Genomic DNA, 72089 nt, shown 5'->3' with positions numbered 1-72089 from the left:
CTGTATGTATGTTATATTCAAATATATATTCTCCTCTTGTCGAGTCTTTGTAGTTCTAGAATTCTAAGAACATATGAAATGTAACCTAAGAATATAAGTACGGATAAAATCATCCACTATATATATGATATTTTAATATTTAGTGGACATATATGAAAGTAAAACCACTCTCTTTTTGCTAGTAGAAGATATATGCTTTTAGGACTCTTTTTCTTGAGATAGGAGTAGGAAAAATTCAACCATCAGTTGATGTTTCTTCATCATCTTCTCCTTTTATACTTGTTAAGAGAATGAAATCTGCATGCACAGCCTTCTTTTCCATAAAATAATTATCAAAATATTCAAAAATCTAGATAAAAGAATGAGGGAAAATTTAGAATCATTTTGGAGCCTTAATAGTCAAAATTGTGCATTAAATGCACTTGCAGTTTAACGGCTATATTTTTCAGCTTCAGCACAACATTACTCAAGTACAAAGACAGGCTTACTCGACTAAGTTTGATCCTTACTCGACTATTTTTTTTATCCTTACTCAACTATTTTTTATCCTTTCAACTATTTTTGTTCTGCAGAGACATGAATTAACTACTCGATTACCACTCAAATATAGTAGATTATACATCAAATTATACTCGATTACAAAGGAAAAATACTCGATTATATGAGAATAATACTCGACTATAAATTTGATTACTCAATTACTTTTGATCTTAGCCAAAACTTGCAAAAAATACTCGATTGCAAAAGAATAATTAGTCTAGTATGAACTCTTACATACTCAAATACAAAATACTTATAATCAATTATATGTTATACAAAATTAGCTTACTTGATTACAATAAAATCTTATAATCGATTAAATAGATGAAATCATAGACTCAAATACCTAGATTAATAGATTACTCAAGTAACCCAGAATTTTTACTCAATTAATGTTTTGATTTTCTCGATTGGATTTAAGCCTTACTCAATTAAGGTTTTGATATACTCGATTAATTCTATATCTTACTCGATTAAAACTCTGTGAAAAATCATCTTTAATATATTGTTTTGAATATCACCAAAACAATTTTCTTATCAACAACAACATCTAAATCATAAACATTAGGCTCAAATATAAAACACAAGTGTTGTTTGTGAAAGTTGGTTAATACTAACTTTCCAATCACATTCACTTGGTTATATAGAAAGCCTTAATGGACCAAGATAATGAAATATTCTCATATCATGAAATTTCACTAGATTCTCAAAGAATAATAAGTTGAGTACACTGAATATTACTCAACTAAAAATATTCCTTTCTAGATTAAGGAAAGATCTTTCTACTTAGCACACAACATAACATATTTCATAATGAAAGGTTACCTAAGAGAGGGTGAATTGGGTGTTTTGATCATTTTTGCAAATACTGAGAAAATGTTATGAAATCTTTGATGCAATAACGTTATTTAAATAAATCAACTTTCTTAAACTACAAAACCTATGTAGCGAGGAATGAAAAAAAATGACTGAATATGCAGCATGCGAGACATTTTATAAAGAATGATTCTTAAAACTTTTAGATAGATGATAAGTTTATAAAGTAATGAAAATATAAGAATGTATGCTCGAATTTAAGAAAAATGTATGTTATTGCATGAATACAGTTTGAAAACATGTGGAACAGAAGAATGCAATGCAAAAGGACTTATGTAGTTAAAAAATTTCAGATAACTACATTTATGCAATGATGTTCAAGTACAAAGACTTTTTCTAACTTTATGGGAAATTTGAAATAAAGTTTTTATTAGAAGAAAATATCTTATTCATAAATAATACAAGATAGGAAATATATTTAGTAAGAGATGAATGCAATTTTGAGAAGAGTTTATGAAAATGAAGAAAGTTCTTTATGCATGAATGAAGTTTATACTTGAAAAGATTTTGAGATGATTCCAACCAATAAAACATGACTATAAATGTTAAGAAAACAATGCAAATAATTATGTTTAAGGATGAAAGACATACGCATGGCAGGAAAGAAATAATGTTGTTAAAACATAAATAAAAGAAACAATGACAACAATTTTTGAGTGGTTCGCCCACTACCTGGTCCACTACCTTAGGTCCTTATTAAGGATTTTGAAATATCCACTAAGGATAATAGTTTTTATAGGTTCAACTATAACCTTCACTTTTAAGGGCTAAGTAGAAACCCTCACTTTTACAGACTCAGCAATAACCTCTACTTTTAATAGATTAAGTAGGAACCTCCGCTTTTCACAGGCTTAGTAGTAACCTATTACGTGAGGCGTTTTCATAAGAGGCTCAGCCATAACTAGAACACTACTTTTCAAAGTCGCAAGCATAACCTTTTTGGAGTTTATACAAATCTTGAATAAGGATTTCTCAAGAGAAAAACATAAAATGATACAATGATACATCATTTCTCTTAAACAAAAGAGAGCTTGAAAGAATGAATGAATAGAGCACTCAACTCTCTTATCAAATTTGGCATAAAAAGATATACAAGTAATCTCACCAGATAAAAGCTTGGAAGTGAAGAATGAATATGAAGAACACTCACTTCAAGCTTTGGCCTGAAAGAATATAGCTTACTGTGTATAGATTGGCTCAATGTTCCTTGAACATTAGCTTTGTCATACAACACTTGTAGCTTAGGTTAATCCCTGAATGGAAGCTTCATCTCTTGCTACTCATAGCCTTTTATAGAAGCTTGAGACTTTGAAGATTTGGCATGGAAACCTGCACAACTCACAGTTTCTTTGATTTGACCATAAACGGTCAAATTCGTTAGAAATATATGCATAATATATATTGGAAGCATTAAGAACTCTTTCATAAATATATTCCATCATTTAAATATAAGAGAACACAATTAGACGCATTGGGACAAATAGATAAAGCTCTAATGGGTCAAATTTGTCCTTTTTCACTTTCTAAGTAACGACTATAAAATTTAAAATCAGATGCTAGTTACTTGACTAAGTCCTAGACTTACTCAACTAATGAAACGCAAACTCAATTGGATAAATCAAGTAATCGATTAGGTAAAAGCCTTGCAATGGTCTTACTCGAGTATGACAAAGTCATTACTCGACTGACTCAAAAGATACAGAGGCTTGGCATTAAGCACTTGACTACCTGGTTAAGATTACTCGACTAATCAAAGGATAAACTCGAGTATAGATAGTTGATACTCGATTAAAAGTAAGCTCAAAGACTTAGCCATACTTCTTCTAATCTTTTACTCGATTAACACATATAAATAATCGATTGCAAAAATACATAGTCAAAAGAAATACATACTCGACTAAGGAGATTCTTGGACTTTTAATACTAGAAAAATACTCGATTGAAAAACATTCCTTACTCGATTGATTTTGAAAAAACCAGAGAGTTTGTAGAACTTACTTGAGTAGAAATTCTTAATAGTCGATTGAAAGAAGATTTTGCTAAAGAAAATAATCGTCTGCTTTGAAGATAGCACAAAGAAATACTCAACCAAAAAATATGCTAAGATTTTTGTTTCTAAGAAGATACTTGATTATTCAAATGGCATACTCGATTGAGCTTAAAGAGAACACAACTTTTGCAAAACATCCTCGAGTAGGTTTTTGAGATACTAGATTAAAAAATACACTAAGCAATACTTTAATTGACTCACAAGCTAATTTTTTATTAAAAGCAATGTAGAAGCTTTAAAAGAAAATTTGAATGCTTTGCTTTCAAAAGCTTCAAAAATACATATACTAATTAAGTTTAACAAAAGGCTTTCATACTTAGCCAAATTTTTAAAATGTTTTCTCAAACATCAAGTTCGTTTAATGCAAAACTATGTTTTTCATTTTTTAAGAATATAAACATTTTGACGAATATATTTTTGATGAATATAAAAGTATATGAGCTTGAAGTTTTCCATTTTGAAGAAGAGTATATAAATAGGTTTCATACTCCAAAATCAATACTTAGCTATTTTGAAAGATATAACTATATGAGTATGAGATTTTTCAATATATAAAAGGATTTATAAAATATTTTAGAAATCATCAATAAACCAATATTTATCAAAATTATATTTTGCCAAAATTATTTTCTCCATAAATCAAAATACCAATTTCTCAACACATAGAAATAAAATTACCCAAATAAGTATTCATTCACATATACTTTATCAAATACACACACATGAAGCACACATAAGTTAAATAACTCACTTGTTACTTAACTGAGACATAAAATATAGAAGATTGCAAATATATTTAGCACACTATATGTTACTCAACAACAAAACACAACATATAGCACCAAGATGCATTAGCTTGAGCATCATGATTTTTAATCATACTTACCAAAACAAGAACATATATAAGTTGAACAAAGCATATACGATTTCTATTCTATAAGCTCTAAGCCATCATACACATATATGAATATTACACATTTTAAATCCTAATTACTTCAAAACATTTTGACAACTTAAGAATTTACAGTAGTTTGATCAAATACTGGTGAATTCAATACTTGAATGATTTTGTTTATAAAGTATCAAACATTCAACATTATAAGTTCTAAAATTAAATTCCAGAACATTGAGAACCTTAGCAATTTGATATTAAATATCAAATAAACAATTTAGGCTCTATGAATTAGAACTTAGGATCACTACCTAAGTATATGCACACTTACTCAAGAGCTTTGATGATTGATACTTATTCATCAAATAAAATACATTGCTCCTAGATTTGAGTAATGCTTCCACATATTTTAAGCACTTAAGATATTGCCTACCTTAAGCTTACTCTAAGATCATTGGATCAAAACTCAAGAACCATCTCATGAGTATATGATCATTTACTACAAGAACTCTATGTGACCCATACTCTTTGAATCACAACATAAATATTGATCACTTAGGATAACCAACTTAATCCTAAGTATACCATAAGATCTATAAGATACTTATGCAATATGGATATTTAGAATATCCCTTGAAATCTTGAACAACCTATTTGATGATATTGATGTTTTGGTTTTGATGGTTGACTAAACTTATATATATATATATATGTTATGAAAATAAAATCAATTTCAAACTATTTTTCCATCAAGTTAACTTGTTCAACTTAAATCAAATTCAATCAAGAACAATCTTTGGGAGATTGATGATATTGATGTTCTGGTTTTGATGGTTAACTAAACTTATATATACATATATATATATATATATGTTATGAAAATAAAATCAATTTCAAACTATTTTTCCATCAAGTTAACATATTTAAATTAAATCAAATTCAATCAAGAGCAATCTTTCATATTTATATCATAGCGAAATCATCATATTTTGTCTTAAACACTTTGGTCTTATTATGTTCCAAAATGACGTTTTAAATTGTCGTGTAAAATGAATGTAAAAAATGATAGCTTTTGTTTTCAAATCATATGAAGCTATTGACTGGTGCTATAAACCTGTCGACTGGTTGCTTCAAGCTTACAAGTTGTCGACTGGTTAAGATAAGGTTGTCGGCCAATTGAACAACATGCTCTCAGTTGTTAGTTGTCAACCGCCTCTGCATCTCAACCTGTCGACTGGTTCTCTGAAGCTCTCGACCGTTTTAGCTCACTTGTCGACCGATGTTCAAATATTTGAATTACCCTGTCGACCGGTTAGAAGAAGCTGTCGATCGGCTTATTACAAACAGCTTTGAACGGCCAGTGACCACTACTCTCAAGTGTTCTCTCCACTTGTAATAGGATGATTTCAAATTTTATCTTTCAAACCTCTATAAATGCAAGTCAAGAAGGGGAATTTGAACCACCGAAACAATCTATCTACAAGCTCCCAAGTGCTCATCAATCGTTATGCTTCAATTGTGCCCTAAGTTTCTTGCTTTCAAGGCTTGTATTTTATTTGTTTCAAAGTATAATTTTTAGCCTTACATTTATTCTTGATTACATTGTAACTAAGTGGGCAAACTCTTAGAAACTAATCTCTTGTATCATTTCTTGTGTTCCTAGCTTGTATAGCTAGAGGACCTACTTGTCAAAGTAGGAGGTTTGTATTACCTAGGTTTGCTAGAGGGCTTGCTTATTTAAGCAAGAGGTTTGTATCTTCCTAGCTAAATGCTAAAGGGCCTATTCGATGTGATAGGAGAGTTATAGTGTTTTGCTTGAAAATCCTTAGTGAGAAGCTAAGGTAGTGGATTAGGCTTAGTTAAGCCAAACCAATATAAATCCTTGTGTTCTCTTATGCGTGTGATTTTTCCTTTTTATCTTTTCAAGCATTTCTTGATTTCTCTCTTTCTTCACATATTTAATCCCTTCATTGAAAAAGATTTTACATTTTTCATTATTGTGTTTTCTATTATAAAAACAAGATTGTCTTTACACGGTTGATACTTCATTGTGCTATTTTAAGGTCTTGAGGTTTAACGAAGCCGTGGTCTTCATAGACGACATCTTCTTTTATCAAAAGAATTTTTAATATACCAATTCACCCCCCCTTTCTTGGTGTGTGCCATAGCACTTCTATTCTAACACTATTAGCATATTACCATATTAAGCATACTCATAAAATATATTAAGGTTGGTAATACAACCTTAACATTACCCTAAAAATATGAGAAATGAACATATCCTAAAGGATAAAATAATTTCCACATATATCAAACCTTTCAAAACAAGCTTAACATAACATATAATGAAATTAAAGTTTTGACATAAAACATTCATCATCAAAACATTCTAAGGGCAAACTCAACACTTCTCATATCCCGGATTATGAATTCTTACTCTATTGTTGTTATATCCATTGAAATCATGTCTGACTAGATCTCTTGTAACTAGGGTTAACGATGAAACCTATTTTTTTGATTAATTTGAAGTTGCTCATTTTTCCTATGTTCTTATTTTCTGGGTTGATTGTTTATTATACTTTGATTCAGTTTTGATGCTTGATTGCCATCAGAGCGTGTTTGTGATTTATATTGCTTTCAAGATATTCAATATAAATTAGCACATGGTAATAAACAACATAGGATCCTATAATAGATAGAGATACTATTATGCCCTGTGAAATCGTTATGCGATGATCATTGAGAGTAAATGTGTACTTATATATATTCATAGGTTGATTAGAGAAAATTGATCTCATATATATGTATAGAATCAAATGACCATCGAGAGAGGCTTTTGATTAACATAGGATCATTGATTTTCAACTTAGGGCAAGAATTGGAAAACTCGAGTAAAGAACAATTAAACCATTTAAAGAACAATGGTGAATTCATGAATCCTAGTGCTTTAAGTAATTAAGTTTTAAAATAAAAAAAGTTCTCTTATGCGTCCGTAGTTAGTAAATTATAATTAGTGTAAAACCAACTTTCAACAGTTTTATAATTATGTGTATGTTTTGTTAAAGTTAAGTGTGATTAAAGTAAAAGTCAATAGTTAATCCTCGTGGGTTCGACAACCTACTCATCAATATATTACTTGTTACAATCCGTCCATTTGTGGGATAAAATCGGCAAAGAATAAGGCAGGGTGAACACCCTCAGGGTTTGTCTCCCCCTCGCACCCTTCTTCTTTCTCCTTTCCCGCTCATTCTCATCACCCATGACATCCTCCTCCTCCTCCTCCTCCTCCTTCTCCTCCTTGTCTTCTTCATCTATCTCACTCTTCTCCTTCTCTCTCTACACGCAAGATACTTGGGGAGCGACCCTCCTGGGTCCGACTAGCTCTAAAGGCCCAACACCTTGAGCTATAGGTTCCAGTAGGCTGGCACCCTTGTCTTTCTCTACCATCATCCACCCTGCTGTCATTAGGTGCTCATCGACAAGTAAGTCAGACAAGGCTACTGGTCCCTCTTGAGCTAGCTTATTTAGGTCCTCCTGGTGTTCCTTCACAATGAACCTTATGTTCAGCCACTTGCGCATTGTTTTCCTCATGGCTACAATGCACCAGAATCACGACACCTTCCAAGTTAGGGGTGGCTAAACCACTGGCCATCGAGTTTCCAAGCCGTCCAGCTTCTGTGACTCGCCTCTGAATAGTTTAAACTTTTTTGCAATGTTTTGCAATGCCATGAACTCTTTCCCCGCTTGCGTGGTTTGGACGTAGTAGAAGTAGGCTCTACCCTACTCTTCTTGTATAGGATGAAAAATCCTCCCAACATAGCCTAGCCATTTGGGTGTAGCTGGGTTCGCGATAGATCTCATCCTTTAGAAATTGGATCCCAAATGGGTGCAATGGAAGTCTAAGTCCTACCCTTAGACTGTCCACATGAATCGCCACTGCATAGCCTTTAATTATGGCTGTAAACTCCTTCTTATGTGGCTTCCTTGGCAGCCATGAGGTCAGGATGCTAAACACCTAAGCAAACCCCCTAATATCTCTACTCCTTAGCACCAAGCATTGAAACCTTAGAGAGATGACAACCCTAGTAGCACCTGATATGCCCTCTCCTAGCCTAGGAATCGATTGAGAAGAAGCCATGGGTTTACCTTGGAAAATGGAAAGTCTTCAGAAAGCAAGTCTTTAGGAAGAAAGTCCTCCAAAGAATCTCAAGTCTTTAGAAGGGAAGTCTTTGGAAGGGTTAAAAGAGTTATCGACTACTCCAGATGACTCAGAGTCTTTGAGTAAGTTCAAGCGGAAGGTATGACCCACATGGGGTCCAACCCTATTTATAGTTGAGTCTTCAAAAGATGAATCGTCACACACATGTGAACAAATTCATATGGAGACCTCTTTTGATGACTCAAGTTAGTGTGAATTTTCTCTAACCTAGCCAACTAGTCTTTGGGAAACTTTCCACCCGGAGACATTATACTCTTCCCTTTACCTCACAACTAAAGGCAAGAGTGGGAAGCCATTGTTGTGGGGTACTCTAGAAAAATCATACCAAAAATCCAAGTATCGAAGAAGGCCGAAGGCCCAGAACACCCCAAAGACTCTTCAGGTAACCATGTCTTTAGCCCCTTAAGCCTAAGACTCATCCCGAAAACCCTTCCGAACATAAGTCTCCTAATGACTCCAAAGAGTCTTTGGGGAATAGCCCCTTTGAATGCCTTAATCCCATCAATCCCAAAGAGTTTTTTGGGTCATCCTTTTATCTCGAAGACTCTTCAAGATCTTCAAGAGTTTTTTGGGTCATCCTTTTATCCCTGAAGGTATTTTCAGGTCCTCCAGCCTCATCCCTAGCCTTTCCACCTGAAAAGTCAGGCCAGGCTTGCCACATGGCCCAACCATCAAAGCCTATAAATACCCCCAAGTTCGTGCCATTCAGATCCTGATCTAACACCCGAAGACCCAAACCTAACATTTTAGATCTAAACCCATCTGAAGACACTCACCCGAAGCCTCACACAGTATATACTCATACTCCATTTTGCATCATGGCATCATCTTACTTTGGCATTGGAGGGCTCATGCAGGAGAGCTCCTTACATGCCTTCTGACTGTGTCTATGACACAGACTCATCCAAAGTCCTCAAAGCATAGCACCTCCCAGAGATTCTCCCAACTCTCCCGGAGCCTAGTCATTCATCAAAGACTAGCCTACTGAAGACCCAAGTCTTCAGGGAAGAAGTTTCCTGAAGACTTTTCTTCCTAACAACCATCTGAAGACTTGAGGCATCCTTTTTCTCTCATGGAGAATGGATTAAGCCCATCCCTGAGAATTTGCTCTCCCGAACAATGGATTAAACCATCTTCTAGCCAGGTGCCTACTGACGCCCTTTGCTAACACAAACCTTATCCCTTATTTCCTCTTTGGGCCTTACCGAGCTATTTCTTAAGACATATAAATTTAATTATTGTATTCTAGCAACAACCATAATGATTATATAAGAAAATGAAAAGGTCATTACCTTTACGCCTGCAGATTAAGGAGATGCCATAATGCACATGATAATCCCATGGTCATCTCAGCGGTGATTGCCAAACACCCATTTGGAAGAATACTGGTAGATAGCCATAGTAGTAAATTTAATACACTAGAATTTCTTTGAGAAGATGAATATTTCTCTATATCGTCTAAAACCTATCCACTCATCTTTGTTTAGTTTCACATGAGAATCATTTCCTGTAGTTGGAGTTATACAATAAGCAATTACATTAGGGATAAAATCTCAAAGTACTACTAGGCAGGCTAATTTTATGATAGTCAGAACACCCCTAGTAGCATACGATGTTATATTGGGACATCTACTCTTGAATGACATAAGAGTTGTAATATCTTTAGGATATCTTTTAATGAAACTTCCAATATCTAATGGAGTGGGACAAGTCCAAGGAGATTAGAGAAAAGCAAGATATCGTTACATCTCCTCTACAAAGAAAAAGGATAAAGAGAAAACCCTCACCATTATAGAATAGCCTGTGAATAAACCTCAGCTTGTGGAAAAGCTAGAAGCAATACAAGAAAAATGATACAAAAAAATTGGTATATGGGGGGGAGTCAATTACAAGATATTAAAAAGAAATCATGAAATGTCTATAAGAAAATGTTGATATATTAGCTTGGACACCAGTAGATATGCCTGGAATAAGCCCAAAACTAATCGCTTATCATTTAAATGTAAATCCCAACATCAAACCCATCAAACAAAAGAAAACAAATATTGTCCCAGAGAGACAAGAAGTTCTTGACAAAGAGATTAATAAATTACAAGATGCAAGATTTATCTAAGAAGTCTATTATCTTAACTGGTTGGCTAACGTAGTTATAGTAAATAAAGCAAATGGAAAATGGAAAATTTGTGTTGATTTCATAGATCTTAATAAAGTATGCCCAAAAGATTCATATCCACTTCTTATGATTGACAAGTTGGTTAATGAAAGTTATGGATATGAGTTATTAAGCTTTCTAGACATTTTTTCAAGATATCATTAAATCATGACGCATTCATCAGATGCAGAAAAAACTACCTTCATCACATAAAGAGAACCATACTGCTACAAAGGTAAGCACTTTGTATTAAAAAATGCAGGAGCTACATATCAAAAAATGGTTAACATGAGCTTTTGAGGTACTTCAAAAATATAACATGTGATTCAACTCAAATAAGTGTTCATTAGGAGTATAATTTGGAAAATTTCTAGAATACATGATAATACAACGGGGCGTTGAAGTCAATCTACAGAAAATACAAGCAATACTAGATATGAAACATCCAACCTTTATCAAAGAAGTTCAAGGGTTAGTAAGGAGAGTAGCTACTCTAAAGAGAAAAAAAAAAAAAAAAAACTTTGATGAGTTGAAAACATGACTAGGGTCGTTAAGTCACCTTTGGTTAGGAACATGGGACATTAAAAATGGTTACTTAAATTAATTGAAAAAAAATCTAATTTTTGAGAATTAATAGCTATCTTTAAGAGCAAGGCGTAACACCTGTGTTCGAACCCAACCATTTTTTCATCTCTATCTTCATCTTTCTTCTTACATTTCATTTTTTTAATCATTGTCTTTGTCGAATAGTGTATTTAATTCTTTAAATACATCTTTTTTGTGTTTACTAATAATTAAATTAAATCTATTTTGTTTGTTCGTTATAATAGTTGTTGAGATACAATTGAGTGTTCATCTTGAACTTTTGGTCTTTGAGAGACTTGTAAAAGATAAAATAGTCAGAGATGTATGGTGTGTTTTCCATGCGGACCCTTTGATATTTAAGTTAATCTCTGTAGAATAGTATATAAGAGTAAGAGAAGTATTGTAACGACCTGTTAGTGGGTCTAGAAGTTTATTAATATTTTAATTATAGAAATTTAGAAATTTGTCTATTAAATTAAATGTTGGGAAATATTCTTATATGTCAAAATGTATGTATTTAAATTCATGAATTGGGTTGCCCATTTGGGCCAAATGTTTAAGGTCGATGAATGTGATGGGTTTAGAGAAATCCTATGGGCCATTAGTAAAGTGGGCCTTGGCATTATATATATATGTGTGTGTGTGTGTGCGCGCGCGTGCGCGCATGATTTTGTGTGTGCAAAATTTGTGAATCTAGAAAAAGAGATAAGAAAATGGAAAATATGGCAAATAACAAAAGTGGGCTTAAGGATTTGTTGAGGCCCTTTGAGTTGGGCTAATGAAATGGGCTTGGGCCCACGTGTTTATATAATTGGAATGAAATAAATGGAAATGGAAGGAAAATGGAAAAAGTCTAAAAGGGGCTTGGATTTTTATATATGTGTATGAGGTAGAGGCAAAATTGGAAAGAGAAAAGTTGGGAGTGGTTCGAGTTGGCGTGAAGGCCACTCCTCTCCCATTCTTCTTTCATTCTTCTTCTTTCTCTCTTTCCTTGGTTCTCTCGGCAGATCTTCATCTTCATCCTCACCTTCTTCTTCTTCTTCTCTTTTTCTTCCATTAAGTATAGTGGAATCAACCTCAAGGTGGGGAGATTTTAAAGCTCTTTGAGTGCTTTTCTTCCCTTAATTTTTAATCAAAAAGTCAAGCATCCCTCTTCTCTCCTTCCATCTTTTAATGCAAGGCTATGTCTTCATGTGTAACCCGGTTGTTTTTTTGCATCTCAAAATGATGTTTAAAGAGTTTGAGTTAAATGAGTTATTTTTCATGCTTTCCTAAAGTTGTGGATCTCTTCTTGAGTCATTATGGTGTCCCGGTGATGGGTTCATTGGGGCTTGATTGTAATACCCGAGAAATTCTAAAGGACTCAAGGGTAATTTATCGTAGGGCAAAAATGGAATTTAAGGATAAATTGAGGGTATAAGGGTAATTTATTACAGTATGAATGACCTAATCAACTGCCGAGAGTGCCCTGGAGCTAAGATACCAAAGGAAAAAACGTGGCATTAACGAGCACCCCGAGATAGGATTTATGGTGCCGAAAGAAATCAAATCAGGAACAATTTTCGATACAGCAAAAAGGCAACTGCCAATTAGGCTGCAAAATCGAATCTTTATAGGAGACTTCTCGAAAGTCAACAGAAGCTCGGGGGGGCTTCAATTTTTCATTAGGAACAACCTTTCAGAGGTTTCAGGAAGAAACGAATGGGTTTAAAGCCAAAACGAAAATTCGGGCCTAAGTGTAGTTTTTGGAAATTGCTAGAGAGAGGCCGAAACGATGATTTTTCAGAATCTTCGGGGGTCAAAGGAATGTCTTAGGACTTGAGGGTCTTATTGGCAATATTGGAAAGTTCAAGAGCTTTGTGAAAATGGGCCAAGGCATAAGAGACAAAATTAGGTGGACAAAAGTGCAATATTTGAAACTTGAAGCTAGGAAGCTTCCTGCCATGGCCAAGAGACCAATTCTGGTCACTAACCAGCGCCTACCGACCATGGGGAATGGAGCCAAATGTGTCGGGGATGCCTTTAGGTCGGGATTGGGTTGACAATAGGGCACGAAGTGGTCGGAATTTGATGATTTCTGACCAAGCTTTCGGTCGGATTTTGGAAGCATCAAAAGCTTGTTTTGTGGTCAGATTTTGGTGAGATTAGGTCGATCCAGGGGCAGTAGAAGCCTCAGAGGTGTTGGTTTAGCAAGCCTTAAGCATTTGGAAGCTCAGTTAGCTTATAAATAGAAGTGGTCGAATGGATTGAAAAAATAAAGATGTTAGATCTGCAAATTTGTGAATAATTTGGGAGAATCGGATGAGGGGCTTTTGTTTTCCATATCATAAGCTTCATTTCTGTGCAATTTGAGCCATTTTGGTTGAGAGATAAGTGAGATCAGAAGCCTCATCGAAAAAATGAGCTTCGCCAGAAAATGAACTTGAGCAATCTGAAAATGGCTCGATTTGTGGTATTTTTTGGTATCATCTTGTAGAGCGCGAAAAGACGAAGCCATAGATTCAAGCGGGGAGTCAATCAGAGGTCGGATGAGGGAGATATGGCTATTAAACCTAAGGCAGTGCATCAGTCCGGCGAGCTGAGGAAAAAAACGACCGACGCGTGGGGCACATGCGGCAGATGGGCCCCATGAGTGGACGCGCGTGAGCCATCTTCTTTGGGCAAGTGCAGGAGCGTCCGGACTCCAAAAATTATGAAATTTTTTTCTAAATTCCTCTAAATTCAAGATCTAGAGGTGTATGTAAAAAGATTTGAAGTTAGAGTTCCCGGTGTCTCAGTTTTAGCATCAAAGAGCCTCATTTTGAGTGAAAATACAACATCCGGGTAAGTCCAGTATTTTTCCTTGGAATTTTATAGTCTATAATGAATTGTTGTGGAGATAGATTTGAGAAAATGGTCCTGAGGTATTTATTGGGATTTTTAGAAGGAAAAATGAATGAAAATGAAGGAAAAAAGGAAATAAATGGAATATTGAGATATTTAGTAATAAAATATCATTTTTATGGTTGAGGTGATCGAGACAATGTGATTGGTGCAAATTTTGAGAGTTGGCCCAAAAATCGAGGTTGGGCATGCATATCGAGGTAATGCACGCTTTTCCAGTGTCTTGATCTTTGGGCAAAGGTGAGTGGTTTTCTCACAAGAACTTATATTTATGATATGATTGCTTATATGCATGCTATTTATGAACGCAATGTTCAGTTTGTTATATTGCATTGAAAGTCGTGATATTTGCATGGCACGATATTATTGTCATATTGATATTTGTTCATGGGAATGGGATGTCGCCCCTAGAGTGTACCCATAATTCCCCTAGGGCATTGAGGGAATAATGTTAGGCTTATCTTGCAGAGGTTCAGGATTTGCCTAGGATTCCTAGCCGGGCTGGTGGGCCTGAAAAGTTACATTAAAAGAAAAAAATGTTGTTCAGTTATTGCATCATGCATTCATATATATGTTTTCGGACCCTCACTATAAGTTTCATCTTCTAATGGGTTATGCCCTTGGAACATTCAACGTTCCAGTTGAGACTTGCAATTAGGGCAAGAAGCAGGTTGAGATATGATGGCACGTGATGGCGTGGCTGATGGATTCAACAGATGGTTCTGAAAATTTATCTATTCGGATATGTTTTAGCTGATGCTTTATTGATGATTAGCCTTGTTAGAATATTATGGATTCTTCATGTATTAAGGCTATTAAAAATATGATGTAATATATTGTACGAATTCTTTATGATTTAATATAAGATGAATTCAAGTATGTACCATATCAAGTTTCGATTATTGATTCCGCCTTTTTAATGATTTGCTGGGGGGTTTCCCTTTGACATACGACATTTGATGTATGAGAAATGTATAAGGAAAGGGATTATGTATGGATACGATGGGCCCCAGCATAGTGACACGCCCTTTGAGAAAGCGGGGTGTTACAGTTGGTATCAGAGTGAATATTTATTCAGAGACATAGGAAATGTCTGAGCCTTAAGTGACTCCAGTATAGTCAATATTAGAGAGAACCTAAGGAAAAGGTCACGTGTGGCTAGATAAGCAAAGCCACCGTAAGATTTGGGTATTGACAGTTACTAGATAAGTGTGGTGTAGTGGAAGTGCATGTCTAGGAAAGTTCTGGTTAAGGAAAGACTTGGTACTTAAGTGTGTCCGTTTGTGACCCACCTCTCTTTCCTGGGAACTTACCTAGTGTACTATTCACGAGCAGACACTATTTCAGTAGACGACTACTATTCCAGGTGAATAGTAGAATGCCTGATAGAAGCTAGCGCAAGATTAGTTTGATGGCCTAGCTGTCAAGATAAGGACCAAAGGATAAGGATTTTTTAGGATCATTTAGTATCTCGAAAATATGATAAGGGATCCATCGGATTGGATCGAATGGGAGACCAAATGATGGCGAGTGAATGTGTCAATTGATGAGCTGAAAGTGGTGCAACCGATGTGACTCGCAAAGACGGGATAAAGAAACCCTAGCAGCGTAACTGGTTAATGTTCGTAGTGACAGATCTAGATCTAAGGACCAAGGCAGAAGGCTTGTAATAAGCTTATGATCAACGTAACGAGGAAGCTTGTAAACATTCTTGCGGTATGGGTTTGGGACCCAGGGTCTAAGTTGCTTAGTGAACTACCGAGGAAACGATCAGATGCTGAAGATCTGGGGTAACCCAGTAGGGTCTGTACCTTGTAGGGGAGATCTAAGTCCCAATGGTCTAAGATGTGAGGTGTGCCACTAGTTATGATTGATCGAGGTCAGAAGTCTCGAAAATCTAAATGGGATGGATTGAATATGGACTGTGTGTCTTATTTAAGGATTGCATTGGGGTTCGTAGTCATCTTGGGAGTAGGTGACACGACGAACGGTCCAAGACTCGAGGGATAGAATACCTCAGTGTCTATTATGGCAATGGGATCATGAGATGGAAGTGTTGGGTGGCTCAAAGGGAAAGCTACCTGACGTATGAAATGGACAAGAAAAATGCATGCTCGTGAGCCGTGTAGGCACTACCTATGAGGTGATGGAATCACCAAGCCATGATGAGGGCTTAGAAAGAATGTTCTTGCAAAAGGAGTTAGACTCAGGGCAGCGACAACGAATGATAGTTCTTTGAGGACTACGACAAAACTATGCAATTTTCACCCTGGATGTACCCGTGTGAGGGTCGACGTATGATGTAGGAGTAAGCCTATAATATGATGAGGGTGATAATGACAGCTGTGTGTTGGCTGACAGAAAGAGTAGTGCCTACGAAGAACTAATTTAATGGTCGGGTGCCAATAGTCAACTAGATTTGAAGAACGAAATATGAGAGTCAGTGGATTCTCGATATGAGATTTTAGGTAGTGGAGCATGACCGGTCCAAAAGCTTGACCAATGAGTTCTGAAATGGTAGTCTTGACTCAAAGTAGAGTTCGGGCACTAAAAAGGAAAGAGGTGTTTGATGGTCTCATCGATCGTAAAGGAATGATAAGGAGGCCTAGTCAATAAAGGTTGTGACTACGTTTCAGTGTGCCAAGTGAACCTGCAGAATCAGGTAAAGTTGTCGGTAGTCAGACTCGACGAGGAGAGCATAAAAGCACAGTGATGAATGGTGAATAGAAAGCCATAGTGGCAAAGGAAATCTGATTCACCACTAGGTATCATAATCTGATTCAGGATCTTCAAGGATTGATCGATATGAAATTTTTGAGGAATTTCCATGAAAGAATTGATTGAGGATCTAAGGAGTCGTGATGGAACTTTAGAGTTTCAGAAAGAAATCCAGTGAGGATTGGAGTACCGTGGGTGACGTAAGTACCTACCTGCTCTAGCTGATTTTGAATTGTCATCTTGAAGATCGTGCAAATCTTTGACGTGATTAAGAGAATCAAGATGATGGCAGATGTGCAAAGATGACGGGTCGCAGTAAAAGAAGCTGCAGGCCAAAATTAATTGAGGATCTAAAATTTTTCAATTTTGGAGATTGAAACTCTCGTATGGCTAGACAATTACTCTAGGTAGCCTTGGTGGGCAAATTGGGAGATGTATCGCTGAGTGATGTCAGCAAGTTATGAAAATAAAGAGCCTGTCGAGATATGGCACGGGCGCTTGCAGTTAATGAAAAGCCGTAAGAGAAACGAAAAATAAACCAGGATTTATTCTCGGAAGATTTAGCGGGATTATTTCTTAATGATAAAATTGCCAATGATAGCTTGAGGTTATTGGATGCTTAGTTATGTGCGACTTAATTAAGGATGTAAATTATCAAGTGATAATTAAAAGCCGATGTTTTACCTCGATTGATGAATTATTAAAATAGCTGTAAGAGGTTGAGATATTTGATGATCAATATACAGTCAAGGGTAAAACAAGGGAATGGAATGTTAAAAGTGCCAAAAGCATAATATTCATTCCATATGTTCAAACAGTTACAGGAAATAAAATCGTACAATTACTCAAAGGAAAAATGGCAAACCATAAAACTGATGATGATGCCAATGCTCAGTGAGGACAGCGGTTGCCAAATACGACAGGTCCCAACTCATCGAAGTCATCTGAGGGTGGCATCTGGCTGCTGCTGGTTTTGGCTAGGGAAAAGTAGAAGAGTAGCCTCTGAGAAACTAGGATGAGGGACATCCTCTGAGATGATAGGAAGATCGAAATTCCATCTCGGGTTTTAATCAGGTTGAGGAATAGGTTAGGGATACGAAGAATAATATGCGAATAGTGAATCTTGCAAATAAGTTCGATAAGTTTGCAACTCACTAACCTACTGCTAAAGGGCAAGAATGTGAGATACACCGCCATAAACGGGATCTTGAAGCCGACCTAAAGCTTCAATAGAAAGTGAGACAGCTGCCTTAGACCGGTCTCTTGCCAGAAGTCGGTACAGAAGGAGGGAAGCATTACTGACACCAAAAACACTGTGGATAGCAGAAAAGTTAATAGCTCATTCCTCATAGCTGAAGTATGGGGCAAAGAAGCACCGTGGAGGGCATTGGGCATGCAAGACTATGCAGGCACCACATCGAGGTCAGGGCCTTGGTATGTTGCTTTTTCGCATGATAGATCTGTATTTGGCTAAACAAGTCAGATATGGGTCAGATCTAATAGGTCAAAACAAGGATGAGTCAAACCTGAAGCGGGTCGAGTCGGGTCGGGTTGACCCAGATCTGGCAGTAGCGGCGGGGACGGCGACAGTGGCGGTGGCTGCCGAGGGAAGCCGGGCAAGGCCGATGGCTGCGCGAGGAAGCTGGCAAGCGACGGCAGCATGCCGGATCTGGCCGACGCAAGGGCCGATTGGGCCGGCGATGATGGCTGGGAGGAGCTGCGATCGACGGCTAGGGCGCGGAGAAGCCACACCTTGGCTCGCAACCGATGGCGGATCAGGCGCTAGGGGCGGTTGCAGAGAGGGCAGCGGCGGCCGTCGGAGGTGGTGGTGACGCTGGAAGGCGACGACAGTTGGTAGCTGTTGGCGTGCAGGGTCGGCAGAGAAAGGAAGGAAGAAGAAGAAGAAAGAGAAGAAAGAAGAAATAAAGAAGAAAAAGAAAAAGAAAAGAAAAAGAAAAAGAAGAGAGAGAATAATTTTCTCTTCTTTAGGGGGAAAATGTGTTTTATTATTCCGGAGATTTTGGCAAGAAGAAAAAATTGTCCGAACACGCGAAATTCGAGTTCGGGGCTTTTCGGATATTTATAATCTCGACCCTATGTTGCGAAACATGGAGCAACGTAGGATTCGAAATAAAATTTTGGGTTAGGCTTCGAAATTGAATGCTAACAGGTTTCAAAATAAGGTGTTTTGGCAAGCTGTTGTTAGAAGGTGGAGTCAACTCAGATCGTCGGCACGGCCGTCGTCAGAGAAGACGACCGGCGCGTGCCGGTCACGTGAGGTCTCTCACGCGCGCCTAGTCGCCCTAGCGCGTCCAGGCGTGTGGGCAGTCCAAAAATTTTGGGAAAAATTCCTAAAAATCCAGAAAATTATTTTACAGGAGTCCGTACAAAAAGTTTTGAAGTTTGGATTCCCGATGTCTTGATTTTAGCACCAAAGAGCCTCGTTTTGCATGAAAACGCAACATCCGGGTAAGTCCAGTATTTTTCCCTTGAAGTTATAGCCTATAATGAATTGTTGTGAAATTAGATTTGAGAAAATAGTCCCGAGGTATTTATTGGAATTTTCGGAAAGAAAAAATGAAAGAAAATGAAGGAAAAATGAAATAAATGGAATATTGAGGATATTTAGTGATTAAATATTATTTTGATGATTGAGGTGATCGAGATGATGTGATTGGTGCAACTTTTGAGAGTTGACACGAAAATCGAGGTCAACACACATATCGAGGCGACACACGCTTTTCAAGGTGTCTTGATCTTTAGGGCAAATGTGAGTTTTTCTATCCTAACTATGGTTTTGTGAGTGGTTTTCTCCCAAGAACTCATATTCAAGATATGTTTGTTATATATGCATGTTGTTATGAATGTAATATTCATTTTTTTATATATTGCATGGAAAGTCGTGATAATTGCATGACATGATATTATTGTCACATTGATGTTTGTGCATGGGAATGGGATGTTACCCCCAGAGTGTAGCCATAATTCCCCTCGGGCAATGATGGAATAACGTTAGGCTTATCTTGCAGAGGTTCGGGATTTGCTTAGGATTCCGTGCAGGGCTGGTGGGCTTGGGAAGTTACATTAAGGGCAAATATTGTTCATGTTATTGCATCATGCATTTATATATATATATATGTTTTTGGACCCTCTCTAGAAGTTTCATCTTCTAATGGGTTATGCCCCTAGAACATTTAACGTTCCAGTTTAGATTTGTAGCTTAGGCAATGAGCAGGTTGAGATGAGACGGCACGTGATAGCACGACCAATGGATTCAACGAGTTGACTCGGATATGTTTTAGCTGACGCTTTATTGATGATTAGTTTTGTTAATATATTATGGAATATTATGTATTTATGTATTTCAATATTAAGGATATAATGTTAACTATGGTACGGATTCTTATATTATAAATAAAGTGAATTGATTATGTACCATATTAGGTTTTGATTATCGCTTCTGCATTTTTAATGATTTGCTGGGGGTTTTGTTTGAAATTCGGTACTTAAGGTTAAGTTATGTACCGAGAAAGAAAGAAAACAATAATTTATGTATATTTTGGGCCCTAGTATAGTGACACGCTCGGTAAGAGAAAAGCATGGTGTTACATTGATCACCCCATATTTTTCTTTCATGGAATGGCATTGTGGGTTAGGAAGCTAGAATAAGAGTTTTTAGGGGTTTGGTGCCCATTTTGAGTGTTTTCGATGGATTTTTGGCCTTTTTACTTCATTCTCGGCCAAGTTGACTCGTTCAAGAGGTCAAGTTGACTCAACCCGAGTTGACTCGAGCCGCAATTCAACTCGATTTTGGGCGAGTCGACTTTGGCCAAGTCCACTCAGATTTGCCTCGAGTTGACTCGACCGCAACTTGACTACTCTACGCATGTCTCATTGTTTCGGCCATAACTTTTGATGTAGAACTCAAATTTATGATCCGTTTGAAACTTCATAAACTAGACTTTGAGGGATTCGATTTGATATATAATATCATATATTTTTGATATTATTTAGTTGGTTAAGTCTTGTCATAATTCATATCAAGTAAGATTGTTAAAGTAAATTGTTTTTAAATGTTTCCTTTGATATCCATCAATCCTCTAAAATGATAGGATGTGGTTGAAGACACCTATATGTATATACATAGGGTTCATGAGATAAAAATTTAATTGAGTTGCATGAGGAAGCATGATGATAATCATTTGGGAAGTTAATAAGAAGTGATCTTGGTTGGCATGTCCATGGTAACTCATGCTTGATGCATGACTATCATTATATGAATAATTTCCATTAATCAATGTGAAATGTGTGGAAGAGCCAAGAGCTCTAATGGGAAATCAAAGTAAGGATGTGTGAATGCCATTTATCATAGCATTGTTTGTGGTTGTGTTGCATGGCATTGTGTTTCTATATTGCCTCACTTTGTGATGTTGGATCATGGGTTGCATTCGTTGGGGGGGGGGGGGGAGGGTCATGCTTCGTATGTGATGGGAGCGTGAGCATTGGCATGACACGGTTGGCCTATGAGTGCTGACTTGCGTATGTTAGGCGAGCATATACATTAGAGCATTCGTGTGTGTGTGGATTCTTAGGTGGGCGTAGCATGGCCTGATGCTTGGCTTATGGGGGCCTAGTCATCACGTTAATGCTACAAGAGCCATTGCATTCCTTATATGTTGCATTGCATGGTTCCTTTGCGCGCGATGGTGATGGTGATGGAAATTGGCTTGTGCTTGTGGTGCGTAAAACTGTGGGTGGAGGCCTACAACAGCTAGATCCTATGATGCGTAATACTATGGGTGGAGGCCCACAACAGCTGGATCTTGTGATGCATAAGACTGTGGGTAGAAGCTCACAGCAGCTTGTGATGTTGATGAGATTGAAAGTGACATGGCACATGATGACTATGGTGATGGATGTGAGATGAAAGCCTTGGACTCACGTTCTTATTTTGGTAGCCTGCCCTTGGTTACAACAAGTTTGTATATAGGGTCTTGGGCGTCATTATGTGCATTTTCTTATGTGGGCCCCAAGGACCATGTGTGTGCATCCATGCATTAATGTTATGACTGGATAACATGTGATATAACTATATGGCATGGATTGTGTGTCATCTATGCTTTTGGGATTGGTGTGTGTCCATATGTGGTATGATATGAATAATGTTCAGGGAAGTCTGGTCGTATCCAGTTTTTGTTGTTTTATACACTTGCCGAGCCTTAGGGCTCACTTTGAAAAATGGGTTTTAATGAAATGTAATGAATTATAATTTCACGGGAGATGTTGTTGTCAAGCGTAGAAGGCATGGATTCCAGTGAGATTTACTTATCGAGATTGTGATTTTCCTTGGCTCGGAATGGTTCATGCATTCATATATTATCCTATTGATGTCTCTCTTATGCTATATGTTTGTTGAGCCTTGTGGCTCACTCTTTCTTCTTTTGTCATTCCAGGGAAAGGAAGATAATTATTTTGGGCGAGTTCTGGATAGATGTATACAGAGATGTCCCGGCCTCAAGATCTATGAGTGTAGTTAAGAGGGCATGAGTAGAAGGCTTCATTTTTTTTTTTATTTAAGTCTTAGGTGCCCTCTTTTTTTTGTAAGTGTATGGGTGGTAAGCTCGAGATAATGATGTAATAAATTTTTATGGCTCCTGTTGTTTGTGAGCAAATATGTGAATGAAAAGAATATTTGGTAAAATGTTAAGTGATGTTTGTATCTGTATCCATCTTGAATGGATCTTCTCTCGAATTTCCTATGCTAACAGGTAATCCGGGAGCAGGCCCTGACAAGTATAATTTGAATAGAGCTATGATCGTACATCAATTGGAGAAATCACTTCTTTATTTATAGAGATTAAAGTTGATAAGTAAAAAAACATCCATATCTTTCGAGATCATTTGTTTTGGATTTTCAAGCAGAAATATCGAATGTGAATTAACATATTCTTGGACCCAAGAGAACTTCCCAAGGTACCTGAGGGAGGCCCTCAGGAAAGTTTGAGTCTTCCCAGAACTATTTTGCCAGGAAGGTCCCTAGACTTCCCTTCTTAGACTTTTTCCTCTTAAACCTATTTTGGGCATGGACCTATTCTCTTAGACACAACACTAATTATAAAGTCTGTAATAAAATATGGGGTGCCACATTTTAATCTCTTATTTAAAATAAGTATTTAACTATAAATTTTTATTAGATAATTTTATTTAACTTTGTTCATTAACTCAAACTAGGCTGGGAATTGCTTTTATTTTATTTTCATCCCTATTTTTGCATTTTAATTTCATCTTTGTCTCTATGGAACAATGTATTTAGTTTCTTGGGCCCGTTTTCTTTATATTTTAATTTTTAGTTTTGAATTTTGAATTTTGAATTTTGAATTTATTTTTAATTTTCTATTTTGGTAGTCTGTTTTCAAAAAACTCAAAATGCGTTCTGTTTGTTATTCTAAAAAATTCTTTCTTAAAATAGAAAACTAAAAAACGCGTTCTGTTTAAATTTTGAGAATAATTTTTCAATTACATTTTATTATATGAATTTGATTATTCAGTAAATTATAACTATTTAATGTTAAAATATTATTGAGAAATATATACATTTTAAATTGATAAATCTTGCAACATTTTTTCCCGTTACAAGAATAAAATACGAATAAATAAATAAATTAACTTGGCAAAAAAATAGCCAAACATTGAAACTTGATTTGTAAACGAACCGACCTTGAACTTAATAAAACTTGGCTCGTTACCTCGCAAACTGGCTTGATTAGAGGCTCGTGAGCAGACCCGATAAGAGGTTTGCGATTAGATATAATAATATATGTATATATAATATATTAGATATATATTTTATAAATATATTATTTAACATATATACATATACATATTCATACCTATTATTATTATTATATAATTTATTAAATTATATATTATACATAATATTATTAATTTTTCCCATTTTTCTTTCCCTCTTTGATCTCCTCTCTGCCCAAGAAACCCACCCACTTGTTCTCTTCCTATCTTTCCTCTATTCTTCTCTTCCTTGGTCATCCGTTGCTCTCACTTTTCAGTCATCTTCCCTTCGCTGCCTTTCTCTAGCCGTCACCACGGCTTCGTCTGTAATGACCCTAAATTGGGTCTATGTGTTTTTAATATTTAATTTTAGCTCAAGAGCATTCTAAATGTGGGTCGAAGTATTTTAACAATTTATGATAAATTGCTTTGATGGCATAATATGATTTTGGATTAATATGTAATTTTCTTGGTGCATGTGATCATGAATTTAAGTGTATAGGTCTAATTTTTAAGAATTTGCGAAATTAATATTTTGGACTCCATTTAGTTAGTTGAGAGTTATGGGCTATCAGATGGGCCAATAAATTGTTGAGTTGGGCCTGGGTCTAATGGTAAAGGAACTTTAGGTTTTATTATGAAAAATAATAATAATAATAATAATAATAATAATAATAATAATAATAATAATAAATAAAAAGGTCTAATGCCTAAAATACCCTAGAAAATGCTATCTGTTAGAGGGGCAGATCTGTCCATTTTTTAAAACAAGCGCACCTGATATTGTACCATTTCAATGATTTGCTGCTTGAAGTTGTCTCCTATTTCATTTGGCTGTCACTTTCTTTTCTTCTTCCTTGTCTTCTTCTTCTCCCATTTTCTGTTGGCAACCGGAGTTGCGAAGAAGAGTCCCAGCTGTTTTCTTTTGTTGGATCGACTTCTTCAGGGAAGCTCCTTCCCACATTCTCTTTAATATTCATCTTATTCTTAGGCGAGTTCCTAGTTGTCTCCTGGACATTTGTAAATGTATATATATAAGTATATATTTATACCTTTGCTCTGCAAGTAATAATTCCTTCTTCTTCCTCTTGTTATAGCATCATTTTTTTTTTCTTTTGAAATTTCTCTTAAGCATCTTGTTGTCCCTTGATGTATCGAAATGGGGTTTGATTTACTCCTAAGTTTATTTCTAGAATGGCCTTCTTTATTTCTTACAGGAGTTTTGTTCTTCTGTGAGGTAAGTAAATGTTATATCTATATATATATATACATACTCAACCAGCCTTCGAATGCCCTAGTTCCAACCAACCCACTTTCATATACACTCATACATATATATATATGTATGTATATAAATGCTTAGCAGAGAGATTGGTCGAATGAAAGCTCTCTCTCTCTCTTTTATATTGCTAACAACTCTTATATATATATATATATAATCGCCCTCTGCATCAGTTGCCCCTGTTCCAGCCAGCCGAACCTAAGACCCATTTACACATATATTTATATACGCACCTCCTCTGTCGAATGAATTAGCCAAAAAAGCAAACCCACTTACATATATATATTACTATATCCGTAACAACCGTTGGATGTCCTTGTTCCAAGCAAAACTCTATTACATATATATATATACATACACACGTTCGGCCATGGATACCTTATTCTAGCTGAGAAAACCCATTTATATTTATATATATATATATATACACACGTCCAAGCCACTGGATGCTCCAATCAAACCCATTTACATTTATATATATATATATATGTCTAAGCCACTGGATGTTCCAAGCAAACCCATCTAACCCATCTACATATATATATATACGAGCAGAAATGACTCCCATGTTTCAGCCGAGCAAACCCATATAAACTATTATAGTGCATTTATATATACATATTCAAAGCCCACTTATATAAATATTCAAGCCCACTCATATAAATATTCAAGGCCCATTTCTATATATATATATATGTATATATTCAAAACCATTTAGATATATTCATAGCCCATTTAAACGCCCCTGTTTTGCACCCATCCTTACCCACATATTCATATATATGTAATTATAATAGAAAATATCTTATATGGTCAGTGATGTCCTAAATTTTAATAACTCAAAGTATATCTATAAATATATATATATACGAATACTTGTTATGCACCCAGGAAATTGTAAATCTTAGTATTGATTTAATGAATTCTTGAATAAATTACTGTAGTGTGTGCATACTTGACGTGAGTGAAAAGCTACCCAGTATTATGGGATGGGTAGAAATTATTTGTATAAACATGGCAATAATTTGTGAGATGAAATTTCGTGATATCTATATATATGTGGAAAGGAATGCATGATATGTTCCATACACGTTCAACATGTGCATGTTATGATACTTTGTATTATTTATCTTGGCGCATCTATTATTTTGTGTGAGGGAAAAGGGTACCCTAGAGCACCTAGGCGCAAGACGAGGTGGCCATAGCCCTGCAGGTTGGCTCCATATTGAATGTGAGTTTTTATGCTCTTGACGCACTTTGACATATGTTGTTTGATGGCTTGAAAGCCTACGATATTTGATCCTGACACTTAATTTTATATACACATTTGCATGGTGGTATGATACATGTTTAACTTGGGATTGATCAAATAAAAAATCACGAATATTATATAAAACTGTCGAGTTCTTGATTGCTCTTTTTGGTGTCACCATATTCTTGATTCCTAGTCATTGTTCATTGTTCCTAGAACTTGCTAAGCCTTGTGGCTCACTTAATCTTCTTTACCATTCCAGGTAAAGGGAAGGCCGTTATTGGGGGCGAGTCCAGTGGGACTAAGGTTTAAGGATAGTGGTGTACGGAGACGTGTCCTAACCTGAAGATCTTGTTTAGCATTTGGTGAGGCTTGAGATGAAATGATTTTTATTTTGTTAGTTAACATTCGAGCCTTTTAATTATTTTGTATGGATTTCGAGCCCCAAACTCATGAGATATTGGAAGTGTAACTAAACCTTAATTTAGTTTTCGCTGCTGGTAATGAATTGAGTTGTTTGTTTTATTATAGTTTGTTCTATATCATCTCTGTGATGACCTCCTTTCGAATATCCTATTCTAGCGGGAATATTTGAGAGTGGGCCTTTACAATTTTAGTATCAGAGCATAAGTTAGGGAGTGAGAGGAGTCTCTATACACCTAGGTTTGGGTAGAGTTAGAATTGTGTTTAGTGGTCCAGTGAGCCTAAGTTAAGATGGAATACTAAAAGGTCGTTTGACATGTAGGAAATGAGTGGACGACGAGAAAGGCTGCAGACCCGTGCTCGAGGCAACTAGGCCATCCCTACTCCAATTCTTGGACCCACTCTTGAGCCTGCACCTGTTCCTACCCCTACACCTCCACCTGCACCGGCCACTCTAGTGGAGTTAATGGAAAACTTACACCAGGAGGTTAGTGAGTTGAGGGCACCATGGCTACCATGTTGAGGCACTTAGAGAATTTTATGGCACATCAAGGCAGACAAGAGCAGGCACCACTGGGAGCGAGGAATGAACCAGGCCTGAATGAGAATGTAAGTGGTCAGACTTCAAACCCAGCACCATAGGAAGTGGAGCCCCATGGAATGGATGGCAATACCGGGAGCTAGTTGGTAAGAAATTTCAAGGCATTGAGACCTTCAGAGTTCTGTGGAGGGACCGATGTTTTGGTAGCAGAGGAATGGATAATGGCAATGGAGAAGCACCTCCAGATGATAAGGGTGCAGTGACACCCAGAAGGTGCAGTTGCCTACATATTTTTTTCGAGGAGGAGCCGAGAGATGGTGGGAGACGGTTTGACAGAGGTTTGTGGACAGGGAGCGGACATGGGCGGAGTTCAAAGAGCTCTTCAATGCCAATTACTTTCCAGCTTGGGTTTGAGATCAGAAGACATATGAGTTTATTGAGCTGACACAGGGCAATAGGATGGTGGCGTAGTATGAGGAGGAGTTCATCTCTCTAGCATAATTCACTCCTAAGTTGGTATGTACCGAAGAAAAGAAGGCAGCCAAGTTCCAAAGAGGGCTACGAGTGGATATCAGATTTCGTCTAGCCAGTGGACAGATCACAGATTATGCTACACTGGTGTAGAGGACATATATTGTAAAGAATGAGATAAGCGAGCTATGGATAGTCGAGGCAGCTGCTAAGGGATTAGGTTCAGCTCGAGGGCAAGGCAATGACAGGAAAAGGAATGGAGCACCGGGGTTTTCTGGTAATGTAGTTGATATTCCTCCCTGCATAACTTGTGGAAAGAGGCATCGAAGAGTATGTAAGGCGTGCTACAGTTGCGGGCAGTTAAGGCACATGAAGAACAACTGTCCAAGGAAGATGGGTACAGCAGGCAATAGGGAGGTGACTTGTTGTTGATGTGGAAAGAAGGGACATACGTCTAACGTTTACAAACAGCCGCCACAGCAAGAGGGACAAAGGTATGGGAACCATGGCAACAAGATGGGATGACTTCAAGGGACAACACCACCATTAGCTCTGCCACTAAGATAGGGCACCACGGACGTTGGTCATCCCCACACCCAGGGACAGGCATTTGCTTTGACATCAGCAGAGGCAAAGAAGGGAAAAGACATAGTGCAAGGTATTCTCTCCCTATATGACATTGATGTGTGTGTTTTGTTTGACACATGGTCTACACATTCATTTGTTTCACCTAGGATTGTGTGCCATATTCCATTCTCTAGTATATTGCTGCCTTATTATTTGATTGTGTCTATACCGGGAGGAGTCGAGTTAGTGGGAAGTGAAGTCTATAAGGGCTGTAAGATTATGGTGCATGAAAAGGAGTTGCCCGGGGATTTGATAATCTTAGACATGCATGATTTTGATCTTATTTTGGGCATGGACTGTGTAACACCCAGGATTTTTATAGGAGTGATCTCTTTTAAAGAAGATAAGATGGGTTCAGGATTCAAGAAGGAACAGGTATATTTCAGGCAAAATATAGAATGTTTTTGGAGATTTCGGGCAAAAGCGTAATTTCTCAAAAATAATTGGAGGCCATTTGGGAGTCAAGAATGGTACCTAAAAGTGAAGAAGGATTGTAAGAATTCTTAGAAATAGAGGAATAGCATTTTGAGGGCCAAAATGAGATTTCCAAAAGTTACAAAGGGTAAAAGTGTAATTTATGGAAATTTTGAGGGACCAAACTATAATAACCACAAAAGTAACAAAATATCAGCCCAAAATATCATCCATGGACTAATCATGAAAGGCCAAGTGTCCCCATTAGGTGACATAATTGGATTGGTTGAAATCTTATAATGATTAGGGGTGTAATGATAAGCACAAATCCCATGTGAATGCTCAGATCTCTATGGATACGTGGCTTAATCTTAGGAGTGTAATGATGAGGGGTGTAATGATGGAGCACAAATCTCCATGTGAATGCACAAAACTCTATGAATACGTGGCTTAACATTACAATCTCATGATGAGTTCTTATTTCAAAGCGACACGTGGTGTGATTGGATTTGCTGAAATTACCTATTAATACAAGGATTTGGGGGGATGATTTTGGGGCACCAAATGAGAGAAAAATGAGGAGATTTTGAGAGAAGAAAACTTTTCCAAAGAATGAGGAAAACTTTGCCAAAAAACGAAGGAGTTACGAGTTTTGTCGGGAAAACTATGCGTTGCTGGAGTCTGGGCCCGAATCATTGGAAAACAGCCAGATAAGTTCTGTTTTATTTTATAATCCTATAGAGGGAAGAAAGAGGGAGGTGTAGGAACAAACGGGGGTCAAATCAGAGTTAAAATGAAGGAGAAAAGCCCGAAAAACTAAGCTACTGCGAAATCGTCGACACAGCACGTATAATATGCTCGCGGCTGCTGGCCGCGAGTGGGGGTGGGTGGGGTCCCTTATAAGGGCACGTAAGAAAGCGTTAGGGATCCTCTTGACTTGAAATTTTTCATAGTTATCCCTCTATTTATTCTCTACAAGTCTATGTAAAAATATTTAACTTTGATTTTAAAAAATCTTATGCTTTATGCAGAACAGCCTAACAGACAATCATGAATAGTATCGGGTCAGGTAACTTTGGTGGGTGACTCCTTCTCTTTGGACTCTTACATCTCTTACATATTCTACTTTCATTCAGGTGGTTTGCATATCATTTAATACCATTGGTTCACATTTTTATACACTTGGACATACATCACTACATTCATGGCTAGTGGCATTGAAATGGGTTGCATCATGTAGGTGGTCTTGGACCACACCCTCCTAAGTCAGGGATGGCTATGGTTTTTGATAACATGATGGCCCGCGGGGGTGATTGCAATGCCCTGGCGTCACTACCATCGGGTTACTTCACGACATACTGCATAATGCATTTGCACGCACCTCCAATACTGAGTTATCCACTTAGATATCACTATCTAACTTGGGTGTTTCATACCCCTGGAACATTCCACGTTCCAGGTGCAGCAAGTGTTTTAGGTACCTCGGGAGCAAAGAGGAAGCAACTACTTAATATTATCCTCATTTTACTTACCTTGTGATAAGCCAAGTTGTTGTAATTGTAATACTTAAGACAACTCTTGCTTATTACTATTCACTATTTGGAATGTTGGGAGCAAGAAAAAGATAAAGGGTTGGATGTGGTAATTACCATGTTATATTATGGATGTACTTTTATTACCTGTTCAAACCCCTAAAAAGAATGCAATCGAAATCATCACCTATGAAAGACACATGGTTCATAATGTTATACGTGGGACGCTTACAACCAATAAATAAACACGTGATCCCAGAAAATAAAACCCTTCTTCGTGATGTCATTCTGGCTACTTGAATACGTAAAACATGGAATAACAAGAAAGACCAAGGCACAGGTTGCAACGTATTCTTCTTGAAGGTTACAAATTTATACCCCATATTTATCTAAAACCTTCCTAACATGCTTCTCCAGGCTTGAAATTTAAAGACAATTAAATACCCCAAGGAAATGGGAAAAACGTTAACGAGTTAATTAACGTCTCCTATATTTAAATTTTGGAACTAATCTGTTAAAATCAATCCTGGAATTTATGAGGCATTACAGACTGGTTATCCCGACATTATGCCAAAGTGGATTATAGATGTAAGGTTATCCACTTTGAGTTACCTCAGCAGCCAGTCATAACGTATCAAGGAATTAAACCAATGAGTTCCACTCCTATGATATCGGTGATGAAGGCTGAAAAATTGATGCGACATGTATGTGAAGCATATTTGGCTTTTGTGACCACAGGTAAGGAGAACGATACAGAACTGTCAGACATTTCTGTAGTCTGGGAATTCCATGATGTATTCCCTGATGAGTTACCAAGTTTGTCGCCACCGAGGGAGGTAGAGTTTTCCATAGAGTTGATGCCAGGAACCTAGCCAACTTCCAAGGCACCTTACATAATGGCGCTGAATGAATTGAAAGAATTGAAATTGCAACTTGAAGAGTTGATTGAAAAGGGATTCGTCCACCCAAGCGCTTCACCTTGGGGCACCTCAGTCTTGTTTGTGAGGAAGAATGATGGATCCATGAGGTTATGCATAGACTATCACTAGTTGAACAAGGTAACATTGAAGAATAAGTACCCTCTTCCCCAAGTTGATGATTTGTTGGACTAACTACGTGGAGCCTCAGTCTTTTCTATGTACCCTCTTCACCAAGTAAGGGTTATGCCATTTGGGCTGATGAATGCTCCGACCATCTTTATGGATCTAATGAACAGAGTTTTTAGGGAGTACTTAAATCGTTTTGTCATTGTGTTCATCAATGACATTCTCATTTACTTGCCGAGCTTGGAGGAGCATGAGAACCATCTCAAGTTAGCCTTGCAAAGACTTAGGGAAAAGCAAGTATATGCTAAGTTTAGTAAGTGTGACTTCTGGCAACGACAGGTGGGATTCTTAGGGCAAGTGGTATCCAATGAGGGTATTTCAATAGACCCTAAGAAAGTGAAGGCAGTGATGGATTGGCCAAGACCAACCTTAGTGACAAGCATCAAAAGTTTCTTGGTAATGGCAGGTTATTACAGGAGAATAGACAATAACGCCAGTGTTGGCTATTCCCAGGAGTGGGGAGAAGTTCACCATCTTCAATGATGCGTCACACTCTAGCCTTGGGTGTGTGTTGATACAGGATGGACCAGTAAATGCATGTGCCTTGAGACAGTTGAAGAAGCATGAGATGAATTATCTCACACACGATTTGGAATGGGCAACCGTGGTATTTACACTCAAATTTAGAGGCACCACCTCTACGGGGAGAAGGTAGAGATTTATACTGACCACAAAAAGTCTAAAGTACATTTTCTCACAAAATGAGTTGAACATGAGACAACGTAGATGGATGGAGCTACTGAAAGACTATGATTGTGAAATTTTATACCATCCGGGGAAGGCCAATGTAGTGGTGGATGCTTTGAGTCGTCGAGGAGCTTGCATGGTAGCTATGATGGTCCAGGAGTGGATGCTTTTGAGGCAGATGGGGGAGATGTCTATTTCCGGACTCGAGTAAAGACCTACAGTGTATTGTTCGTACCTGAGGGTACAACCAGATTTGATGGAGCAGATTAGGGTACAAAAGTCTTGTGATGTGAAGCTGGCCCAGATTCTGGCATATGTGGGAAAGTTTTCCCCAATAGGTTTCAATTAGAGAGGTGATGGGATGTTACTATTTCAAGATTGGGTCTGTGTACCTGATGATGCTGGGATTAGGAAGGAAATTATGGCAGAGGCACATAAGTCTCATTATACCATTCACCCCGACATGGTAAAGATGTATTAAGGTTTACGGAGTCAGTTTTGGTGGGATGGACTGAATAGAGATGTGGCCAAATATGTGTCCCAGTGTGCAGTGTATCAGCAAGTTAAGGCAGAACATCAGAAACCATCAGGTCTTCTACAGCCGTTGCCCATTCTAGAGTGGAAGTGGAATAACATATCTATGGATTTTGTGTCAGGTCTGCCGAAGACGACGAAAGGGTATGATGTTATATGGGTGATAGTAGACTGTTTAACTAAATCAGCCCACTTCCTGCCAATTAAGAAGACCTACCCTTTGAGTCGTCTTGCGAAGTTGTATGTGAAAGAGGTGGTGAGATTGCATGGAGTCCCCTCTAGTATCGTGTCGGACTGGGACCCTCGGTTCACTTCACATTTTTGGGGAGCATTATAAGATGCCTTGGGCACGAAGTTGAGATTTAGTATCGCTTTTCACCCACAGACAGATGGGCAAACAGAGAGGACCATCCGAACATTGGAGGACATGTTGAGGGCATGTCTACTAGACTTTCATGGCAGTTGGGATGACCATCTGCCACTGGTAGAATTCGCCTACAACAATTGTCATCATTCGAGTATTGGTATGCTACCTTATGAGATGCTTTGGCAGACCGTGTAGATCACCTATTTGTTGGAAAGAGGTAGGGGATCGAGCATTAATGGGATCAAAAATTGTTGAGCAAACGATAGAGAAGATTCGGATTATCCAAGCAAGAATGAAGGTAGCACAAGATCGACAAAAGAGTTATGCGGATAATAGACGACAAGATTTAGAGTTCTCTGTTGGGGATCAAGTGTGGCAGAGAGTGATGCCCATGAAGGGCATGCGTAGATTTGGTGTGTCGGGGAAGCTTAGTCCCCGTTACATTTGACCTTTTGAGATTCTAAAGCGGGTTGGCTCTTTGGCCTATAGTTTGGCCTTGCCACCATAGTTATCCAGCATACATAATGTCTTTCATGTGTCGATGTTGAGGAAGTATGTGTTGGACCCCCAGCATGTCATTGATTATTAGGCTATAGAAGTCGGGGAAGATGCCACATATGAGGAAAGACCTATCAGTATTTTGGAACGGAACGAGAGGGTGCTACGGAACTGATCGATTCCTTTTGTGAAAGTTTAGTGGTAGCATTATTCTTCAGACGAGGCTACTTGGGAGCGTGAGGATGAGATGAGGCGTCTTTTCCCCCAGCTATTCTCATGACCAGGTACGAATTTAATGACCAAATTCTTTGAAGGGGGGAGAAACTGTAATGACCCTAAATTGGGTCTAGGTGTTTTTAATATTTAATTTTAGCTCAAGTGCATTCTAAATATGAGTCGAAGTATTTTAACAATTTACGATAAATTGTTTTGATGGTATAATATGATTTTGGATTAATATAAAATTTTCTTGGTGCATGTGATCATGAATTTAAGTGTATGGGTCTAATTTTTAAGAATTTGGGAAATTAATGTTTTGGACTCCATTTAGTTAGTTGATGAGTTATGGGCTATCAGATGGGCCAATAAATTGTTGAGTTGGGCATGGGTCTAATAGTAAAGGAAATTTAGGTTTTATTATGTAAAAATATATTATAATAATAATAATAAATAAATAAATAAATAAATAAATAAAAACTTCTAATGCCTAAAATACCCTAGAAAAGGTTATCCGTTAGAGGGGCAAATCTGTCCATTTCTGAAAACAGGCACAACCTTCAACCCTGTCTCTCGCTTTTTTCCTTCTTTTTCTGTGCACCTGATACTGTACCATTTCAACGATTTGCTGCTTGAAGCTGTCTCCTATTTCATTTGGCTATCACTTTCTTTTCTTCTTCCTTGTCTTCTTCTTCTCCCATTTTCTGTTGGCAATTGGAGCTGCGAAGGAGAGTCCCAGCTATTTTCTTCTATTGGATGGACTTCTTCAGGCAAGCTCCTTCCCACATTCTATTTAATATTCATCTTATTCTTAGGCAAGTTCCTGGTTGTCTCCTGAACATTTGTAAATGTATATATACAAGTATATATTTATATCTCTGCTCTGCGAGTAATAATTCCTTCTTCTTCCTCTTGTTATAGCATCATTTTTTTTTCTTTTGAAATTTCTCCCAAGCATCTTGTTATCCCTTGATGTATCGAAATGGGGTTTGATTTACTCCTAAGTTTATTTCTGGAATGGCCTTCTTTTATTTCTTATAGGAGTTTTGTTCTTCCGTGAGGTAAGTAAATGTTATATCTATATATATTTACATACCCAACCAGCCTTCGAATGCCTTGGTTCCAACCAACCCACTAACCCACTTTCATATACACTCATATATATATATATATATAAATGCTTAGCAAAGAGGATGGTCGAATGGAATCTCTCTCTCTCTCTCTCTTTTATATTGCCAACAGCTCTTATATATATATATATATATATAATCGCCCCTTGCATCGGTTGCCCCTATTCCAGCCAGCCAAACCTAAGACCCACTTACACATATTTATATACGCACCTCCTATGTCGAATGCGTTAGCCAGAAAAGCAAACCCACTTGTATATATATATTGTTATATCCGTAACAGTCATTGGATGTCCCTGTTCTAAACAAAACCCACTTACATATATATATATATATACATACATACACATGTTCGGGCATGGATACCCTGTTCCAGTTGAGAAAACCCATTTACATTTATATATATATATATATGATATTTTACTCTTAGTAATGAAATGGTTTTGATAAATGACTATATGAAAATTAATTTATACTATGAGGATTATATGAATGAGAAAATGAATTTTTAAGTATATAAGTTTGGAAGCAAGATATGAAAATCTATATGAATGATAAATGGCTATAAGTTTTGAGAATGATTTGTTTCAAAATAAACTTTTGAAGATCTCAACTTACTTTCAAAAAGATCAAAATGAGGATTTGTTAAAGTTTTCTATGTTTTCAAAAGGATAGTCGACTATGTGTTTCATTCTGTTGACTATGCTTTAGAATAGTCGACTATGCTGTTAAGGATAGTCGACTATGTATAAGGAGAGTCGACTATGCTGGTTTGATCTGTCGACTATGTGAGGCATCTGTCGACTATCAAGTAAGGATAGTCGACTATGGCTTTTCATCTGTCGACTATTTTTGTTCTGTAAATTCAAAATTTTCTTCACATTTTCACATCTCTCGACTATACACTTGTATCTGTCGACTATGGGATTTTTGTATTAAAAGATAGTCGACTATCACTTTCTGTCTGTCGACTATGCTTAGCTTTATTTGATAAAATAGTCAACTAACCTATTTTTTCTGTCGACTATGTGTTTCACAAAAACTTATTACGGCTAGTTTTTAGCGCATTAAATGCTCGCCCAACCACCCACAACGGTCCAAATTTTGAACTTGCCCACCATCAACTATAAATAGGTGGTTGAAGACGTATTGAAGGCTGCTGAATCTGATTGAATATCAAAAACAACCGTGCCTTCACTGTTACATCGAGCGTTTATTTTTTTCTCTCTGTATTTCCATTTAAGAGGCTTTGATATCTTACTGTTCTATTCTTTTAAGCCTCAATCATTTATTTAAAGAGAGATAGCTTGTAACTAAGAGTTGTACTCTTAGAATCTCTACTTCATCTCTTGTATTTGTCCTAGCAGTAGCTAGAGGGTCCATTAAATTAGAAGGTTGTACACTGCCTAGTCAAGGACTAGAGGACCTGCTCGTATTGAGTAGGGGGTTTGATAGTGATATTGATTTTAAAAATCCTTTGTGGATAGCTAAGGTAGTGGACTAAGCTTGAAAGGCTGAACCACTATAAATCTGTGTCTTCACTGCTTTTCATCATTTCCTTTTTTATTTTTGCATCCTTGCTCTATTGACTTTGTTTGCTCATTGATAAGTTTTTATTCTTCACCTTACGAAAGTATTTTTGCTTCACAAAAGACATTTAAATTTTAATTATACCAATTCACCCCCCCTCTTGGTGAGTGCCATATCGTTTCAATTCTATCAATATACACACGTCTAAGCCACTGGATGTTCCCATCTAACCCATCTACATATATATATATATATATATATACACACGAGCAGAAATGACTCCCCTGTTTCAGCTGAGCAAACCCATATAAACTATTACAGTGCATTTATATATACATATTCAAAGCCCACTCATATAAATATTCAAGGCCCATTTATATATATATATATATTCAAAGCCATTTAGATATATTCATAGCCCATTTGAACGCCCTTGTTTTGCACCTCATCCTTACCCACATATTCATATATATATAATTATAATAGAAAATATCTTATATGGTAGGAATACTTGTTATGCACCCAGCAAATTGTAAATCTTAGTAATTGATTTAATGAATTCTTGAATAAATTGTTGTAGCGTGTGCATATTTGATGTGAGTGAAAAGCTACCCTGTATTATGGGATGGGCATAAATTATTTGTATAAGCATGGCAACAATTTGAGATGAAATTTTGTGATATCTATATATATGTGGAAATGAATACATGATATGTTCCATACACGTTCAGCATGTACATGTTATGATACTTTGTATTATTTATCTTTGCGCACTTATTATTTTGCGCGGAGGGAAAAATGTACCCTAAAGCACTTGGTGCAGGATGAGGTGGCCATAACCCGACAGGTTGACTCCATATTAAATGTGAGTTCTTATGCTCTTGATACACTTTGGCATATATTGTTTGATGGCTTGCGAACCTACGATATTTGATTATGATGCTTAATTTTATATGCACATTTGCATGGTGGTATGATACATTTAACTTGGGATTGATCAAATCATAAATCACGAATATTGTATAAAACTATCGAGTTCTTGATTGCTCTTTTTGGTGTCACCATATTCTTGATTCCTATTCATTGTTCATTGTTCCTAGAACTTGCTGAGCCTTGTGGCTCACTTGATTTTCTTTGCCATTCTAGGTAAAGGGAAGGTCGTTATTGGAGGCGAGTCTAGTGGTACTAATCCTGTTTAGCATTTTGGTGAGGCTTGAGATGAAATGATTTTTATTTTGTTAGTTAACATTATAGCCTCTTAATTATTTTGTATGGCTTTCGAGCCCCAAACTAATGAGATATTAGAAGTGTAACTGAACCATAATTTAGTTTTCACTGCTAGTAATGAATTGAGTCGTTTGTTTTATTATGGTTTGTCCTATATCATCTCTGTGATGACCTCATTTCGAATATCCTATACTAACGGGAATATTCGAGAGTCTCTCGTTGCCACCTCTTCTTTTCCAGTCCTTTTCCATTCGCCGTCATCACTGCCTCTCCTCTCGTCATTGCCTCTTCTTCTCCAGCCCTCTTCCCCTCATCGCCTTCCTTTTGTAGGTTATCGCTGCTGTGATGACCCGATCCCACTTACTGGTGGCACCAGTGAATAATCGACCGGATTACTCACACGTTAAGCCAATAATTGAAGAGACAAACTATGTTTTAACAAGAAACGCCCCTAGGTGAGTACTAGGCTTCGCCCTTCTCTTCGCTCCACTCAAGAAATCGGTCCCAACACAGATAAGGAAACATAGCAGAACGGGACCCGAAACCTGAGTGAGCTTTACCTTTCTCCAACTTGCCTCACAACAAGCCAAAGGTGACCCAGGCACAAACTAGCACATCAAACATCCGCTGAGAACTAGGGATTTATGGGAAATACCTTTTCGATCCTTACATGATTCGAAGACTTGGCTCCACCAAACAAGCCACTCACAACCAGAAATCTGCACAATCACACATACACTATGTGGAATACAAGTATGCTAAACTGATTACAACCAACTGGATACCTTCCAACACCCAAAACATATACATTCCATCACGAGAATAAATATATACAGGAAACACCCACGAATATATGCAGGAATATATATATAACATACAACTCAGGTAACACCGCTAGTCGCCACATCATTCTCCCGACATTCCTTCTTGCTTCTGGACTTGCAACATCTACAACACGAAATAAAACCTCATGAGTCATAAAGACTCAGTAAGGGTGCAAATGAATGTAAACAAGATAATATATGCGATACAATGATAAGTATGTATGCATGAATGGCGAGGCATCACTGCCCTCCGAACCCACCTGTTCGAGGCATAACCCCCCAAATTACCCTTAGCATGCATCTAGTCTCTCCCATGGCCATATGACTTCACTAGACCATTTATAGAACATGGATAACACGTAACTGCACAACATATATTTTTCAAATTTACCAAACATTCACAAGGCTGCCACCCTTGGGGCCATCCCTTACCTGACTGGAAGCCTCTCCTACTAAGAGCGAGAATGTCCGTCTGAACTCCGAGCTCTTCTAGGGTTACCGCCTCCCTAGTCGAACCTAGATGCCATGTAAATTCCAACAACATCAGAAATTGAACTAGGGTCTTTGTTTTTGTCATACCTCACAAAAACCCACCCATCCACTATTTCCAAACAACATCAACCAATGATTTAATCCAACCAACACTACACAATTCATTATCTCACATAACGGAAATATTTCAAAAAGAATTAAATTAATTGCCTTGATCAATCTGGAGGAGAAATTAGGAAAACGCCCACCTAACATTGCCTCCCGAGCTGCCACCTTGCGCCCAAATCTCCATTTTTTAGCCTTTGGCACGTTCCTCAAGTCCCAAAATAATTTTCAAAATTTTTCCTCATCTTTTGAAATTTGTTGACATTTTTTCCTTTTTTTTTTTCTTTCTCCTCCTCTACTCTAGCTCTCGACCATTGCTCTCTCACGAGCTCTCTGCCTCACACTCTCTCTCTATTTTTATTTGAAAGAAATGGGGGCACTGTAGCATACTTTGGCCCCAAGCCACAATTATATATATATATATATATAATTACTTAGTAACCTCACTAACTTCTCATTAAATCCACTTAAAAAATTTATTAATTTCACTTAAGCCCTCCAAGGCCTTATTTTAAATTTTCATCAAGCCACAAAATCTTGATTTCTTTGAAATTAATAACCGGCATTTACTCGATAAAGGTCAATTTCGTCCCTGCACTTACATGGGACCTTTTCTCCGACCGGAAACACTTCAGGGTTGTCTCACTCACCAAATCGAACCACCCATAGGGTCCTCTCAGCTTGCCGGAGATCCCCTACAACCATTCGAGTTTATATAGAAATTATTCCGAAAACTATTCTCGGTATAATTTTTTTCAACGTCATTAGCCTCACCTCGAGACGCTCACCAATCTCATGCCCTCCTTCCTGGACGTTCAAGTCCCGAGACATCCCTTATCGTCGATTTGACAAATTTTATTAATTAATTACTCGAAACCAACTTCTTAGGCTATCTGAACCACACAAGGTCCTTCAAAATCATTGGAAATTAAATATTTTTTATCACCATGTAATATCGGGTATTATAGTTGCCTCGCCTCTCGCCACCACTTCTTCTTCTCCAGCCCTCTTCCCTTCGCCACCTTTTTCTCACCATCGTCGCTGCCTTTCCTCTCATTACTACCTTGTTTCTTGTCGTTTCTCCTCTTATCGTCGCCTTACCTTTTGCTGTTGATCACCGCAAAAAGAGATATAACAGTCAACGACAGCTCACAGTAGTGATGGCGATGGTAGGCGTGGTAGACGATCGAGCCTTGAAGAGAAAAAGGAAGAGTCGAACTTGGATGTGAGAATGGAGAGTGTTTTCCACGTTTTGGACTTGAAAAGCTTGATTTGGCTGAAAATAATCAAAATGACATTTTAGTATTTTGAGTTTTGTGTACAAAATTTTTTTGTGTTTTGAAAAATGCATTTTTAAAAATGGGTAAGTAAATGCATTTTGAGTATTTTAAAAAACTCAAAATTGAAAATAAACTGAAAATAGTAAAGAGAATAGGGATTGTTAACAAAATATGTAAATAGATAAATTAGTCTCTAAAAGTAAAATTAAAATTTTCAAAATACAAACAAGATTTATAAAATACCTCAGGCTTAAATTTAACAATGAAAATGAGCAAATTTAAGGATTAAAATTTTTATTTTTCTAGACAGAAAAATCATATATCTAATAAAAATTAAGAATAAATGAAAATTTTTTTGGTTGAAGTGCTAAATAAGTTTTTGTATTTCGGCTCCAAGGTAAAACTGTGCACCAATCTTTAAAAGGATAAATAAATTAATGTATTTAAAAGTTATAGTCAAATTAATTACTATACTTTAAAAAAAATAGAAATTGTAATTGTGTGGAGTTTTTTCAATTTGAATTTGTAACTGTAGGTATTTTAATTGAGGATAAAGTTAGTACTATTAATAAATAAAAAATATTTATCATAATAGTTAATGTGGACTGATATTTAAAAGTATAATATCAATAATTAAATTTGCCTCGAACCTAAAAATACAATAATTTATTTGGCTATTTTTAAAATACAATAACTTATATAACACTTATAATGAATGAAAATTTCTCGGGAGCGTTGTAAGCACCCTCGCCCGGATATCCCCAATCACCCGGACTACCCGAACGGGAGCGCCTACGGAAGGAGAAAAAAAGGAAACATGAGACAAAAACCACCCTGGCATGCATATACGAAAATAAGGACAGCGGAAGCAAAACAAAACACATGCATGCACTATAGGTACCCCGCTAACACAGCGGTCACATAAGAAATAGACAAACACAGACTTATGTGCCAACCTACTCGAGACTCAAGGAAAGACCTGGCACAGTACAAAATAATAGAGTAAATCCTACTTAGACATCAGAGTTGAAAGGGATTGACAGCACTGCCTGTACACCACACCGACTCTGCCGCTAAAGCTGACTCCCTTGCCATGACCCACACTGCCACTACCTGGAATGATGGAAAGCAAGGTGAGTCGAGAGACTCAGCAAGCATAAGAAAAGAAAGGCTAAAGGTTGAACATATCCAGAAAACTCTTCCCAAAATAATCCCTCATGTACACACAAGCCACGAGACGCTATAACACAATAGTATAGCATAATAAAAGCACATACCGGTCCTTGGGGCCCACACAAGACACACGGCACCCAAGTCCCATACCAACCTGCCGCTGCCCTGAAAGGCAACATGTATCTCCAACAAACCTGCGCGCATTGTCCCGGGTCGATACTCCCGTCACCCGTCCATGTTGGTACTCCCGACACCCGAGCCATAGGTTCCCTCCGAACGGTACTCCCGTTCGAGAACTAAATACTACCAGTAACCATGCAATGGCGTAGTGAGCATCAACGTGATACACTAGCGCCCATACATCCAGGCATCAGGCCATGCTTCGCCCACATAGTAAACCACACGCAATGCACATGCCCATGCTGGATGCAACTTAACCAAGCTAGAATGTCCGTGTCCAAGCATACTCAATAAATGAATATCCCAACATGCAACCTGTACCCATGTGCATATCAAATCATGAACAGTAATATAATGAATCTAAACGTGCAGTAAATTACAAACTGGTAGAGCTAGTTAGCAGTGTCCGGTACCGATCAACGGCCAGTGACTAGGAGTGTCCACCCGACGATCCACTTTAGGGCCGTACAATAGTCTACCCCAACGTCACCAACAACTGACCCCTGCCCCACTGCTCGATAGCTCAACCGAATCATAAATAAATCTGAGAAAAACCTTAAATAAACTCGCACGTTTAGGAACCTAGTCCCCAGGCTGGTTCAGCATAATTCTCAAAAGGAGTGGGGGTGGTACAAACCCACATAGGCTCACAATGAATAAAATTCTAGAAGTATCGGATTTAATTTAAATTAAAAAAATGAATAATAATTCAACAAATAAGGTTAGGTGCCGAATTAAAGTAAGGGATGTGATAAAATACGAGAAATCACGGGGTCTTTCACGGGAATTAAAAATCATAAATAGAGAGTTAGGAGCTTGCCTTTACATGGTCGTTTCTTACTTTTCTTGCACTCCCTCTGTGAAGTAAAACGTTTAATAGCGATTAATAAAATCATGGCTCGCATTAATTAAATCTAATCGTGTAATATAAATAATTTAACCGTCTAAAATCCTACGTGGGCGCACCTCAAATAAAATCCCAATAAATCTCATATTTATTTTAAATTAAATCGCGCCAATAACATTCTCCATTTATATATCTAATTAATACGCGATACCGAAACGAATTAAGGGAAGGCGATGGGTTCATAAAATGGAAAGAAATTGTAAGGGTAGATGAGAGATTGTCTGTATCTAGCCGTTTACAGCATTTTTACGCTTAAATGCCACCAAAATAATAAACGTTGTAAAATAGAATAACTCCCAAAATTAACAAAATAGGACCTAAAATAAAATTCCAACCGTACAGAATGATTATTACATATTTATTTACTTACCTGATTAATTAAACTGCGATTAAACATAATTTAATCTTCAATTTTTCTCCAAAAATTGGCCTTGCGCGCTGTTTCTTCTCCCATTATTCCTCTCTGTTTTTGCCCGATTTTGTCCCAATTTCTTGCTGCAATTGCAGCTTAAAAATCAAGAGAAAGGAGACCACCAACGGCTGTTGCGTGGCAGCCTAGTTGGTGCCACCGCCTTGCCCAAAATGACGTCTTTTTGGGCAAGGTATGGCTGGAAAAATCCAGCCAATTTTTCTCCAACGCACGCAAGGTCCAAGGCTCGAACCTGCGATCGCCAAGTTCCCCCTCGCGGACGCGTGCCACTTGAACCGCTGCCACCTTCACACAGATGTATGCATATCATTATATTTAAGGTGAATTTCGGCCACTTCCATTAACATTTCAGCACCCCTAATCTCCTTTAATTACACATACGCCCGAACTTCTATCTTATTTCACTTACACCCTAACATTTCCAAAATTTCACCAATTTAATTTATTTTCCTATTTCATAAATACCCCCAATTAAATTAATTAAACCTAAATTTCATATTTTCTCAAAATTACATAATTAAACATTTTTCCTAATTCTCCAAATACCCAAATAAATTAATATTTCCTTTTAACCCACAAATATTCAATAATCACCACAAATACAATAATTAATAATTATTAAACATTTCCAAATAATTTAATTAATTACTTTTAATTTCTTATTTTCCTCAAAACCACATAAATAAATACTTCCTCTTAAATTTTCAAATATTCAATAATGTCCTCGAACACAGGTTTGAATAATTATTATTTATTTTCAAATTTTAAGATATTACAAGCGTCATTTCAACGTTTCCATTTTCAAAATGTCAAGAAACGTTGAGCCACTTTTATAATTTCAAAAACTTTTTATGATCATTTCGTAATATTAAGAAAATATCAATCTACGAATAGAAATGAAATCTTTTTCATTTCTAACATAAAAATTTTAATTTTTTTCGTCTCTAACATAAAATTTTTAATTTTTTTAGAATTTTTTTGAATGTATTATAGAATTTATATTTATTTTTAAATTTAATAACTATTTTGTATATTTTTTATATTAAAATTTATATTTACAAAACAAATTTCTATATTTTTTTATTTACATGTTTCTTCACGTTTCTGTTTCTTACAAAAAATGTCCCTATAATCTATAAAATTTCTGGCAACACAATGGGGCATTAAAGTCAATCTACAGAAAATACAAGAAATACTAGATATAAAACATCCAGCCTTTATCAAAGAAGTTCAAGGGTTAGCTAGGAGAGTGGCTGCTCTAAGTAGAAAAAAAAAAAAAACCTTTGATGAGTTGAAAACATGACTAGGTGGTTAAGGCACCTTTAGTTGGGTACATGGGACATTAAAAATGGTTACATAAATTAATTGAAAAAAATCTAATTTTTAATAATTAATAACTATAAGCGTAACACCTAACCCCTTTTCGTATCCATCTTCATCTTTATTCTTGCATTTCATTCTTTTAATCATTATCTTTGTCGAATAATGTATTTAATTCTTTAAATACATCTTCTTTGTGTGTTTACTAATAATTAAATCAAATCTATTTTGTTCGTTTTTTATATAATAGTTGTCTAGATACAATAGAGCATTTATCTTGAACTTTTGATTTTTGAGAAACTTGTAAAAGATAAAATAGATAAGGTATTTTTCGTGCGGACTTTTCAATGTTTAAATTAATTTTTGTAGAAAAGTATATAAGAATAAGAGTAATATAATTTGGATAGAGTTCTGGTCATAGCTAAATCGAAAGAATCACTTCTTTATTTATAGATATTAGAGTTGATAAATGAAAAAATATTTATGTATTTCGAGATCATTTGTTCTAAATTTTAAAATAAAAATATTGGAGGTCAATTAATATATTCTTTGATCCAATGAATGCTTCCAAGGTACTTGAAGGTGGCTCTCACGAAGGTTTCCTAGGGGTACTTATCAAGTCTATAGCAGAATATGGGTACTAAATTTTGATCTTTTATTAAATATAAGTATTTGATTGCAAATTTTATTTAACTTTGTTCATTAACTCAAATTAGGCCTGGCATTCCTTTTTATTTTATTTTCATCCTTATTTTCATTTTAATTTCATCTTTGTCTCTACAGAACAATGTATTTATTTTCTTAATATTCAATATATAAAGTTGAAGGATGAGTTCTTATGAAGAATATTTTTAGTTGAAGCGCTAAATAAGTCTTTCTATTTTGTCTTTTTGGGTAAAATTGTGCACCGATCTTTAAAAAGATAAATAAATTAATGAATTTAAGAGTTATGGTCAAATTAATTACTATATTTTAAAAAAATAAAAAATATAATTGTGTAGAGTTTTTTTAATTTGAATTTGAATGTGTGGGTTTTTTTAATTGGGGATAAAGTTAACACTATTAATAAAATAAAAAATATTTATCATAATAATTAATGTGGGTTGATATTTGAAAGTACAATATCAATAATTAAATTTATCTCAAATCTAAAAATACAATAACTTATTTGATTATTTTTAAAATATAATGACTTACGTAACACTTTACCATTTTTTATTTGTTAAAACGTCAAAGGCTGTTTGTGCATAAAAGTAAAATGCAGGGAGTGATTTATGCAATTTACCCATCGGAGGAAGAAAAGAACCAAGGGCAAATTGGGTAATTAACCAAAACTGGCGGCAATAAAAAACGCGCCTATTGTTTTCGTTAGAAAACAAAAAAGCCCGCCAAACGCGCCTGCATTTTGCCATTAGTATTGCGGGAAAAAATATGGATTTTGCCAATGCAAGGTACAGTCATTTCAGAAGCTAAAGAGCAGCACAATTGTCTGTGACAAAAGCAAGATCTTGGCTGGCAATAGAAATCACCCGCCGGGGGGGAGATGAAAATTGAAAAGAGCTTTGGCGCCAAAAAAGCCACCTTCAGAAAAGAAATAAACCTCCCGCTCGGCTCGCTGTTTTATCACACTTCTTCATCTCTCTCTACAAGCCATTCCATCAACCTCCCAGAGAGAAGAGATTGAGAGAGCGAGAGTGAGTGAGTTGAGAATGGAGAAATCCGTGAGCCCAGATGCGATCTCCATATTGCTTGCCAACCCATCTCCGGATTCGTCGTCCGAAGTCTCGGAGATCATCGTCCAAGTTCTCGATCTCAAGACTGCGGGAACCAAATACATGTTCGTTTCTCCCTTCCTCTCTCTTCACTGTTTCTCACGGATTTATTTGTTCTTTTTTCTTTTTTCTTTTTTTTTTTTTTGGCGAGGATCTCACGGATTTGTTTTAGTTGTTTGGCATATTTCAGATTTATTTTGGCGTGTTTAATCGGCGAGAAAAATAAATGAAAAGTGAGATTTCTCGTTTTTTTTTTTATCTTCTTTGATGATTTGGATTATTTGCGAGTTCGATCCCTCTTCTCTCACCCAGATTTGTTGAAGCCGTGTGTTCGATTTGTCCGATGAGAGAGGGGTCTTAGTTCTTTTTTAGTTTCTTTGGATTTTTGTTTGTGGTCGGTCAAAAATGTAGAGAAGATACTATTTTGGGATCGAATCAGAAACAGGCTTGCAGTTGATGCAAAACAGTACAATTGAAAGTTCTGGTCAGAACAATTTCTTAGTGAGTTCCCCTATGTGGAACCGTACAATTATTGTTTTGGGCTTTCTGAAAAATTGTCTATTGAGTGCCCGATCTGGGTTAAGTTGGGCCATTTCACAGAGTTTCCTTGCATTTTCTCAGCGACCAAATACCATACTGAGAAATTTGAATGTGCATTATGTTACACTGCCCCGTGTGTTAATTACTTCTAATTTCTCAAATGACTGGGCTTATATTTTATTTGCTCAATTTGAATATGAAATGAGTATGTTATATTTGCTGAACAAATAGGCTCCTTGCAGGTTCACAGCTAGTGACGGAAAGATGAAGCTGAAAGCACTTCTACAATCTAGCTTGTCATCTGAAGTCATGTCGGGGAACATTCAGAACTTGGGCCTCATCCACATTCTTGATTATGCAGTCAATGACATTCCAACAAAGAACGAGAAGTGAGAATCAATCTCCACTGACTTCTATATGTTTAGAAACCCTTTTAAGCTTTCCAATTTTTGGGCTTCGAAGTAAATAATGTACTTTCAACTTGTTGTAGGTTTTTGATTGTAATCAAATGTGAAGTGGTATCCCCCGCTCTTCAAGCAGAGATCAAGACTGAGGTGAGAAGTGAAGATTGTGGCATTGTTCTGAAACCGAAACAAGAAATGGATGTCAAAAGAGAGGTGAAAATTGAAGAAACTGGCGTCCTTTTGAAGCCAAAGCAGGAATTGGTTGCCAAATCAGTGGCTCAGATAGTACACGAACAGAACGGGAAGTATGTAATCTCTCTTTAGCACGTATGCTTGAAATGCTTACCTTTCTCGAGCAAATATACTTGAATTGCTACTTCTTTGATAAAACTATCTGATACAGCTGCCACCTGTGGTTTTTATATTTGATTGTAAATTGAGTAATTGGCATTCTGTTTCATGTAATTTAGCTTGCACCAAAGCACCTTTTTTTGTTATGTTGATTTTTTGATATGGGGATTATAGATGTTAGGCTTGACACTGAACTGTTGTATCTTCCTGGATTTCAGTGCGGCACCAGCTGCAAGAATGGCAATGACAAGAAGAGTCCATCCACTTGTGTCTCTGAATCCTTACCAAGGTAACTGGACCATAAAGGTACGGGTTACAAACAAAGGAAATATGCGGACATATAAGAATGCTAGAGGAGAAGGCTGTGTTTTCAATGTAGAGTTGACAGATGAAGATGTAAGTATACATTTTGTTTTATTAAACAGATGCTCAATACATGCAGTAAATTCATTTGTATCATGGTGCTAGTGAACCATCCTGAGTGGGAAATAGAAGGTTGAGGAATGAAATTGGCTCCTTTTGTTCAGGGAACACAAATTCAGGCAACAATGTTCAATGACGCTGCAAAAAAGTTCTATGAGAGGTTCCAATTGGGGAAAGTTTACTACATATCTAAGGGAACTCTGAAAGTTGCTAATAAGCAGTTCAAGACAGTTCAGAATGACTATGAGATGACATTAAATGAAAATTCTGACGTGGAAGAAGCCAGTAATGAAGAAACTTTTATTCCTGAAACAAAATTTAATTTTGTTCCAATTGATCAATTGGGTCCATATGTCAATTCGAAGGAGCTTGTAGGTAGGATTTGTTCCTTCAACTCTTTGGTTTATTGTCTGAGTTTTCTTTATGTAATTAATACTGAATTGGTATCATTTGCAGATGTTATTGGTGTGGTACAAAATGTATCTCCTACACTGAGCATTAGAAGGAAAAGTAACAACGAGACTATTCCAAAACGTGACATAACCATTGCAGATGAGACGTAAGCTTAGGTGGAAATTATGAATTTTCCTTTCTGCTTTCATGGACGTGGACTGAAAAAGAAAAATTGGAACTGACATTGTAGGAAGAAGACTGTTGTGGTGTCTCTGTGGAATGATCTTGCAACAAATGTAGGACAAGAACTACTGGATATGTATGATAGATCTCCTGTAGTTGCAATTAAGTCCCTAAAAGTCGGAGACTTCCAAGGTACTTCAAAATGTCTCTGCCCTCTAGACTCTAGGATTATCTCAGGCCTAGAAGGTAAACATTTGTTTTGATAATTATTAGGTCAATAATATTTCATCTTTTCTGTTGGTTCAGGTGTATCCTTGTCAGCATTGAGCAAGAGCCTTGTAGCAATAAATCCAGACAGACCTGAAGCCAGAAAGTTGAGATCCTGGTGAGTAATTGCCCCCTACTTAACAAGTTTGATCCTTTGATTTAGGGAAATCGTGTTGTCATGTTGTCATACTGTATGCAGGTATGATTCTGAAGGTAGAGAGACTTCAATGGCTTCTGTTGGCTCTGGGCTAAGCCCCACAACCAACAGCGGAATGAGATCCATGCACTCAGACCGTGTCGCCCTTTCTCATATAACCAGTAACCCATCCTTGGGTGCGGAGAAGGTACTATTTTATTATAGCATCAAATCTCCAGCTATTCTTTCATTTTTATGTGATAGTTCATGGATGCATGCAAGAAATATTGAAAAATCTGCAGAGATTAAAGTTAAATGAAAAAGATGAAGACTTGTGTCAGCGCAAGTTCTTACTACATTATGACCGACTTAGCCCAAAAACAAACAAAAGCTGGGAGTAAATTAATTAGGAACTGGGCATTAACTCCCATGTCTCTTTAGAGTCTCATTTGACGTAACCACAAAGACTTGTATGCTTTTTGTTACTACTACTATTACAACCCGAAACTGAATTCTTTATTGACACTGAGCTTGTGCTATGTGATTGTTGGACAGCCTGTATTTTACAGCATAAAAGCCTACATTAGCTTCATCAAGCCCGATCAAACCATGTGGTATCGAGCTTGTAAGGCATGTAACAAGAAAGTGACCGAAGCTATTGGATCTGGGTACTGGTGTGAAGGTTGCCAGAAGAATGATGATGAGTGTAGTTTAAGGTTTGTGTCTTCAAAAACAAGAGACTATATATATAGTTTAGTTGCAGTTTAGTTGCAGTACTACGTGTTTGCATAGATGGCTTAGATCCTCCATTGATATTTGTCAAAATTTCAGATACATAATGGTAGTAAAAGTCTCCGATGCAAGCGGTGAAGCTTGGATCTCAGTTTTCAATGACCAAGCAGAGAAAATCATAGGGTGCAGTGCCGACGAGCTTGACAAACTGAAATCTCAGGTATGCACCGTCCATCACTTGGGACTTAAATTCGAGATCTCGGGTTCACATGTTAAATATTGAAGGGATGGTGGGTTTGGCATTGTTTGTTGGTTGCAGGGGGGAGAAGGGAATCCTTTCCAAGAGAAGCTGAAAGAAGCAACATGGGTACCTCATCTATTCAGAGTGAGTGTGACACCGCACGAGTACATGAACGAGAAAAGGCAGAGGGTAACAGCAAGAGCAGTTGCCCCGCTTGATTTTGCAGCTGAATCCAGGTTCTTGTTAGAGGAGATCTCAAAGGCGAAGGACAAGAACAAACTCTCTCTCGCTCAATAGCTTCTTCTGCTGCTTTGCCTGCCTTTTATTTGGTTGCTTGCTTTGTTGAACCATGGAATGAAGAATTCTATCTTTTATTAGAATACTTGGTTTTGTTAGGAAGTGGCATTTTGGTTCTTCAGGGTAGGTTCCTCACATCAGTGATTGTAATTATAGACAGACTAGACAATCATCAGTACAGGTGGGTATTTTGCTTCCAGATCAAAACTAGTCCTCATTTAGTCTAAATATTTCTTAATTTCTTTGTCATCCAAGGTCGTAGCAAACACTTGCTTCTATAAAGTATAAACACGGACTAATTATGTTAATGGGTGGATTCTTCTTAGGCTGTTCTACCATGGGAAAATATTCAATGCAATAGGAGATGTATTATTTAAGCTTTAAGCACATAATAAATTATTTTTAGATCATGATATAATATTCATATGATAACTTGGTATCAATGTTGACGAACTTGTGTAGTGTTGCACTCTTAGAGATGATTTGATTCTGAAACAAGACAAGATTCAATGCTTTGATCACTAACATCTCATTTCAGATTTCTTCGCACCTGATGGAATTTAAAGAGTTTACGTGTTTGGTGTCGAACTGAAATATATAAGCTTTCATCCATCCATATCAAATTAAAGTTCTGGATTTTAATTTCAAAAGAACCAAACACAACATTAATTATAAGACTAATCAAAGTTGCATTATCTGCTGCTATAAGATTGAATACCAACGACAGCAGTGGTGGCTAGCGCGGAGTCTTTACCGATACGAGTAATTGCAATTTACAATTAAGACAAATTTCAAGAATGAATATTGCAACGTACTCAACTAGAAAATATAATACTCTCTGAACATAGATGGCTGTAACTGCCAAAACAAAAGCCATTGATATTTGAAATGGACACGTGAGATATCTGTAATGAAATGTTACTCCGCAAGAGTAGTAGTGTACTAATACTCATATCTGTTGAAGTAACATTAGAAAACTAAGAATGCCTAGAGAGAGAGAGAGAACAGCCATCTTAAATATGTTTTTATTTCTTTCTATTATACTTGGCAAGCATTGCTGCAATCTTATGCAATATTGAATCTGCATCAGCATTATCATCATCATCACCTTGGCGGCTTGGGTGGGTCCATTCTAGAAACTTATTGAGGCTGCCTGTGAAGTCTGTAAAGAGTCCATCCACTTGTATCTGGTTTATCCAGTAATCAAATTCCATGTAAGGGTCTTGCTTGAAGTTCAAGTGTAAGAATTTGTCCTCATTCCGATAGGTATATGGGTGCACCTGTATCAATTCAAACTCACAAAGAACCAAGTCATGACTTCGCATTTGTATTTCCTAAGTCAAATAAAGATCACCGTTACCTACCTAGAGAAACAAATACCTACAAGGACAAGAAAAAGAAAATATTAATGGAACTTGGCATCCAAAAAAGGGCAATCCCACTGTCAACAGGGAAAGGTTGCTTTCGTCGTTACACAACTCGACATGGGACCTTCTGGTCACAAAGAAACAACCTTCCCATTACTACCACAACATGCACTTCAAACAAAATTATCAGCTGTACTAGCCGAAATACAATCCAAGCAATCAATCATGCAACTTCAATATTTTCTTATAAAATTGTGCCAATCTGAAACTTATCCAAACACTTAAAAAGTCATTTTGACACGCTCCTTGATCCTGTGAATCAAATGGCTCCATCCATTACAAACTTTACCTCAAGAACTTACGTTTCAGACTCAAAAATATAGTAATAATCATAATAGCAATTACAAACCAATTTTCCAGCAAGGCGGGTACGAACTTTACAAGGAGTTTTTCTACCAGAATGGTCAAAGCAAATTAATAATTTGAGTGTCACATGTTCAGAGAAAATCAACCATATCACTGTTTGTGTTTGATATATTCCATGTCTTTGTTAAAAAACTAATAACTAGGATGCTGAAGTGGCTTCAAAGAGGAAAGTTATGCTGTGCACTCCACTGTATAAAACCTTACGCCCTTCAAAAAATCAATTCCCAGGCTTCTGAGATTCACAGGTTGCATTTCAATTATTTTGAAGACTTCTCTTGAGCAGAATTATCCAGTGTATCACTAATATGGAGTTCAAGCATGTGATGGCAAAGACAGTAGCATGTATCATGGAGCAAAAATATGAAGATAGCTATGGGAATATAATGTGAGAATTGCAATTAAAATAGTTTGGACATATGAGAAGAAGTCTAATAAATGCACCTATGAGGTGAGTAGAGTGCCTGTAGCAAAAGAGGGAGAGGAAGACAAAAGAAAATCTAGTGGGAAACTCTTAACAAGGCATAGGATATAATGAAAGAGAATATGGTCATGAATGGAGATGGTTAGACCTTAGAATTCATATAGTCAACAAACCTAATAGGATTAAGGGTTATAGTTGTTATTGTTGTATTAGTGTTTCTAATTCACTCAACTAACCCTTTGGCTAACTGTATCAGGTCAACAACTGGATCCCATCTTGTCACCCCACTATATGCCTAATAATTCAAGTCAAACTACATGCTTCCAAGTAAGCCTTCGGCTAACTGTATCAGGTCAACAACATGAATCCCATCTCATCACCCCACTAAATGCTTAATAATTCCAGTCAAACTACATGCTTCCAAGTTCTCTCTCTCTCTATCTCTCTCTCTCTTTCTCTATCTATCTATCTAAGTGTGTGTTTTCCAATATTTAAAAGGTTGACATGAGCAACGCATTTTCCATCAAAGACTAGGTCAGTAGACCTTGAAGCATATCAGCAAAGTCCAAATGTGACTTCTTGGATGAAACACAAAAATGGCAATTAGTGAAGAAGCTCCTGCCAGGTTGGGAGAAGGTTCCTGGATGCGACGAGTTTGTTTTCATGGTTTGAAACATTGACCCTTTAGTGATGATGGAACCTTTACCACTTCAAGGCTGAATACACTATCCATACATGGCCACAAACAATGAATCAAAAGACACAGCCGCACAAGATAATCTACATCATAATCTTGATAAATATCTTCCACAGATGAACTTCAGAGTTCAAAAGAAAGCATATGCACCTGTAAGTTATGGGCATGTGCTCTGGCAACAAGATCCGTAGGGGTTTGCAAATAATTATTCAGTACAGGAACCACTGTATCCTTCCAAGGTCCAATCCCCACTACGTAATCCTTGATGAAGTCAAGGTATGGATCTGAAGTGATTTCCCAATATGACTGCACATACAAATAATAATATTACTTCTATTGTTCTACTGAATTGGTTATCATAAGAAATAAATGATTCATTAACCAGACAGGACACAAAAAGTGCCAGAACTTGGCGTATTTATTGCCACTGTTCAAGATGACCAGCCAGGTGATTCACTTGTAAAAGTTTGGAAAACTTGTATCATCTTTACCTTTAAGTTTAGCAAAGGAAACTTTTAACTTAATCAACATTTTATGAAAAGTTAAAAATAACTACAAGATAATACAGAGTTCAGAGATCCTCTATTTCTGTTCAAAACAATTCTTGTGAGTGAAAGAGAAGAAAAGGCAAGTTGAAAACACAAATTCCAGTAAAATCATCAGCAGGATGTAACTTTTATATGGAACAAACTTTACTACTATATTATATTCCAAACTTACATTCCATAGCTATTATAGCAGTTACAAGGAAGATAACTGAACAAAAAGAAACCTGATTTGTGTCCTGGGTTGGCATTGTCACATCATCAATCAGGAAGATTTTGGGCAGATCAGTCAGGTTTGAGACATAAATAAGCGATGTTGGAGCAAATGACTGTATAAATGCAGGCTGTCTCAACCAATCTTTTGACATATATGAACCCTTGTATCCATACTTCTTAAGTGTTTCCACAAATATGTCCTCAAATTTCTTACCGCCTGGCCATTTCACCTGTTGCAGAGCAGCGATTTTAAGATAGGAAATGTAAACACTATGAAATTATTTAATGCTGTGAATTTTCACACCAAACCAGTCACAAATTTCCAAAGAATTATATTTGAAGCATGATATCAGACAAAGGTTTACTCACCTGTTGGTTGATAAATACTGGATTTTTAATCTCTGGATAAATGCCAACAACTCTTGATGCATCCAAAGCAATTGCAATGTACTCCTCAAATGTAATGATCTGGTATTTTCCTGCGTGGTACATTAAAGAGACATCTTAGAAACTTTGTCTCACTTCAATGAACTGACTCCTTTTAAAATCACTTGAATAGAAACTGTATCTGATACTGCAAAATATTATTTATTTTGACTATTTATGGCAGGTTTACACAAATTTAGTTGTATAATCATCAAGATCACATATTTGACGGTTTATTTTTTTCCTCTTACCTAAAACAAAAGATCAATTTTTTTTCTTACTCAAGGGTGTGGCTTTTGTTTGATTTAGGGATGGATAAAGGGGAGTTCTTTACCAAAATGCAGTTGGTATTGAAACCTTTCAAACAGCATGAAACATAATCCAGCAATAACTTTTGTGCTAGCATGTGTTAAGTCTTGATTCATTCTTCCGTTAAGTACTTGGTGTAAACCACAAGTTCAGTCTGATGTGCTAAATATACTTGCAGCCATGAACATTGACAATAATTAGAGGTTCAAACCCATGTTGGGATATAAGAGAAGTGTAGATGAGATGAGATGAGATGATAAAAGACAATAGACCAATTGCGTGATGGACCAATCGATTAGGTCATGTGTTAGGGAGTTCATCATTTGCACATTAATATTACAATTTAATCATCCCACTTTCCATGTTTACAAAATTTTTGGTGACTTAAGATTGAACCGTAGCCTTTTAACCTCTAAAATCACAGGATTCTTCCATCCAACAAAATTGCTTCTGTGAGCTGCTCTTCACAAAAACTAGTCAATTCACAAGGCCTTAAAGCTCACCTTGTACACTTCTTGTATCCTATCTTAATTACAACTAAGGTCTTGTTAAAGATTTTTTTCACTAAATCCTCTGTCCCTCAAGCTCTTTCACACACACTAGTGAACTAAGGTAGTTGATAGCTTAGCACTTCAAGCACCAGCAGCCCATTTCAGAAGAAAAGACTTCACAATGATTTCACTTGGAGTTGGCTGACCATATGACTAGTAACTCTAGTATCACTCTTCTCCATTTTTGTCAAGTTCCAGCTCCTCTCTACCATAATTCAGCTAATTGCAGTATACAAATTTAAAAATTTCTACTTTTGATCACCTTATTCACTCCAAATTTTCATTCCAAACTAATGGTAGTCACATTCACAGATTATACAATCATAAAAACCAGACTTTTGTCTACTCTGTACAATTGTAAAGAGGAGTTTTATTTCATCTGTAACCAGAGAATTGTTCAAGAAAAACGAGATAAAAAAATAGAGAAAGAATATTTTCCTTCATTTTTCATATCTCGTGCAGTTCTAGTTTTTATACAGGTTATAGTTATAACAACTTGCACAGTTGTTGTAACTTACAAAATTAAGCTAACAAACTAACAGAAGTTAAACAGCAATAGCTACTCAACTACAGATAACTATAGCTACCCGACTAACCATTTGACTAACACACTTTCACAACAATTGCTGATAATACATTCTAAGAAACAGTCTCCAACCAGAACTCTATATCTCTTCCTCTATGATCAGCATATGACTTTTCTCTACTCTGTATATCATTCAACTTTTCTCAAATTACCTTTATCTTGTAGGTAGTTTGCTGCATCATTTTTGGCCAGGCCTTCCCTTCCCTTGCTTCCATCTAACAAATGGACGAATGACACTCCTCCCATACAGCGCTTCAAAAGAAACCATTCAAATGTTTGTTTGGTAGTTGTTATACACAAACCCTATTAGCAAATGATTATCCCAATTGCACAACAAATTATGTAGGTCTAAATGGTTCTTTCTCATTCCCCATCACTCAATGGATGGTAGGTAGTACTAAAACTTAACCTCATACCTAAGGCATTTTTCATGATGTCCTAGGACAAGATATGAATTTGGGGTCTCAGTCAAAGACCATGCTAATGGGCACCCTATGTTGTTGAACCACTTCCTCGACACAAAATGTAACTAGTCTTCCTAAGATGAAAGAGGTATTGATAGGCAAAAAATGGGCATATTGGGTTAATTGGTCCAGCATGACCCATATGGCGTTATGACCTACTAGGGTTCTGGGAAGTCTCAATACAAAGTCCAAAGAGATTTGCTCTGACTTCCATTTGGGATATAGTTTGAGCAATCTTACGCGTCTCTGATTGAGTTGTTCGAATATCAAACACCTCAAGGCATATGCTACAATATTTCTCTTCATGTTGGGCCACCAATACATATCTTTCATATTGGTGTTACCTTGACAAATGGAGTAATGAGACTTGTGAGTCTTGTCCACATTCTTTCTTGATTTCCTTCAAGTTAGGTATGCACCATTTTCCATCGTTAGAAAAGGCACACCTCAAGACTTAGCTGAGGGCACCTCGCTCTACAAGGCATGCACCTAGGGGCTAAGGTGCACCTTACCTAGAGGTGCAGGTTGCACACCTTTTGCTCCTATGTAATTCTTTAAAGTTTTTTGATGGACTTTGAAAATCTAAACAGTAATAACTAGAAAAATTAAAAGACATTTGGGAAAACAACAAACCACCCTGTTATTTAGTTAAATACTACTGGTCATTTGCTATTTATGATTTTATTAGTTTATATTTACCTCTTTATAGGTATATATTGAAAATAATGGTGTATATGTATTTTTATACAGATTTTTTAAATATGCACCTCGCATCCAAAAGGCTTGTGCCTCATGCCTAGGCTCCAAGCATTCTTGCACCTCATTGTGCCTTGAGCATTTGACAAATATGCCATCTTCCCATAAATTTGAGTGCATATATGACCTTAAAATCTGTGTTCAACCCCTATCCATCTCTTACGTTGTATATATACAGACTTGTATCTTAACTCTCTTTTACTTCGTCAACTAGATTTAATAGGGTTCCATGGGCATTGCAATCTGAACTTAAGGAATGATTGTTAAAATACTCCAAAAGCAAACTCACTAGTAATTAGATGCATCATTGTTGCCATTGATTTCCTGCTACGTGCATCAACAACTATGTTAACCTTTTTTGGATGGTAAAATAATAGGGTTGTTCAATGAAACTGAGAAACCCAAAAACCTGAACTGGGGTGTTCGGTTCAATTTAGTCTGGTTTTTGACAAGGACTGATTGGGCTTCTGTTCATTGTTTGACAAAAACTGAGACTTTCAGTTCTGACTCAGTTTAGGGTGCCAAAAAACAAACCAAAGAGTCCAAACCAAATCCAAAGAGTATACATACCCCTTTACAAAATTAGTAATGGTATTCTGTCCATCCCACAATTGTATGATTAATCATACATTATGCAATACAATCATAATGCACCACCCCTTGAGCCTTGACTGAAAAATGGAAACCCTTACCTCACTCTCACAATTCAGCAGCCACCATCTCTCTCACCCAAATCTGATCTCACTCACTCCATCAGGAGCTGGCATCTCACCTCCAATCGTCCCACTCTTAATCTGATAAATGGTCATTGGTCATTGCTCCATCAAAAGGAGAAAGGTGAAGGCCCACAGGTCAAAGGACCTAACTGGTCACTACTTGTCTACTCCATTGCAGGAGCTTAATGCCTGTCACTTGTCCAAGGACCTGACTGCTTCAATGGGACCTCACTGATTCATCATTGCTGTTTCTCACTCCCTCTGATCTCACTTTACAGTCACTAGCCTCAGACTCTCTCACTCATCATTCTCACTCTCTTTGTCCAAATTTTGGTTAAAAAGAGGAAAAAATTATCGGTTCTTCATCAACCCGAGCTGAAAAAAACAAACCAGGCAGTTCAGTTTGATTTTGGTTTTTCCCTCCCCTTAGTTTGCCCATTTTGAAAAATTGAACAGCTTGGTTTGGTTTTTTTCTAAAACTGAACCATGAATACCAAATCGGTCACCATAAAGGCTACACCTCTATATGTTTAGAGCAAATACTACGGTCACTACCTCTAAATCATGTGTAGGGTAGTTTTACTTATACTTCTTTAAATGCCTAGACCCAAAAGGAGACACATCACCATGCTGAATCAAAACACACCCCAACCCAAAACCATATGTGCCACTATATAAGGTGCACCCTGTATTGCTGCTTGATATTGTCAATATCGTTGCAATAGCCAGCTACCTTCTCAACTCTTAGATGAAGAGGAGACTGGTATATTTCAATATAAGGTGTACCCTTTGGTCCAGCTCGATATACTAGATGTATAACTACATAAGGTGACCTTTAGATGGCTCTTCATGTGACAGGATATTTCCAGTGGGTTATAGGATGTCCAAGCGTGTGAACCATGCAATGGCTTGTATCACATTAAAATTGTGTTTTAGCTTCTACCATTTTGAGTGTGACAGCTATTATAGAAAAACACTTCTCTGATTTCAAAGCCCCCCACAATGATGTCAAGTAACTTAGAAAGTTAAAATATATATATCTCTCATCAAGCAATACATCTTTTAATAGGATTACAAATTTAACAACTTCAACAGACCAATATTTGAAAGAATTTGCATTCATGTTAAGTTCAGAAGGAAACTAACCATTATACTGTTGATCCCGGAAGGGGTACCTCTGCTTCACCCGCAATGACTTTAGTTCTTTTAGTGTGAAATCAACTGAACAAGATTATTAAAATATTTATTACAACATTCATCCACAAGGAACTTGGTTCTCATTGTGTGAAATCAACTTTTTGCAATGTATTACAACAAGATCAGGTAATTACCAGTGAAATAACCAGTTGTGTTGAAACCTTGGACATCATAGGTCCTCTTACGATTTGCGAACTCCTTGTGGGTTGCTATATCAGTTGTATCATCAAGGGTTACATCATGGAAACATATAAGCACGCCATCTTTTGAGGCTAGGATATCTGTTTCTATAAAGTCTGTACCCTCTTCAATGGCTCTCTGCAAGAAAGTCATTCGTCCAGGATCCATTAACAATTGCAGGAATAGACTATCAAGTAAAACATGCAAACAAGAAATTGAATGCCTCTAGTTATCAGTCAATTGTCACAAGAAAAATTGGAGACATGTTTATATTCTGACACCATTATATTTCTAATAAGATCAGTAGGTGAGACTGGGGTTATTGATATTCATTTATACATTCAAGCATACAAGAATACTTCATCCTACTAGGGGTGCCAACCGGTTGAATTGACATTTTCACTCTTGCTTTTAACTATCACATTTGCAGTACTCTACTCCTGATATGCGGCTAGGTTAGCACTGTGTTTCAATCCTGAGAAGCTCAGAATCTTATTACCAGACAAAGGGCTGTCTATATATGTTACAACTGGTGCAGTAGTACAAATACACTGATACATGGAGTCAGGCTAGTTGCATTTAAGGAGAGTAATTTTTACCGCCCTCCATCATGAAGGGGAGAAACAAGTTTCCAAATTGAACAAACTATCAGAACAGGTAAATAATTTTTAGATGACAAGACGTTAAACCAACAGTTTACCATGTATGCAGCAGCAGTTTCTTCAGGAAGCTCACCATTTGAGCCTCGATGTGCAATGTTGTATGGGCGGAAGGTCTGCAGAGGCTGTTTGTTTGTATTGCTAATTTTACTGGGGAGTGGATAGAGAGGCCTTGCAGAACATTCAAGAAGGAGAAACACAAAAATGAAAGGGACAACACCTGGAATAAATTACCAGAAGAATGTATCAGTTGACTGTGTAAATTATCAGAAGAATATGGAAGGTCAACAAGAATGAGTTTCGCTATCTCATTCTCTAATTGAAGTTTTACATTAATTAGTACCTCTCCATTAAACCGAAGTACCACTAAAATACTACAAGCGAGAGAGAGAGAGAGATTACTAGTACTCTTAGCGATCAAATTTCATAAATTTAAAATTAATATTAAATTTCTAAAATCTATCCAATAATACACCATCACATATTTACATATTTGCAGGCCAACAATTCTGAAAATTCAATAATTGCCTATCTCCCAAGTAAAACCATAAAATTGTGGCAGTTCTGTCCCCATAAAACATTTTAGAAGTTCAAAAAGATGACTGCAACCAGAAATCTGGAATTGCAATCAACATGCACCAAACTAAAAATGCCCGCGCCAAACTACTTGGATTGGAGCCACGTTGACTCAGTATAAGGTGATGATCCATTTAAATTGCCAGTTTAAATTCCAGGCAGCATCACCTATCTACGTACCAACAAACACGCCAATATATAGAAATTCTGATTCTGACATAGAGTGCTTTTTTTTTTTTTTTTTCCAAAGAAAACCTTTCCCTCATCCAAGTAATATTTTCCCCCATAAGACATGCACAATAAAGTTACTAAAAAAGAACTGAAATGAACCAAATCCAGCAATCTCTTTGTATTCAAGAGCTACAAATTAATACTCGTCCGCTGCAACATGCCACAGCACCACCATATTACATAATTAAAACTACCTCGGCCAGCGAATGCAACTAACAGAGTTAATTTGGTTAAATGAACACAAATACAGCAAAAACAACTTAAAATAAACAGGAACATCAGCTGTCAAGATCAAAACAAGCCAAATACGGGAGAAACGAATTCAAAATGCAAAACCCAGAAACCAAACTGCAAAAACAAAGCAAAAAAGATTGTTCCACACACCAACACCCATAAATTGCATATGTACCAATATATATATATAATGTGCGATCGAAGGGTTTAGCTATCGCCTACCTAGTGAAACCATGGTGGTGAATCCCCTCCTCTCTCTCTCTCTCTCTTTCTTGGCTGCTTTCCTGGCTCGCGAGCTGTATGTACGTCAATGTTTATTATTCTTATAATGTGTGTATATATACTGGATTGGATACTCGTAGTAGGACTGCGGCCGTGGTGGCAAGATCCGTTGCCGTGGATTTTGCTCAGGGATTCCGAGAATATTCGTTGGACGGTGGATGATAAACTTGGGGGGATGTGCAAAGGGATAACGTGGGTGGTTTTGATTGGGTTGGACCGGTGGGTAGTTGTTGGGCTCCACTCCATCTTTATCTCTTCAGCCGCTGGATGCCGGAGAATTTGACTCAGAAGTCTACGCATCGCACGGAAACCGGATCCAATTAAATCGTTTTCTAAGGCGCCTTTGTTTATTTATCTCCAGTCTAGAGAAGTGGACCCCACCCGGGTTTGATTTCACTTCCCAAGATAAGACTTTTTTATTTTATTTCTGGGATAATTATATGGATATAAACGAATTTGAAACTAAGCCCATTCAAATTATAATTTCGAAACCTCCATTCTTAATTTGTTTTAGAAAATCTAAACCATAGTTTTTATTTTTTTCTGGGATAATTATATGGATCGGTTTTTAAATTTAGAGAAAATTTTAATTCAAAATACTCACCTTTGAAATTATTTTATTTGAAGTTTTGAGATAACATGATTTGAAACTATATCTTATTTAAATAATTAATATTTTATTTTTTTAATTATTTTAAGTAATATTTGTTAACTAAGATATGTGATAAAAAAAAGTAAGATGTGAAAAATATTTCAAATAAAAATATTTTTTATTATAGTTATTAGATTTATCTAATAATTCTTGAAACAGAATTCACATGACTTTTTATCTGAAATTTTTTTCAAATAAATTTATCTCTTCCTCTCCTTTAAATTAATTTATCTTAAACTTTGCAGATAAGAAAAAATAACCTACATACCCTAAATGCATTTCAAAAAATTTAACAAATAGTTTAATAAAAATTTTAAAATATTTTTTATTTTTATGTTGGCCATTTCATATCTTGATTTGAAAAACATTTCAATATTATTTTGATATAATCTTATCTTACTCATTTTAACAAACGCTATCTTAATAAATATATATTTATCTCTTAATACAATTACAAATATGTATAACCTTATGTTTATTTGTAGCATCCCATTATTTTTAAGCGTGTATGGAGAATTTTTTTTCATAAACTATCTATAATTAAATTCCCTAGCCCATCTAGAGACACTATTTTCTCAAGTATTGAATTAAAATTTTCTTTAGCGAACCCCACCTTAATTTAAATTTAAATTTAAATTTTTATTAAATTATCTCTTTTGTTCTAGGTTTCTCGATTAGTCCTCTAAAGTTAAACTTTACTCAAAAAAGACTTATAATTTCAAAAAATAGACTCACTTGGTACCTTCATGGTTTGAATCTTATTTAACTCAAGATTCTTTTGGCTCCAACACTACTTAAGCTACCCATCAGGGTTGAATTTTCTTATTTCCCAAAACCAAACAACATATATCGAGGCCCTTAGCTCCATAATGCAATCTGTATTGTTCTATTTAATTTTCCAACTACCAACACATTAAATTTCGAAACCTCCATTATTAATTTGTTTTAGAACTTATTTCAATTTACCCTTGTTTGAAAATCTAAAGCATAGCTTCAAAATTCTATATCCATATTTCAAAACTAGTTGTTTGTTTACCATAAATTATTTCTCTCATATATTTTAAAACTCTTTGATCGTGTTGAAAACTCTATTTCAAATCTATGAAATCTAGTAGTTTACTAGAATTCCTTATTTTGAAGGACTATTAACACCAAAAAGCTAAACGTTTTTGAGTTTTGACAATTGTATCCAATACTTTCAATTTTAGCAAAAATAGCTCAATTTCTAAAATTAGTTGCAATTTTAGTCACTGTTGAAATTAATTTTGATCGGCGTGTGACTTTACTCAGGTGGCATGCCACTTGGCATTTAATTTATTTTTAATTTTTTTTATTTTCTAAAGAAAAATACTATATTCTCTTCTTTGTACATATATACACACATAGCAACATATATTTATATACACACACAGCAACATATATATATACACACATATAGAAATATTTACACACAACAACATTTATATATATAAACATATACACACACAACAACATATATACACACACAAAACAATATATATACAGTGGCCGACGATGAGGAGGGCGACGAACGACTGATTGAGCAGTGGTGGGGGGTGACGGCGGCGCTGGCGGGAGGGTGAAAGAGAGAGATCGATGATGAAGTTCGGCGGCCTTCATCAGAGAAATCCGATCGGAATTCTCCGATTGAACTTCTCTAATCGGACTTCTACAGCCTTTATTATCGAACTTTTCTAATTAGACTTTTTCGATCGAACTTTTCCAACCTTCATTATTAGACTTCTCCTATTGGACTTTTTTGATTGGGCTTTCCTGATCGGACTTTTCCAATCGGCCTTTTTCGATCGGGCTTTTCCAATCGGACTTTTCCTGCCTTCATTATCAGACTTCTTTGATCGGACTTTTCCGATCAGGCTTTTTCGATCGGGGTTTTCCAATTAGACTTTTCCAGTCTTCATTATCGGGCTTTTCCAATCGGACTTTTCCAGCCTTCATTATCAGATTTATTCGATCAGGCTTTTCCAGCATTTATTATCAAGCTTTTCCGTCGGGCTTTTTTGATCGGGTTTTTCCAATCGAACTTTTCCAGCCTTCATTATTAGACTTCTTCGATCGGACTTTTTTGATCGAGTTTTTTCGATCGGACTTTTTCAGCTTTTATTATTAGACTTCTCCAATCGGACTTTTTCGATCGGACTATTCCAGCCTTCATTATCAGACTTATATGACCTTTATTATTGGACTTTTCCGATCGGACTTTTCTTGCGTGTATATATATATTAATGTGTGTGTATATGTTGTTGTGTGTGTATATATATATATGTTGCTCTGTGTGTGTGTGTGTGTATATTAGAGAGATCATTTTTTTTCAGAAAACAAAGAAAAAAATTAAAAAATAAATTAAATGCCAAGTGGCATGTCACTTGGACAAAGCCACACGCCGGTCAAAATTGATTTCAGCATTGGTTAAAATTGCAACTAATTTCAGAAATTGGGCTCTTCTTGCCAAAATTGAAAGCATTGGATAAAATTGTCAAAACCGAAAACGTTTGATTTTTTTGTGCTAATAGCTCTATTTTGAAATACCAACCCTATGTTTCAAAACTTTAATATAAAACTTAGTTAATTTGCTCACTAGAAATACCATGTTTTGAAACTTAAGGCACCATGTTTTGAAACTTAGTTAATCTAGTAATAATGTTTTTTGAATTTTTTGCGACGGTTCTGAAACAACTGCTAAATGTTTTAAAAACCATCGCTAAATCTATTATTGCGCGGTGCTTCACAAACTGTCGCAAAAAATATAATTTGCGACGATTACTCTAGCGGCTGTTGAAAATCACTGCTAAATGTTTCGCAACGGTTGTTTTAGCGATGGTTTTGAAAAACGCTACTAAATTTCTTTGCGACAATTTTAATCACAACAAAATGTTGAAAAAAAATCGTCGCTAAATGTCAATTTTTTTTGTAGTGTTCATAGTTGCTTATTGATTAGGTTATGTCAAAATTACCTAACAAAATATTTAAAATAACATGAGAATTAACTAAAAAAAATATACAAGAATTAAATTATTTCTAACGATCTAAAATGTCTATCTTGCCTGGTTAACGGACCATAGATGGAATGAGCACAAAGAGAAACATGGTAAGGTTAATATAATTATAACAATAGGATTTTAAGAAACTAGTTGGCCTTTAATGAAACATGAGGATTAAAGTTTATTAATTAAATTTGGATTTTTTGAAAATAAACTTAGGCTTGATTTGAAATAAAATTGGGATCGGCCAAATTGGGTTTGTTTTAATTACTAAATTAAAATAGGAATTGGTTAACCATTGAATTTGGCTAACCAAGGGTAATATACATCTATTTAGGAAGTAGATAAATCAAGAATATCATAAATTAAATCAAATATGTCGGGGATTAAACAAACAAGAATATCATAATCTTAATCCAAATAAATCAAGGTTAGACAAATAGGAATATCATAACTAATTCAAATAAGTTGGGAATTGGATAAATGGAAATATCATAAGCTAATCTCAATATTATGTTTTAAATCAGGAATTGGGTAACCATTGGAATTGGCTATCCTAATTATTATTTATCAATTTGGGCATTAAAAATATTCTGTCACCAAAATTTGTACTCTTCATAACAAAATTAGATATATATGTGTGGCTATAAAATATTTTGTTGCTAACTGAAAAGAATTATGGATGAAAAAATAAATTCCACCAAATGTAAATAATTGTTTACAAAAACATTTTTTTTGCCTAATAAAATACAGTAGTGATAAAAAATATTCTTCTTAAAGATATAAAGTAATTAGTGGCGAAACAGTTTTGTGGTAAGATGTAACTTAATTAAAGACCACAATATTTTGTTGTAGAATATAAAGTAATTAGGGATGAGAATGTTTTGATGTAAGATATAAAATAACAGGGACTAAAAGGTTTTATCATAAGATATAAAATAAAGTATTAGCAATGAGAGGTTTTCTCATGATAATAATCATGTGACTCTTTAGTGAAGAAACTGACAATGTTTTTAACTATGAAAAAAATCATAGTTAATTAATGTTCCGTTACCAAATAATTTTGAGGTTTCTTATGTGGTTCTTCTGAGGCAATAAATGATTTTTATCAAAGGCATAACAACTTTTTTAAGGCAAATATTTCGTTCCTATTGGTGTACAATTGGATACAAGAATAATTTTTGTTGCCTTTTATTAATATTTGACAACAAAATCATTAATCGTTGCATCATGCTTTCAATGACATGTTTTTAATGATCAATGAAATATTTTATATTTCTAAAAATTCTTAGAGTGTGTTTGATTGCACATATTTTTCATGAAAAATATGTAATTATTACACATTTTTTATGAAAAACAATCAAACACTCTTAATTTTTTCATGAAAAAATATGTATAGTATAACCATTTAAAGCTTCTTTCTATAAAATTTATTTTCTAATGAGATGAGATAGTTTTTGTTTTCTAAGCAATATTACCTAAAATTAAATTCTAGATAATGCAATCAAACACACATTTAATGACAAAATACTAGTTTTTGGTGACAAAACACGAATGTCAATTTTCTTGTAGTTATACTTCAAAGATCCTCATAATTTGCTTTGATTTTCTTTCATTCATATGCCTCTTCTGTTAAAAAAAATACCATGCTAACTAAAAGTAAGTTAAATTTAACAAATTTTTCCTATTATCTCTTTATAATAACAAGAAAATAAGAAATAAAAAAAAGAAAACCCCTAAAGAACCTCCTTATGTTCATTAGAAATGTTGCTAAAGGAATAGTAGGGTTGTTGTCGGGGAGGGGAGAGAGAAAGAGTAGGAAAATGACTCGGGGAAAGGGAAAAAAAGTAGGAAAATGACCAAGGAGGATTTGGTCGCCAATAATTCTTTTCCGTCTTCTTTCTTGAAGTGTTTTCAAGAAAACCTAACCACCTAATTATAAGCAAAATCAGATCAACAATGAAACTCAGGCCACCTTGACTTGATGGAAATCAACAAATAACAACTTGATAGCTAAATTAAATAAATTATACGATTTTCTACCTTTGTCACTTGTTGAGGAACATTGTTGATCATTAAAGAAAAGAACTTGGGGAATAGACATGTTTAGATGCAACTATTGTCATTGCTACAAACTATTATTATATGGTTGCCGTCATTTTTCTCTTACACACACATAGCACACACACATTCTTTCTCTTAATATTTATGGACAACGTCATTCTATCTCACCGGCAACAACTTTCTTTGAAATAGAATAAGGTTCATTGAGGCTTTTTGTTTTTTTATTTTTTTCTTATTTTTTGTCATTGTAGAAAAAAATGTTATATTTAATTTAATTTCATTGTAATTAATGTTGTATATGTTGAAAACTAATGGAAGGGATGTTAAGCACCAAACAAGAAAAACAAACCACAATAATCTCTAGAGACGAAAAAAATTATAGAGGGTCTTCATGCAAATAATACAAATTACATGAGTTGGTAGGCAAGTAACCACTTTTAATTTTTAGTTCGGTTATTAACTTTATATAAAAGATGAAATGGTCTGTTAGTGTAGAAAAGATAAATAATATTGACGACTAGAAATATTTTTAAATCAGAAAGATCTCTATAAAAATGGTTCAAACAATAAGGGCTCTAAGTTTCAATTTACCCTAAATTTATTTGCATCAAATTGCTAAAATTGTAAATTCATGTACTCAATTGATCATAAATAAAGTTCATGTATGAAATTAATCAAAATGAGTAAATTCATACTAACTTTTTGAAAAAAAAAGAAAGAACTAATTTTCAAACAACAACATTTTATGTAACTTTTACACAAAATGTTGTGGTTTAGAATTAGGGGATCCCACCTAAACGCATACTATGGCAGCCTATGAATTCCAAGTCTTGTTTTTTTCTTCTAAATTAAAAGTAATATATTTCATTCAAAAATTAAATTAAACTATGAACCAGATTAACCAAAGGTATACATTAGACAATATTTGTGAACAAATATATTGTAAATTAATATATTTTTGGTGAAAGTAATAATATCGAATCAAATGTATACTAATTAAAAATTTACATTTAAATTACAAATTACTGTTATTTTTTTTATTTCAGTTGATTTAATGATAATATATGATTTAATTGAGATTATAAACACATATTTGGTTTTATTAAAGTCATTTATCCACAAAGGCATCATCATTGGTAAAGAACAAAAGATCAAAGTAGAAACTATAAGAATTTTACAATTCCTTGATAACCCTTAGGATGGACAAAATTTGTGTGAGAAAAACGTTTCCAAAAATTCAGGCAAAGTTGGTTGTACCAAATTTTGTCATTGTAGTGACACTTAAGGATCTTGAGCATTTGACTATCAACTTTGCACCAAATTTTGTCATTGTAGTGACACTTAAGGATCTTGAGCATTTGACTATCTACAGCTCTACTTATTGGCTATAAGTCATATATTATTGGAAAAATTACTTAATTTGCTCCATCAAACCTAAAATGCATTCAATTTTATTAAAGTTTAACCCACCTTTAACCCACCTGATGCCTCATGAGAAAAAGCGTTGGAAAATAAATTAATAAACGAATCAATATAGCTTAATTGGGATGACCCAACAATAAAGGGTCGCAGGAGATTCGCAACAGGTGGCTAGTACGACCCACAAGTTGACAAAGAAGGCCACAGAAGACCTTGCGGTCCAGTGCACGATTGCCTAGCTGCACAACAACTGGTGTAGCCACGAGGCCTACCTCGCACAAATCCAATCGCGTGGCCACAAAGGTGTCCTCCCGAGGCCTTGTCATGAGGTCATGAGCTTGTCAAGGCCAGTGCCATCGTGCCTTGGTCGCGACTCCGATCAAGGCACCATTGCCAAAACATTTGCCCAAATATGAGGGAGGTCTCCTGTAACATCCAAAATAGGATAACTCCGACATCCTAAAATTCCTCCAAAAATTCTAAGAAAAAGATATGCAATTATCCATAAAGAATTTTAATTCTGAAAGGATTACAGAATATGGGGATAAACGTTATCTATAAAAATCTTAATATTAACAGATTAGGAAATATCGAGATAAATGTTATCTGCAAAAATCTTAATTCTGGACTACTCAGGATTACTCCATACCCCTTTATAAATAGGAAAACACTCATTCCAAAAAATGTATGCCTTTGAGATTGTAGAAATTTTGTTATATAATTTTTTGTATATTTAGTGTCTGACTTAAGTATCAGAGTATTTACGTAAGGATCTTCTCACGCCCTCTGACTGTTTCTTTTCTTATAAACTCTGGCAGTCGGGCAACAACGTTTTTAGTCAAATAAATTCATTGTCGTATTTTCGTAACAACAATTGGCACAGTTTGTGGAAGTGTACGAAAAGCCAACAAACTAGTTTGTAATAGCCCGAACTAGGAGTACCACCAATCAACAACATCAAAAAGGGGTGGAGGTCCAATCCCAGGGCCACAAAGGGCTCATCCTTAGGGCTAGCTAGAAGTCCATCCCCAAAGCCATATAGGGGCACATATACGCTTACTATTTTGTAATATTGTGGAAGTTGACAAATAAACATTAAATTAATTTTAATTCTCAAAAATTGCAAATTAGACTAACAATCACATGAAACAATAGAATCTCTATTGACTATTGCTAAGTTAAAGTGATGATTGGTAAGCTAGAATCCATGTTTATGTTAAGGCCCATTCTTGGATTACCCGTTAGCATAGGAAGTTCGAGAGAAGGTCCATTCAAAATAGATACAGATACAAATATTACTCAAAATTTGTCAAAAATTATTTTTATTCCCATATTTGCTCACTAACAATATGAGCCATAATAAATATTATATCATTTTTACATTATCATCTAGAGCTTATCACCCATACATTTTCATAATAAAAGAGACATCAAGACTTTAAATACAAAATTAAACCCTCTAATCATGCCCTCAAACTACATCCATGGATCTTTGAGACTGGGACATCTCTGTACACACCTATCCAGAACTCACCCCAAATAATTATCTTTATTTTTCCTGGAATGACAAAAGAAGCAAGAGTGAGCCAACAAGACTCAGCAAACATATAACGAAAGGAAGGTATCAACATGTCCATATATGAAGGCATGAATAACTCAGAGTGAAAGGGAAATCACTACTGAACATCTAGATAACCATTGGGTTTATGCCTTTTACACTTAACAACAACCTTCTCAGCGGTAACAATTTCTTTATATTTTAACAAAACCCATTTTTAATGTTCATAAGGTATACATGCCCATACACAACAATTGGCATACAAGGTTCCTCTAACTAGATGTATCATAACATGCATTTCACATGAGTACCAAACTCCTTTTTCCCATGCCATGGACATCATACATGCCATGCATCATTCCCATCATCATGTACATGAAACCGTAACAGAGAAACCCACGTGGCCCCCAAGGTTGCCACTATTATGCATGCATGCATATATTATAAAGGATACTTATTATTCAATTGAATGCCTTGCCCTTAAAGAATCATTGCATAGCTCATGCCTCAATTTACAAAGGGATGACTTTCCCATGCATCACAACAGCTCAAATAGCCAATCATCCATGCAGAAATATATATGCTCAAATAGCCAACACATCCATGTAGATGTATATATATATATATACACAAATACCAAAATTCCAATAGTCACTCTTAGCTCGAGAAATGCCTATTGGGTTTATGGCCATCTCATCCGTGTTAGGCTCTCATAGGGTACCCTCTTCCACACACGCAGAATTAGTTGTCGCGCTAAAATAATAATAGTGGCGCAAATTATAACATCAAGCATGCATATGTGAATTCAAGTACATGCCACATCACGAGTGACCACCATAGTACATGCAACCCCTTTACACATAGTGTATACTAATGGCTATATGCATAATATATGCATGCCCTTATTTAAACTATAAGTGCCCAATGATAATTACCATGCCATGCTCAATGCACCCATCACATACAAAGCATGACCCATCATTGTATTACAAGATAAAATAGCACACAATGCCATTCAACACATCCACAACAATGCTATGGCAAGTGACGATCACATATCCTCAATTTTTTTCCATTACAGCTCTTCTTCCACACAATTTACATTGATTAGGTTTCACCACATCAATTAAGGGCAATTATTTATATAATGGTAGTCATGCATCACACATGAGTTACCATGGATATGCCAACCAAGAACATTTCTTATTAACTTCCCAAATGATTATCATCATACTTCCTCATGCAACTCAATTACATTTTTATCTCATGAACCCCACGTATATACACATATATGTCTTCAATCACATCTTATCATTTTAGAGGATTGAGGGATATCAAAAGAAACATTTAAAAATAATTTACTTTAACAATCTTACTTGATTTGGATTAAGAAAAGCCTTAACCAACTTAAATCATAACCAAAATATATGATATTATATATCAAATCAAATCCCTCGAAGTCTAGTTTATGATGCTTTAAACGGATAGCAATTCTGAGTTCTACATCAAAAGTTATGGCTGAAAAAACGAAACTTGTGCAGTGTAGTCAAGTTGTGGCCGAGTCGACTCGAGAGAAATTTGAGTTGACTCGAGTCGAGTTGACTTGACCTCCCAAACGAGTTGACTTAGTCGAGAATGAAGAAACTCACCAAAAACACACAAAGTGAACACTAATCACCCAAAAACTCCCATTCTAGCTTCTTAACCCACAATTGTCATTCTATGAATGAAATATGAGATGAAATATATCCCATGAAGACTTTCAAAGAGACCCAAAACCATCTCAAATGGAAAACCCACAAGTTAAGAAATTAATACAACATTTACCATCAAAGGTGAGAAGCCATTTTACTGAATATGATTCAAACTCCATAGAGAAGACAACATTTTGCATCAAATGAATAAGGGAGACAAAAAGAAACTTACACAAAATAAAATTTAAGTGCAAGTAGAACTTGCCTTGATGATGCTTAAACCAAAGAGATAAAGAAGAAGAAGCCTCCTCCAACTGCATCCTTCAAGCCCCCAGCAACAACAAGAAGAAAATTAAAGAAGAAGAAAATGAAGAAGAAGGAGGAGAGTCACGAAAGATAGAGAGGTTGGGATGAGGAATGAAGAATTTGACAAGGTATGGAGAGGTGAGGAGGAGGGAATGATCTGCCAACCACTCTCCCATTTATTTTTACCATAATACCCTCATCATAAAGCACACATACACAAATATCTCATGCCCTTTATATATGGTAATTTGCTTCATTTTTCACTTCTTTTCTCTTTTCTTTATTCATTTCATTATGCAAATTTCCATTTTACCCTTATCTTATACACACACTAACACAAGGTATTAAACCCAATTTGGACATTTTCCATTTTCTTATTTCTTTTTTTCTATATTCACAAATTTTGCACCCACACAATATAATGCACATATAAAATGCCGAGGCCCACTTTACTCGTAGCCCAAGCCCAATTCATTTTAGACCCATGAGATTTCTTTAAACCCACCACTTTCATTAGCCTTAAACACTTGGCCTAAGCTCGTTTTCATT

The 72089-nt window shown here is 36.0% G+C and overlaps 2 protein-coding genes across 2 annotated transcripts; one reads left to right on the top strand and one right to left on the bottom strand.

Moving 5' to 3' along the window:
• The first annotated feature begins 45731 nt into the window (after positions 1–45731).
• Positions 45732–50355, top strand: LOC127789741 (replication protein A 70 kDa DNA-binding subunit B-like). Its single transcript, XM_052318694.1, has 12 exons — positions 45732–46089; positions 46807–46953; positions 47055–47273; positions 47538–47715; positions 47847–48117; positions 48199–48301; positions 48386–48510; positions 48625–48703; positions 48785–48929; positions 49277–49437; positions 49553–49673; positions 49773–50355. Exons 1-12 carry the CDS (start codon positions 45962–45964, stop codon positions 49989–49991), a joined length of 1896 nt encoding a protein of 631 aa, XP_052174654.1. The 5' UTR covers positions 45732–45961; the 3' UTR covers positions 49992–50355.
• Positions 50356–50811: 456 nt separating this feature from the next.
• On the bottom strand, positions 50812–60973 carry LOC127790651 (glycerophosphodiester phosphodiesterase GDPD6-like). Its single transcript, XM_052320235.1, has 8 exons — positions 60771–60973; positions 59549–59727; positions 58803–58986; positions 58618–58692; positions 54033–54142; positions 53675–53893; positions 53053–53208; positions 50812–51271 (listed from the first exon to the last, which is right to left on the bottom strand). The coding sequence occupies exons 1-8, from the start codon at positions 60781–60783 to the stop codon at positions 51017–51019; spliced, it is 1191 nt and encodes a 396-aa protein (XP_052176195.1). The 5' UTR covers positions 60784–60973; the 3' UTR covers positions 50812–51016.
• Positions 60974–72089: the final 11116 nt, after the last annotated feature.

Source organism: Diospyros lotus, chromosome 14 (genome assembly GCF_014633365.1).
Source record: "Diospyros lotus cultivar Yz01 chromosome 14, ASM1463336v1, whole genome shotgun sequence".
In the NCBI taxonomy this organism is placed as follows: domain Eukaryota; kingdom Viridiplantae; phylum Streptophyta; class Magnoliopsida; order Ericales; family Ebenaceae; genus Diospyros; species Diospyros lotus.
This window is presented reverse-complemented; position numbering and strand designations above follow the sequence as displayed.

Coding starts and splice junctions, on each gene's coding strand:
- LOC127789741 (XM_052318694.1), top strand. CDS start 45,962: ATGGAGAAATCCGTGAGCCCAGATGCGATCTCCATATTGCTTGCCAAC. Junction 48,511..48,624: donor AAAAGTCGGAGACTTCCAAG/GTACTTCAAAAT, acceptor CTGTTGGTTCAG/GTGTATCCTTGTCAGCATTG. Junction 49,674..49,772: donor TTGACAAACTGAAATCTCAG/GTATGCACCGTC, acceptor TGTTGGTTGCAG/GGGGGAGAAGGGAATCCTTT.
- LOC127790651 (XM_052320235.1), bottom strand. Junction 58,693..58,802: donor CACAACTGGTTATTTCACTG/GTAATTACCTGA, acceptor AATCTTGTTCAG/TTGATTTCACACTAAAAGAA. Junction 53,209..53,674: donor CAACCCAGGACACAAATCAG/GTTTCTTTTTGT, acceptor TTGTATGTGCAG/TCATATTGGGAAATCACTTC.